This window comes from Hyaena hyaena, unplaced genomic scaffold (assembly GCF_003009895.1).
Source record: "Hyaena hyaena isolate Hyena2069 unplaced genomic scaffold, ASM300989v1 scaffold_779, whole genome shotgun sequence".
In the NCBI taxonomy this organism is placed as follows: Eukaryota; Metazoa; Chordata; class Mammalia; order Carnivora; family Hyaenidae; genus Hyaena; species Hyaena hyaena.
This window is the reverse complement of record NW_024081413.1, coordinates 466,177-525,706: the sequence shown is the minus strand read 5'-3', so window position 1 is coordinate 525,706 and position 59,530 is coordinate 466,177. Positions and strand designations below refer to the sequence as shown.

Below are 59,530 nucleotides of genomic sequence, written 5' to 3'. Positions count from 1 at the left end.
TTATATATACTACAGAGGTACTGATATACCCTTCATTCACTGACATAGTGACTCACATTTTTAAATAAATAAATATCTCAAGAATGCCCACCTACCCATTTGTTTCCCTCCCTGTAAGCATTTTGAAAATTTTGTAAAAATCTGAGTAAGCTTATGGTGGTGTATTATGTGTAAATACCATCTGCCACATTCTTATGCTATGATGGCAAAAACATGGAGAACCCAGCTCCAAGGCACACTTTCTTGTCCCAGTCTCTATACTTATTCTGCAAAGTACAGGATGGAAGACAGAATGTGGAGAACTTTTCTGGCTTAGACACACCTGACACCCAGATTACCAACAAAAGTTTCCTTAAAAGTCCTCCTCACTCTGGAAATGGGAGTTCACAGCACTAAACACAGAGTTTTGCATATCATAGGTACTTAGGAAATATTTGAACAAATGACCATGGAATTAGTAAGTTAATCTTTCACCAGTAGTTTTGCCTGTTTCACGAAGATATTGATCAAAATCTGAGCCATTTTCATGAATATCCCCCACTGATTAACCATGTCTTGATACAGTCTGATTCTGACTGCTCTATGGATTGCCCTCAAACATTTATCAGGGGCACCTGACTGGCTCCGTTAGTAGAGCACGTGACTCTTGATCTCAGGGTTGTGAGTTCAAGCCCCATTTTGGGTGCAAAGGCTACTTAAGAAATTTTTTTTAATCAAGAAGGGTCTTTTCCCCCACATTCTCCTGGTGTTTTGCTCCATTCTGCATTCTCATTCCTAACCAGGGCCATCTCCTAGTCCCATTGACATTTCCCCTAATGCGCACCCTCCCCACCCTGTGCTCTACCATGCTGTAATCCATCTGTCATCCTTTGTCTCATTTTCACATCTCTACCTCCTCTCTCCCAGCTCTAGTCTCTGTCCTTCGTAGATACTCCTAAACATACACACTCACACTCCTGTCAATCCCTCCCCCTGCAACCCTCGATGCTCTTGAACTCACCTACTATATCACAGTATCAGTTGAAGCACTGAGAAAGTGATAGAACAGAGCTCAAAGTGTTACTTGTTCTGAGAGCAGAGGAATGAGAAGGAAAGAGAAAGCTAGAGCCTGATCATCTTGGCATGAGGGGGTGTCACTATTCCTGCTTGGTTCAGGATACTTATATTTAGACTGAGAAGACACATGCTTCCTTCTTCTAGAGGCAGAGTCAAGAATCACCCCTGGGATCATTAAGCATGGGATCAATGACCCAAAGGAGAAAGAAAACTCTTTCCCTAACGCCAACAGGGAACACTAACTCTTAGGATAATTAGTAACTCCAGAAGAAAAAATGCACAGAAAGTATTTGAAGACACAGCTTAAGAACAGACAGAAATCCCAGCAGTAAAATAATAACACAATTTATAACAGCTAACATTTGATGAGCCCTCACTACATCCCTGTCACTGGGATTAATTAATTAATTCTTAGACCAACTCAAAGAGATAAGGACTATTATTATAATCCATTTGGCAGATAAAAATAGAAGTTCACAGAGACCTGTGACTTCAAGTGGCTGCTAAGAAAAGGCAAAAGTCCCCAGGCAAACATGTCAAAGTGTTCAGAATCAGTCCGGAAACACTGATTAAGGGAACAAAGAGGGATAAATATGAAGCAACCAACCTTACAGGATCAATCATTCAAGGTAAGTTCAAGAAAAAAGAAACAGAATAAATTAAAGATTGATTAAAATGTTTACACCATGGGGGTACCTAGGTGGCCCAGTCAGTTAAGCCTCTGACTCTTGATATCAGCTCAAGTTGTGATTTCCAGGTTGTGAGATGGACCCTCTCACTGAGCTCCGTGCTCAGCATGGAGCCTGCTTGGGATTCCCTCTCCCGCTCTCTCTCTGCCCCTCTCCCGCTCATTCTCTCTCTCTCTCTCTCTCTCTCTCTCTCACTCACTCTCTCTCTCAAAATAAACAAATAATGTTTACACATGTTTAAAAAATGTTTAGCCATTAAAAGCAAAATTTACTTTTTGTGGTCACTTGATTAGACTATTAAAGTACTCTATTATTGAGAGGAGAGTAATTCTTCCCAACTCAACTTGTAACCTTCAGGGCAAAAAGTTGCTAGGAACCCCACAACCCTTCTTCCATAAGGAAAAAAAGGAAATGACATTAGCCCAATCAACTATCCCACTTGTAGGGATTTACCCAGGAAAAATAAATCATAACTCCACAAAAGCCTTCTACACAAATGTTCATAGCAGCTTTAATCATAGTAGCCAAAAACCAGAAACAACCCAAATGCCCATCAATAGAAGAGTCGATAAACAAATTGTGATTTATTTATACAATGGAATTCTATTCAGCAATTAAAATGAACAAACTACTAACACATGCATTAATACAAATCAAATTCAAGATCATTTTGTCGAGTGAAAGAAGCCAGATACAAAGGCTACACACTGTATGCTTCCAAATATACAGGTTCTACAACAGACAACTAGTCTGTGGTAACATAAATCAGAATGATTGCATCTGGAGTGGGAGGAAGCAGAGGGAGTTTCTTTAATGAAAGTATTCTACATATGGAAAAGTATGAGTTTCATGTGTATCTGTATTTGTCAAAAGAAGGATTTGGAGGTGCATCAGGAACAAAGAACATCAGGAACAGAAATATGCATAAGTTCTTTTTCTCATAAGGTTTTTATTTCACATGAAATGGTTATAATAAAAATTATAATACCATCTGATACTTAAGATAATGATATTTAAACGTAGAAAGAGCAAAGGGACATCTAAATGGAACTATGGTTCTCACACTTTACTATAAGTGGTAAAAAGTTGATACCAGTGGACTATGAGTCACATATATGTGACCCTACAAATATATCAGGAGGAATCCTAAAAATGTTCAAATAACCCACAGAAAGGAAAGAAAACAGAAATAGACGAATGACACACAGAAGAAATAAAAAGAAAACAAATAATAAGACGGTTTACTTAAGCCCTAACAAATTAACAATTACCTAAACTGTAAATGTTACCTTGACCGGAACAATTACCTTAACTATACAAACCAGAGACTGGATTTAAAAAAACAAAAAAAAATCAACTACATGCTGTTTACAAAAAATTCACTTCAAATTCAATGACGTAGGTAGGTTGAAAATAAAAGAATGGAAAAAATATATATCATGTAAACATTCATGAAAAAAATCAGGAGTGGCTACATTAACATCAAATAAAGTAGACTTCAAAGCAAAGAAAATTACTGGTAACAAAGAGACACATTACATAATGATAAAAGGGTCAATTTACCAGGAAAATACAATGATCCTAAGTATGTACACACCAAACAACAGAGCCTCAAAAGATATGAAGCAAAAACAGAAAGAACTGAAAGAAGAAATAGACAACACTCTATAATTTGCAACTTCAACAGCCCCCTCAGTGCAGAAGTTCTATCTGGGCAACTAGTAGAACTACTAGACGGAATATCAACCAGGATATACGAAACTGACCAACATAATTAGTCAACATGATCTGGTTGAAATATACAGAACACTCCACCCAACAACAATAGAACATACATTTTTTTTTTCAAGCACGCTTGGACATTTACCAAGATAGACCTTATCCACAGCCATAAAACAAACGTAACCAAAATTGTTCGTGTCAGATGTCTAATATACATCATTTCAGATATATATACAATTATACATACATAGTTAGGACAAATGCTTGAAAAAATAAAGTGTATAGTTTGGTCTTTTTTTTTTTTAAATATAGCTGGCATATACTAGAAACATGAGAACATGTTTCTATTAACATTTAATCAATTTTTAATTAATTTAACATGTTAAAATATTAACAATGAGTATGTTCCTTAAAGTAATATTAGGAGTCTTGCTTATTTTCCTTTTTTGTTTATTCCTACATTCTAATTTTTCTACAAGAGAACAAGAGTTGAATTATAAAATTTTTGAAGTTTATGTTTTTGGAAACATGTATATTCAACTGAACTTTATTGTTAATGCAGACTATTCTTTTTAAAGTTTACTTTAATGTGTGTGGTGAGGCATTTGTTACGTCAAGGAACGTGAGATAGCATAGTAATATTGACTACTAACTTGTTCTCATTATCTAGTTGATTCCATTTATAAAACAATGCTATTGAAATGTATGCTTTTCCTACTTAACATTGTTATTTATTGTAGAAACTAGAAAATGTTCCCTGGGTCACAAACATGAAAAATATTGAGGATAAAAGTTTAAAAGTACACTAAATTTTGGAAGAGTTGATTTTATTTTTTAAGAAAAGTGGAACTTGCAGTGCCATTAATATTTTCTTTTAATTAAACACCACATAACAGCAACATTATCATATTTAAATGCCAAACAGAAGCATTCTTTAATCATTGGAATTTAGTGGTTTACATAAGAAAAAGTGGTGGAGATAAAGCACTTTCAATTAGTAATGATTGTGTTTTCCTTTGTTAACATTGTGGTGGCTCTATTTTCACCTTATTAAATTTTTCTATATTTCTAAGCACTCCCTAAAAACTTAAAATCACAGTTCTAAAATAATGTGGAAAATTATTTTAAAAGTGTGATATTAAACTTTATATGTCAATTCAACTTGCCTAAGGGATACCAGATAGCTGTTAAAACTGTCTTTCAGGTGTGTCTGTGAGGGCAAACCTGGAAGACATTAAAATTTGAATCAATAGACCAAATAAAAGAGATTGCCCTCAGCAGTGCATACAGGCATCATCCAATCCCGATAAAGGCCTGAGCAGAACAAAAAGGGTGAATTCCCTCTCTCAACTAGAGCTGAGACATCAATCTTCTGCCTTCAGACATCAGTGCTTCAGGTTCACAGGCTCAGGTTCTGGACTCAGGACTTTTACACCGTCAGCCACCCAATTCTTAGGCTTTGGACTCAGACTAAATTATACCACTGGCTTTCCTGATTCTTCAGCTTGCAGATGGCAAATCATAGAACTTCTCAGCATCCATTACCATGTGAATCATGTGAATCTATTCAATAATAAATTCTCTCTTATAGATAGATGATGATTATGATAGATATATAGATAGACAGATAGATAGATAGGAAGAAAGAAAAATAAGTGATGGATAGATGGAATATATAGATAGATAATAGATAAGGCGAAGGATAAAGAGATACATTCTATTGTTTCTTTTTCTCTGAAGAACCCTGATTAATATATGATTCATTTTTTTTTACTTGTTCAATCAAACAGTGAAAACACACACACATACACACTTGAACTGCTAGCATGGATTGAATATGGGGGTTGGTGACCGAATTTGTAGTCCTTGCTCTAGAATATCCTACAATATTAAAAGACTATAATTCACAAGCAAAAATGATAAAAATCTGGTAAATCGTTAATGAAAATACACACAAAATTCTACGGTAAAACAGGGCAGGAAATCCATCACTTCCCATGGATTAGAGAATAACATATCACAAAAAGAGATATTTGAACTGAGTAGCCAAGTGTTTGAAAGGAAAATAGGAGTTCAAGATAAATATAAGACAAAGGAAGAAAAATATGTAAGAGAGTTATTAAAGAATATGACATACTCCCTGAATAGGGAGCTATTCATCATGACCAAGGAATATTGTAAGCTTGACTAGAGGCAGAAAAAACAAAGCCAAATTAAATTGGACAAGTTGGGGCTAAACATCAGTCAAATTAAAAGAGTTGAAATTACATTGATTATGTTCTCTGAGCATAATGGGATCAAACTGAAAGGCAACAGAGAGAAGAGAAAATCTCTAGGTACCTAAAATTAAACAACACACATCTAAGTAAACTATAGGTCAAACAGGAAGTCATCAAAGAAATTCTTTTAAAACATAGAACTGAATGGAAATTAAAATATAAAATATCAAAATGTGTGGAATGTTACTAAAGTAGTGCTGAGATAAGGATATTTTTGGCATGTTTATTCAGATATATTGACATATGTCCCTTCTCTTAGCAATGTTCAAATATACAATACAGTAGTGTAAACTATAATCACCATGCTGCACATTATACCCCCAAGACATTCATTTTAAAACTGGAAGTTTGTACCTTTTAACCACCTTCACCTATTTCACACTTCCCCTATTCCCCATCTCTGGCAACTACCAATCTGTTCTTTGTATCTATGAGTTCAGTCTTGTTGTTTTGTTTTGTTTTGTTTTGTTTTGTTTTGTTTTTTCAGAGTCCACATACCAGTGAGATTATAAGGTATTGGTCTTTCTCTGTCTGACATATTTCACTTAGTATAATGCCCTCAAGATCCACCCATGTTGTCACAAATGGCAAGATTTCCTTCTTTCTTACACTGAATATTATTCCATTGTATGTGTGTATATTACATTTTTAATCCACCCATCCATCAATGTATGAGAGGGGTTTATATAGCATCAAATGCCTACATTAAAAAAAAAAGGAAGGATCTCAAATCAAGAATCTAGTTTCTATCTAAAGAAACTAGAGGAGGAAAAGAAAAATAAACCCAAAGCAAACAGAATGGAGGAAAGAACAAAGTTTAGAGCAGAAATTAATTAATTAAAAAATGAGAAAAATCAATGAAGTAAAAAGCTGGTTCTTTAAAAACAATGGAATTAATAACCCTCTAGCAAAATTTGCAAAGATAAAAACTGAAGGTAAAATCATCAGTATCAGGAATGAAATGGAGAATATATCATTATAAATTCTATTATTACTACAAATAATAAGAAAATATTTTGAGTAACTTTACACTCACAAATTTATTTAGAAGATACTAACCAATTCCTAACTTTTTAAAATTGAATTTTTAATTAAAAATATTTTGAAAAAATTTCCAGGCCAGAGGGTTTCATTGCAAAATTCTACCTACTTTAAAGAAGAATTAACACAAATGTTTACATAATACTTTCCAGAAAATAAAGGAGAGGATATCTCCCAACTCATTTCATAAAGCAAGCTTTACCCTGAATCAAAAATAGATGAAGACAATAGAAAAAAAGGAAGCTACAGATCAGCATCTCTTAAAATTCCTCAACAAAATATTAGCAAATCAAATCCAATAATATACTTTAAAAATTACACACCACAATTGAGTTTTTTTCCCCCAGTGTACAAGGTTGGTTCAGCATTCAACAATTATTCATTGTAATTCACCACATCAACAGGCTAAAGAAGAAAAATCAAATAATCATATCAGGTGAAACAAGAAAAAGCATTTTATAAAATTCAATACCCATTCATAATAAAAACTCTTAGCAACTCAGGAATACAGAACAGCCTCAACATGATAAAGAATATGTACAAAAAATTGACAACTAATATCATATCAATGCTAAAAGACTGAATGTTTTCCCTGTAGGTCAGGAATGTGGCAAAGATATCTACTTTCACCAATTTTATTCACATGATACTTGAAATGCCAGTCACTGTAATAAGACCAAAATAATAATAATAATAATAATAATAATAATAATAATAACAACATCATCAGCAGCAGCAGCAGTAAACAATAAGCAATCCTTATTTGTAGATGGCATTGTTATATACATACAAAATAAAGGAATCTACAAATATATATATATATCTAGAATGAATAAGTGAATTCAACAAAGTTTTAAAATACAAAATGAAAACACAAAAACCAACCACATTTCTATATGCTAACAATAAAAACCATGTGAAAACCATATATCAAAGATACAATACTATTATTGGGATCTCATCAAGACAAAAAAGATTTTGCACAGTGAAGGAAACAATCAGCAAAACTAAAAGGCAACCAACAGAATGGGAGAGGATATTTGCAAACGACATATCAGATAAATGGTTAATATCCAAAATCTATAAAGAACTTATCAAACCTCGCATCCAAAAAACAAATAATCCAGTGAAGTAAGGGGCAAAATACACGAATAGACCCTTTTCCAGAGACACATGAAAAAATCCTCAATGTCACTCATCATCAGGGAAATACAAAGCAAAACCACCATGAGATACCACCTCACACCTGTCAGAATGGCTCACATTAACAGCTCAGGCAATGATAGATGTTGGCAAGGCTGTAGAGAAAGAACCCTTTTGCACTGTTGGGAATGCAAACTGGTACAGCCACTCCGGAAAACAGTATGGAGGTTCCTCAAAAAATTAAAAATAGAACTACCCTATGACCCAGAAATTGCACCAGTAGGTATTTACCCAAAGGATACAAGTGTCCTGTCTCGAAGGGGCACATGCGCCCCAATGTTTATAGCAGCACTATGACAATAGCCAAGGTATGGAAAGAGCCCAAATGTCCATCAACAGATGAATAGATAGATAAAGAAGATGTGGTATATATATACACAATGGAGTATTACTCGACAATCAAAAAGAATGAATTCTTGCCATGTGCAACAACGTGGATGAAACTAGAGGCTATTATGCTAAGCTAAATTAGTCAGTCAGAGAAAGACAAATATCATATGACTTCACTCCTATGTGGAACTTAAGATACAAAATAGATTAACATAATGGAAGGAAAGCAAAAATAATATAAAAACAAGGAGGAGAACAAAACTTAAGAAACTCTTAAATAGAGAGGACAAACTAAGGGTCACTGGAGGGGGTGTGGGTAAGCGGATGGCCTAAATGGGTAAGGGACATTAAGGAGGACACTTGTTGGGATGAGCACTGAGTGTTATATGTATGGAATGAATCACTGGATTCTGCTCCTGAAATCATTATTGCACTGTATGCTCACTAACTTGGATGTAAATTTTACAAAATAAAAATAACTTTTTTGGTTTTTTTTAATGTTTATTTTTGAGACAGAGAGAACAGAGCACAAGCTGGGGAGGAGCAGAGAGAGAGGGTGACACAGAACCTGAAACAGGCTCCAGGCTCTGAGCTGAGCTGTGAACACAGAGCCTGATGCAGGGCTCGAAAACACGGGCCGTGAGATCATGACCTGAGCCAAAGCCGAACACTTAACCAACTGAGCTACCCAGGCGCCCCAAAAATAACTTTTTAAAGAAGATACAATACCATTGAATGATGAGGAAAAGATGGTGGAATAATAGAGTTCAATCCTCAAACCCCCCCAGAAACACAAATTTTAACAGCCACCCATAGACAAAAAATACCTTTGTGGGAGCCCAGGAATCCAACTGAAAATTTCCAGCACTCTGTTGGAGGGGGGGAAAAAAGAAAGAAAGAAAGAGAATAAAGATATTAAAGAGGATAAGAATAGTTTCACTTTAACTACATCACTTCTTCCCCAAAGCAGTACAGTGCAGTGTCAAGAGAGACCCCCTCAGTTCACAATCTCTCCCACAAGAACAGAAAGAGTGAAGTCACCGCCCAGTTTTCCCAGCCTTATAGAACACTGCCCAAGAGGCCCATTCTGTCTCCTCCCACCCCAGAAACTAAGGGGATCATCTTGGATGAACAGTCTGGGGACAGCTACGAGCAGGGAAAAGGGAGAGGGGCTCTTGACCACCAACACAAGGATCTAAGTCAAAATTCCTCCTAACTGGCTTGCAGTCTTCACCAAGAACCCATCCACAAACCCTGAAGGACAACTCACCTGCAGACATCCCCAAGTAGCCAGTGTGTGCTACAGTATTTCATGAGTCCTCCCCACCCATGGCCAGCACTCTGCACTACTCTGCAAATGGTTTGTATGAGTGTCCACTGACAGCACATAGATATTAGCAGTCAACTAGACTCTCCTAGTATGAGAAAAGGTGAACAACACCTTCAGGGTACCACCCTAATGAAGACTATCAGCACCTACCTTGCTTGGCAGGATCAAAAGAAGACACACAATCCTAAGACTTTCTCTTCAAGAGGGAACAAGAAAAATGGAGCAGATTCCTTAGAAAAGGTCTTAGAGACCTTTAGAATCTCTGACCAAGATGACTGATGAAGATCTTTCTCTCTTGAAACCAGTCAGTAAAGACTGGAGGTGGTGACTTCCTTCAAATGTGAAGATGGGAACTCAAGGCTTAGGACAATTAAATGAAAATACAACATAGCAAAACTTATAGGATGCAGCAAAAACAATTCTAAGAGGAAATTTTATATCAATAAACACCTACATCATGAAAAAGAAATCTCAACCGAATTTACACCTCAAAGAACTAGAAAAACACCTAAGGCCAAAGTTAGCAGAAATGATAAAAATTAGAGCAGAAATTAATGAAATAAAGACAAGAAAAACTACACAAAAGATAAACAAAACTAAAAGTTAATTTTTTGAAAAGATAAAACTGACAAACCCTTAGGTACATTAAGAAAAAGAGAGAAGATTCAACAGTAAAATCCGAAATGAAAGACGAGTCTATAAAATAAGAAAAAAAAAAACCCACAGAAACTATTACAACTGATACTACAGAAATACAAAGGATGATGAATAATTATATGCCAACAAATTGGATAAACTACAAGAAATGGATAGATTCCTAGAAACATGCAACCTACCATGACTGAATCGTGAAGAAATAAAAAATTTGAACAGACCTATAATGAGTAAGGAGGTTGAATCAGTAATCAAAAACTTTCAACAAAGAAAAGGTGAGGATCAGATAGCTTCACTGGTGAATTCTACCAAACATTTATAGAAGAATTAATTCCAATCCTTCTCAAAGTCTTTCAAAAATTGAAGAGAACACTTCCAAACTTATTTACAAGCCAGCATTACCCTGATAGCAAAATTACACAAAGATATTACAAGAAAAAAGAAGCACAGGCCAATATCCCTAACATAGATACCAAAACTCTCAACAAAATACTAGCAAACGAAATACAACAGCACATTAAAAGAACTGTACACCATAATGAAGTGGCATCAATCCTTGGGATGCAAGGATGCTTCAACATACCAAATCAATAAATATGATACAACACATGAACAAAATGAAGGATAAAAATCATGATCATCTCAACAGATGCATAAAAAGCATTTGACAAAATTCAACATCCATTTATGATTTTTAAAAAACTCTCAATAAATTACATATAGAAGGAATGTATCTCGGGGCACCTGGGTGGCTCAGTTGGTTAAGCGCCCAACTTTAGCTCAGGTCACGATCTCGCAGTTCCTGAGTTCAGGCTCCATGTCAGGCTCTGTGCTGACAGTTCAGAGCCTGGAGCCTGCTTCAGATTCTGTGTCTTCCTCTCTCCCTCTACCACTTGCCCACTCACACTCTGTCTCTCTCCCTCTCAAAATTAAATAAACATTTTTAAAAAGTTAAAGAGGGAATGTATCTCATCATAATAAAAGCCATATATGTTAGGCAGAGCTAACAACATACTCAAGAGTGAAAAGCTGAAAACTTTTCCTCTAAAATCAGGAAAAAGACAAGGTGCCTACTCTGACCACTTCTAATCAACATAGTACTGGAAATCTTCACTAGAGCAATCAGGCAAGAAAAAGAAATAAAAGCCATCTGAATCAGAAAGGAAAAAGTAAAAGGGGGTCTCTGTTTGCAGATGACATGATATTGTAGATAGAAAATTCTAAAGACTCCACCAAAAAAAAATAATAATAATAATAAGTTTTTTTAAAGTCAGTAAGGTTTCAGAATACAGAATCAACATACAAAACTCAGTTGCATTTCTATATGCTAACAGTGCATAAAAGAAATTAAGAAAAAAAATCCTATTTACAGTTACATTAAAAAGAATTCTTACTACTAGTAATAAATTTAACTGAGGTAAAAAAAATCTATACACTAAAAACCATTAAACGTTGATAAAAAATTGAAGAGGACACAAATAAATGGAAAGATATCCTATCTTCATGGATTATAATTAATATTTTAAGATATTCAGACTGCCCAAAGCAATCCAGTGTCAATGCCATCCCAATGAAAATTGCAATGGCATTTTTTCACAGAAATAGAAAAAAACAATTCTAAATTCATATGAAACTATATAGTTGTTTATAAACAACTATAAATAGCCAAAGAAATCTTTAACAAGAACAATGCTGCAGCTATAGTAATCAAACAGTAGGGTACTGACATAAAAACAGACACATATACTAATGGAATAGAATAGAAACCCTAGAGATAAACCCATACATATCAGTCAACTAATCTTCAAGATGTCAAGAAGCCAAATTGAGAAGAGAACTTCAATAATTGGTATTGGGAAAACTGGATATCCAGACGTAAAAGAATAAACTTGGACCCTTATCTTACATAATACAAAAAACCAACTCAATGTGGATTAAAGATTTAAATGTAAGACTTGAAACCACAAGCTCCTAGGAGAAAACATAGGGACAAATCTCCCTGATAACTGGTCCTAGTGATAATTTTTTGGATGACACCCAAAACACAGTCAACATATGCAAAAGTTAGCAAATTGGATTACATCAAACTAAACAGCCTCTACAGCAAAGGAAACAATCAACACAATGAAAAAATAATCTATGGAATGGGAGAAAATATTTGCAAACCATATATCTGATGAAAGCTTAGTATTCAAAATATATAAGGAACTTTTTCAGCTTAATAGCAAGAAAAGAATAAACTTAAGTAAAAAGATGGCAAAGTACTTAAATAGACATGTGTCTAAAGAAGACATACACACAAGACATTATGTGTCTGTGAAAAGGTGTTCGACATCACTAATCGTAAGAGAAATACAAATAAAAACCACAGTGAAGGGTGCCTGTGTGGTTCAGTTGGTTAAGCATCCAATTCTTGAGTTTGGCTCAGGTCATGATCTCTTGAGATTGAGCTCTGCATGGGGCTTTATGCTGTTATCTGCTAAGCCGTTAGTGCATAGCCTACTTGGGATTCTCTCTCTCCGTCTCTCTCTCTGCCCCTCCCCCACTCTTGCTCATTCTTTCTCAAAATAAATAAACTTAAAAAAAAAGATAAAACCACAATGAGATATCATCACTTTACACCAATTAAAATGGATAGTATTTTAAAACAATAGGTAACAAGTGTTGGCCATGAGTGAAGAGAAATGTGGTACACTGTTGGTCAGAAAGTAAATTGGGATGCCATTATGAAAATTGTATAGAGGGTCCTCATAAAATAAAAAATAGAAATACCATGTGATCCAGCAACCCCATTTCTGGATATTTATCCAAAGAAATTAAAATCAGGATCTTGAAGAGAGCTACAGTCCCATATTTGTTGCAACATTATTCACAATAGCCAAGATGTGGAAATAACCTAAATGTTCATCAAAGGAGACATAGATAAAGAAAATGTGGTATACAATGGAATATTATTGAGCCTTAAAAAGAAAGGAAATCCTGCCATTTGCAACAACATAACATGAATAGACATTATGCTATGTGCAATAAGCCAGATACAGAAAGACATGCATGATACGATCTCACTTATACGTGGAATCTAAAATAGTGAAACTCATAGATTTTTTAAAATTTTTTTTCAATGTTTATTTATTGTGTGTGTGTAGAGAGAGAGAGAGAGAGAGAGATTAGGGAAGAGTCAGAGAGAGCAAAGGAGACACAGAATCTGAAACAGGCTCCACGCTCTGAGCTGTCAGCTCAGTGGAAGTCAAATGCTTAACTGACTGAGCCACCCAGGTGCCCCGAAACTCAGAATCATAGTATAGAATGGTGGTTGCCAATGGCTGAGGTAAGAGGAAATGGGTAAGTGATGGTCAAAGGATGCAAACTTTTAGTTATGCAGATAAATAATTTGTATATATTTATTGTTCAGCATAGTGCCTATAGTTAACAATCCTGTCTTATGAACTTAAAATTTTCTAATAGTATAGATCTTATGTTAAGTGTTCTTACCGCCCCCCACACACACACAAATAATAATAATAAAGGGGACAAGAGAAAACTATGGGAGGAGATTGATATGTCTATGGCTTTCATGGTGGTGATGGTTTCATGGGTGTATACTTATACCTAAAATCATCAAGCTGTTTACATTAAATATGTACCACTTTTTATATGTCAACCATGCCTGAAAAAAAACTGGTTTAAAAAATTCAATACAATTACAAACACTCCAAAGAAAATGAAATACTTAGGTAAATTTAAATCATGAATAAGATCTATATTAAAGAATATTACAAAATGCTTGTTTAAAAAAAAGAAGACCTAAATAAATGGAGAGACATACTGTGTTCCTGGATTAGAAGATGGGACACAATAAAAATAACAATTCTCCCCAAATTGGTCTATTTAATGAAATTCCTGTCAAAATCTCATCCAGAATTTCTTTGTAGACATAGACAAATTATTCTAAAATTTATATGGAAAGACATAGAATCTAGAATAGCTAAGACAGTCTTGACAAAAAGGAGAAATAAAATAGGAAGAATTACTCTAGTTGTGATTGAGTCTTACTGTACAGCTATAATAATCAAACAGGGTGATACTGGAAGAGGACAAGATCAAAAGACCAGAATAGTGAACTCAGGAAGAGACCCTCACAAATATGCCCAACTGAGTTTTCACGAAGGTGCAAAAGCAATTCAGTGGAATAGCCTTTTCAACAAATGATGCTGATGCAATTGGACATCCATACACACACACACACACACACACACACACACAAGTAATTCGACCTAAATTTCATCCTATACAAAATTTAACTCAAAATGGTTCACAGGCAAGTAAAAACCATAAAACTGTAAGAACTTTAAGGAAAAAAACATGGGAGAACATCTTAGGGATCAAGGTCTAGACAAAGAGTTCTTAGAGTTGAGATCAAAAGCTCAGTCTATAAAAGGGGAAAAAATAAGTTGGACTATGTCAAAAATTGTAAATTTGCTCTGCAAAAAAAAAAAAAAAGAGGAAAAGAGAAGCTACGGACTGAGAGAAATACATTTGTAACCACACGTTTAACGAAAGACTGCTATCTAGAATATATGAAGAACTCTTAAAACTCAACAGCAAAAATAAGAATCCAATTCAAATTTGTCAAAAGACAGGAAGAGATACTTCATTGAAAAGGATATACAGATGGCACATAAGTACAAAAAAGATGTGTAACATCAGTAGCCATAAAGGAAATACAAATTAAGACTGCGATAAGATATTCAATACCCACTTCTTAGAACAGCTAAAAATACAAAATAGTGACAACACCAAATGCTAACAAGAATGAGAGAAACTGAATCATTCATACACTGTTGGTAGGAATGCAAATGGCACATTCTCTCTTGAAAACAGTTTGGCAGTTTCTTATAGAACTAGACATGCAACTACTATACAACCCAGCAATTGAACACTTGGGCGTTTATCCCAGAGAAATGAAAACTTATACTCCCACAAAAACTCATACATGATTGTTTGTAGAAATTCACTAAGAGCCAAACACTGGAAACATCCCAGATGTCCTTCAACCATAAATGATTCAACAAACTGTGGTATATCCATACCATAAAATATCATTCATCAATAAACAGGAATGAACTACTGATTCTCACAACAATCTCAAGGGAATTATGCTAAGTCAGGAAAAAAAAACAATCCCAAAAGGTTATATACTATATAATTCCATTTATATAACATTGTATAGATGACAAAGTACAAAAATGGAGAAAAGGTAATCAGTTGCTAGAAGTTACGGAAAGTGTAGGAGGAAGGGAAGAAAGTGGTATGCCCATAAAAGGGCAAGAGAAGGGATCTTAGTGGTAATGAAATTGTTATGTATCTTGACAGTATTAATGTCAACTTCCTTGTTGTGGTATTGCACTACAGTTTTGCAATTTGTTACTACCAAGAGAAACTGAATACACAGAATTTCTCAGCATTGTTTCTTACACCTGCATATGAATACATAATTATCTCAAAATCAAAAGTGTGCATTGTATGTTTGTTTATGTGCATATACAGCTCTTTAAAAAAGAATACCTTGACCCGAAAAATATACAACATATTACTGTTAAGCACCTAAGTGTAGTACTTGATAAAAGTAAACGCTGCAATAAATATCTGTCAAATGAACAAAAGAAAATTATGTAAAATATACTATTTGCTCCCAAAATTATAAAAATTAAAAGCTAAAAATCTAAGTGTTTATATAACTACATATGAGCATGGAGAAAAGTGTAAAAGAATGCAGGGTGTTAAGAAAAATTACTTTGAAGTAGAGCAAGGGTTGGAAAGAGGACAAAATCATGAGAGATTATTAATGTTTTTTCTTTGTAACCTTTATAATTCTGGTTACAGTAAACACCTGTGAAATTTGGGGACTAAGAAGAGACAATTAAGAAAAGACATTTTTTAAATATTTTCAGATTTTTTGGAAAAAGGCAAGCAATCCAATACAATGAAAGTCAAAGAATATGAATGTATGAATATGACTGTTAGATGCTATTAGCACACTGATATTCAAATGATACAAAGTTTGCAAAATGACGGAAATGCTGCTCTTATCTGCAGGTAAGTGGTGGTGAGACCCCAAAGTGAGAAGAAAGCTGAGACTAAGTGATTATACACTAAACAGAAGATGAAATTAGAACAAGGAAGATAACTGACAATAAATACACCAGACTCAAGAGACAGTCTATACCCAGGCTCCCTAGACTATCAGACAACTCTATGGCATTGCTCCCTCCACCCAAAAAGGGAGAAAGATGGGTTAGAAACACATACACAAAAGTGACTATCAAAATACATAAAGTGGCACTGGCACTGTTCATGTTACTGAGACGACAGATCTGAGTGACACGAAAACTGAGACAAAACTGACATTTGCAATGAATCCTCAGCCCAGGTCAGTGACACACTTACAGTGTAGTAACTTCTACAGGGTGTTTGTTTAACATTGCTTTCAGGGCACATAGGAAGGAAGAGAAGAAGGGATGCTGGCCAGAGAATTATGAAACATTGAGAGTGTCTTTAGGGAAGCTAAAGGGCACAGCTGTAGGCCTTGGGGAAGGAGGTGTGTGACATAAAATTCACAATGCAACCACAGAGGAGGGGCAGATAAGTCCTAAATGCATTATATACAGAAGCTATAATGAAGAGAAAGAAGACATTGATTTGAGTGGATGCAAGAATATTTAGAGGTTAGGAGAAAAGCTATCTTATTTACCTACATATTTTAGACAAAGCAAGTTTGCTGGTCCTTCAACCTGAATTGATACATTGGTCTAGGGAAGGAAGACAAAAGGCAGGCTAAGGAGAAATTAAATTACCATGATAAAAAGATGGAAGCCAACCTGATTTAGTTTTATGAAGCCAATGTAACCCTGATACTATACAGTCACTAAAAGAATCCATTTTGGACTCAGACTGACCTGGGTTCAAATGCGGACTCATGTGAAGTTTTGTGATCAGAACTCAGCTATCTACATGTCAGTTATTTTATTTGTAATATAGAAATAATGGTAGTACTTACTTCATAGGGACATTATATGTGATTCATGTAAGTGCTTAGTCCAGCGCTTGATCACAATACGTGTTGGCAAGGGTATGAAATAACTAGATATGTCATACAATATTGTTGGAAATGAAAAATGATATAACTACTTTGGAAAAGCATTTCTTAGCCCCTTACAAAGTTAAATATACACCTACCACATGATACAATGACACCATTCCTAGGTATTTACCCAAGAGAAATGAAAATATTTCTACACAAAGATTTATATGACAATATTCACTATCAAATGTCAATCAAATGAATAACGGATAAATACTTGTGGAATATTCATACAATGGAATACTATTCACCTATAAAAAGGAAAGAACTAATGATATCTACAAGAAAATGGATGACTCTCAAAAACATGTTGAGTGAAAGAAATCATATACAAAACAGTACATGATCCCATTTATGTAAAATTCTAGAAAAAGTAAATTTAAAAAATGAAAAGTATACTTTTCATAGCTGCCTAAGGCTAGGGGTGGGGCCAGGGTCACAGGGAATTGATGACAAAGAATAACAAGAGAACATTTGGGGATGATAAAATGTTTTATTTCTTGATTGGTGCTTATGTGAGCATATATATTTGTGTCTAAAATCAAATTATATACTTAATATGGGTGCATTTACCCCAATAAATTGATTTTTAAAACTGTAAGAAACCTAGAATAAATTTTCAAAAGATGTGCATTGTCATTATGGAGAAATCATTAAATTTTATTGAATTAAAATAAAGGAGACTTGAACAAACGGTAAGATATAACAGGTTATGAATGAAAAGATTCCATACTAGAAGGATAGTAATGCTCCTCAATTAATCTATAAGCTAGATTTATTCCCAACTAAGATCCCATAAGGTTTTTCATGGAAGTTGGCAAAGTGATTCTAATAATCATGTAAGAAAATAAGGGCACACACACACACAAAAAAAAGCCAGGATGTTTCTGGAAATACACATACAGAGAAGAATAAGAAAAAGTGACCTGCCTGCCAGATATAAAGATAATTACAGTAATATTGGTGAGGAATTAGCATGTAACATTAATGTAATATAGAACATAGCCTAGATCAAATCTATTATACATAGGAACTTAGTTTGTAATAATTGTATATAATTGTAGAAAAGTACTAGAATAGCTAAGTTTCCTTTTAAGAAAAATAAAGAAATAAAACTAGACCCTAGTCTCATACCATACACACAAAAACAAATTTCAGGTGGATTAAAAGAAGTAAATGTAAAAAAAAAGTCTAAACACCATAAAATGTATAACGCTTACAATCTCAGGGTAGGAAAGGAATTATTAAATAATACACAAAAGTACATGGCCTAGACGTGCTTTTTATTAAAATTAAAATTTTCTGTAAGACAAGTGACACCATAAACAAAATTAAAAGATCACTAACAGACTGGAAGGTTGTATTTCCAGCATAAAACAAAGGATTAGTATCTAGAACATACAGAAAAGGTGTACAAAAAAATATAGAGGAGAGGGTAAGACAACTGAACAGAAAAATGGGCAAATGATGAGACAGTTTATAGAAGAGGAAATATAAATGACCAATAAATATATTTAAAATATAAATTAAAATAATGAGTTCATGTTTCTACTTAATCAGATTCACAAAAACATAAGAGTCTGATAATATCAAGTGTTGTCAAGGATGTCAAAACACAGGATCTCTCATGAACTGCTAGTGGAAATACAAATTGGAAAAACTATTTTTGAAGAACAATTTAACAATCTGGTAAAGATATAAATGTGCATATCTAATGACCCAGCAATTCCACTTCTAGATGTTTGGTCTAGAGAAACATTATCCATGTGAATAAAGAGGCATGTACAAAAATATTAAATAGCAGTATACACAGCAAAATCTCGAGAAACAATAAGTCCACCGATAAAGAAAGAAAGAAGTTTTGGTATAATCATATGCTATAAAACTATGTAGACATATAAAGGGATGATAAAGCTCTGTATACCTGCATAAACAGAACTCAAAACATAATTTCCTGTATACAGTAGGAAATAATTTATGTAAATATCTAAAAGCACCAACTAGAAAAGCATTATAAAGCTGAATTCAAAAGATACACAAAATCCATGATAACTATTGTCCCTAAGGTGAGAATGAAACACTATAGGAGATAAAAGAGACTTTATCTGTAACTTTTATTACCTTCATTAAAAAGGAACTGAAAACAGGTGCGACAAAATGGTAGTAATTATCAATTTTGTATGTCTTGATAATGTGTGCATTTGTTATTCTTTGTACTTTTATATATATTAGCCACTTCTCAAATAAAAGTATGACAAAAAAAGAAACCACAATGAAGAATATTAAAAACAAGTTATGAGGATGCTGCAATATTCTAAGGTTGTTGGGTGTACAATGGGACAAACTCCAGTGGGGATGAAAGGAGACAGATATACAAGCTCTTAAGGAAGTGGGCCTCGGTGGCTATGTGAATGTAATGATCACAGAGGCTATTTCCCCATTCATAATACTATCTTTGGCATGTAATGAGTGCTTAATAATGTTTGCTGGATTCTGTGGATGGCATTAGTACTTTCCTCATTGTAAGAGTTTCAGCCATGCAATGTGAGCTTAGAGGAAGAGAGGTAATGGTGGGAAAGATAAACGTGCTACCTATAACCTCAGAAAAGAACTTCAGGGAATTAATTTCTCAAAAGATGGCCCCCGTAAACATACTCAGTTCAGAAATACCCTTCTAAATGTTAGAGAACTTTAAGAGAGAACTACTCATCTTCTGTAAGGAAAGTCTTGACCAACCCAGCACTGGTCTCTTTAGCCAATTATTGGTCAGAGAGACTTAGTCAGAGCAGAAATGCAAGAAGGCTAGGACCAGACCCATTTAGTATCTAACTGCTATTTACTAATTGTGTGCCCTTGGATAAGTTACTTATCTTTGTGTCTTACTTATCTTTGTGCCTTCGTTCTTTATCTGTAAAATGGGGGAAAACATTGCACCTATTGCAAATACATATTATAGGAATAGGATTTAGAGCAGTGCCTGCACATAGGAAACTGTAGCCATACTATAATTCAGAGAAGAGGGAAAGGCTCCTTTCCCTGTGCTCCCACCATATCTGGTACTAACCTCAACCAATGCAATTACTAAAGTAACCCAACAACTGTTTGCATCACTGTGTCCACTAGACAGTGAGCTCTTTGAGGGCAGCAGGGTTTTGTTATTGCCACTGTATCCTCTCCATATGGTACAAGGACAGGCACAAAAGAGATTCAGTGAGATCTGCTATAAAGCTGGTTTTGAAAAGCAAATTTGTTCCAACCAATTGCTACATTAGGGAACTGGGTAAAATGGAACTGAGTGAATTTAAGGTTTCCTTATTGTGTGATTCTCTCAGCCAGAAACTAGGTGAACGCACAAAACTGCATTCAAAACTGCTGAACATAGCAGCAAAGGAAAATCCAACATCCACACACCTCAAACACCTATCACTGCTTAGGTTGTGAACCACACTCATCCACATCTGGTGTTACAACATTCCACCCAATTTCGGATTCAGTAGTCCCCTGCTATCTGCAAGTCATAGTTCCAAGACCTCCAATGATTTCTGAAACCACAGATAATACCAAACTCTATCTAAACAGGTATACCTCAGAGATACTGCTGATTCAGTTCCAGACCACCACAGTTAATGCAAATATAGCAATAAAGTGAGTCAAGTGAATTGTTTCCCAGTGCACATAAAAGTTATGTTTACACAGTACTGTAGCCTAGTAAGTATACAATAGCATTATATCTAAAAAAAATGTGAGTACGTTAATTTAAAAACTTTATTGCTAAAAAATGCTAACCATCATCTGAGCTGAAAAGCTCACTGAAAAGTGAGTTGTAATCAGTGACCACAGATCAACATAACAAATATAATAATAACGAAAACGTTTGTGGGGCACCTGGGTGGTTCAGTTGGTTAAGGGTCCGACTTTGGCTCAGGTCATGATCTTGCCATTAATGGGTTCAAACCCCAGGTTGGGCTCTATGCTGACAGTGAGGAGCCTGGAGCCAGTTTCGGATTCTGTGTCTCCCTCTCTCTCTGCCCCCAACCCCTCTCTGTCTCAAAAGTAAAAAATAAACATTAAAAAAGTTTTTTTTAAATAATGAAAAAGTTTGAAATGTTGCAAAAGTTACCAAAATGTGACACAGACACAAAGTGCACAAGTGCCTTTGGAAAAAATGGCAATAGACTTGCTAGAAGCAATGTTGCCACAGACCTTCAATTTGTAAAAAAAACCATTCTCTGTGAAGCGTAAAGCGAAGCGCCATAAAACAAGGTATGCCTGTACCTGTACCTGTTTTTCTATACACACATACCTATGACAAAGTGTAATTTATAAATTAGGCATAGCAAGAGACTAACCATAATAACTGATAATAAGAGTAACTATAATATACTGTAATAAAAGTTATGTGAACCTGGTCTCTCAAAATACCTTACTGTGTTGTACTCACCCTTCTTCCTGTGATGATGTGTGAGAGGATAAAATGCCCACGTGAAGACGCAAAATGAGGGGAATGACGCAGCATTGTTACCTGGCATTAGGCTACGGTTGACCTGACGATTCATCAGAAAGAATCATGTGCTTCCGGACCGGGGTTGATGGCAGCGGACAATTGAAACTGCAGCGACGAAACCACAGATAAGGGGGACTACCATAGTCTTTCTATCTAGCTTCTTATTCACAAACTGCTTCTAATGTTTCCACAAGGAAAACCCAGGTTTTTTTTTAAGGTAAAGGGCCGTATTTATTGGTGTGTTTTTGTACTTTCTAACCAGTTAACATGTGTAGAACGGTGCCACCATTTTATTAGAGTCCTATCCTTTTTTCAAATGTGTCACTGACGAAGTTTTGGAATGTTGTGCCCTACTGCCACCTTTCCCGCAAGCCCTCTTTTTTACAGCATTACTTTGTATAGTGTGGTGATTTTTAAGCTATGTCTCATTAGAACAGAATCATACCTAGTGGACTCGGGGTTGATGGTGAATAAGTCTTTCTTTCTCATCTCCATGGATACCTAAGGCTCCTGAAAATGTAAGAGCCCCTGTTAGTCAGCAAATGCTGTTCGGGCCAGCAGTACTGTCACACAAATAAAAGCAATAAATATTTATTCATGGACAATGACTTGCCAGGTATTGTGATAAGCAGTGGAGACAACTGGCTAATAAGAAGTATTGCCTGTAACACTTTCAGCCTAGTGGGAAAGAGAGACAAGTAATTACAACAGAGAGGGACCCATGCTAATCAATAATATAGCAATGTCTTCTTTCCAGACTTCAGGGAGTCAGCACAGAGGAAGTGTTCCTCTTTCCCAGATCTTTCCACTCCCATAAATCCACTTCTTTCCTCATTGCCCCCATCTCTGCCTCCTTACTCTACTTCCTGAAGTTACCTGACTATCAGCATGGAGGAAGGAGGCAGCGCAGGTAAGAGTTAATGTGGCACAGGTGGGAGGGGTTAGGGCCCTGAGGGAAGCCAGTGGAACAGCTTCATAAAAGGCCCCATAGGCACTGGCCAAGGTGAAGAGGAGCTGCCAACACCCAGTGCACACGATCTTTCTCCAGTCGAGTCTTCTGCTGATGCTTTCTTTGTCGTTCATTTATCCATTCGATGTTTATTAATCTTCGGCTGTGAGTTAGAGTCTGGGTGGAATCGGTTCTACTCACCCTGCCTCCTACATCAGAGATGTTTCTTCCACATATGGCTGCTACCCTGGGTTGAATGCCATTTCCTCCACCTCTGTTACCTCCACTCCCTCTGCACCCCAGGAATAAGACTTTAGCAAGACCCCCTTCGGGATCGTGAGGAAGGCAGGGAGACAGAGAAGTTCTTTTTTTTGCTGCCATCTCTTTCTCTGTTCCTTCCTAGGCCCAACCTCAAACCTCCAGCTGGTGTTCAAGTTCACTACTTCACCATCAAGTTAAAAATAATGTAAGCACCCTCAAAACCTACCAGATTTTCTCTGGTCACATCAGGCTTCCATTTTCACTCCAGTCCCATCTTCCTCCTCCTATTTCTCCTTTTCTCTTTACTTTCTTCTCCAGGGCTGACGCCCAGAATGCTAAAGCTGGAATACACTGCAACCACTGTGCCCACCTCCATTGCAGAGCTGAGGAAACTGAGGCCCAGGAGCTCTGCCTAAGGGTATACAGTCAAGGACAGTGCAGCCTGGGGTCTGATACCCAACCAGCTCTGGCTTTCTCCGCATCATACAGAGACTAAGATGGACTCTACTTTGGATCCTAAGGAAGAAAATTCTTTATGTCAGCCAAAGCTCTCAGGTGACCTCCAACTGTACCAGCCACTGCAGCAGTGAGGCCCTCTTTTCTCCATACAAGTGTCTCCCCTGTTCTCCTCCTGTGATACTCAAGGGCTTTCGGGCACAAAGGATTCTCCCATCCAAGCTAGTGTAGTGGCCTTGATTATCCATCAAAAACCCTAACCAAAGGCTATAACCCTGTGATTCCCCCAACCCTGTACTATCCCTACACATACTCCATGGATGGGTCTCTACCACTGTGACACCGTCCAAAATCTCTCCCTTTGTCCTTCCCCTTTCAGGAGTCATGCCCCCATGAACCCTAAAGCTTTGCCCACAGGATGGTAGAAGGTCCACATTCCAACTCCACCTTCCCACGTCCAACCTTCTTCATACTGACTGGCATTCCAGGGCTAGGGGCTGCCCAGGCCTGGCTGACACTGGTCTTTGGGCCCATGTATCTGCTGGCTCTGCTGGGCAATGGAGCACTGCTGACATTGATGCAGATAGATTCCACACTACAGCAGCCCATGTTTCTACTACTGGCCACACTGGCAGCCACAGACCTGGGTTTAGCTACATCTATAGCCCCGGGGTTACTTGCTGTGCTGTGGCTTGGGCCCCGACCTGTGTCGTATGGTGCCTGCCTGGTTCAGATGTTCTTTGTTCATGCACTGACTGCTGTGGAATCTGGGGTACTGCTGGCCATGGCCTGTGATCGTGCCGTGGCAGTAGGGCGTCCACTGCACTACCCTCTCCTGGTCACCAAAGCCCGGGTAGGCTATGCAGCCCTGGCACTGACACTGAAAGCTGTGGCTATTGTTGTGCCTTTCCCTCTGCTGGTGGCACGATTTGAGCACTTCCAAGCCAAGACCATAGACCATGCCTACTGTGCACACATGGCGGTGGTAGAGCTGGTGGTGGGCAACACACGGGCCAACAATTTGTATGGGCTGGCGCTTTCACTGGCCGTGTCTGGTATAGATATCCTGGGCATCACTGGCTCCTATGGACTCATTGTTCACACTGTGCTGCGGCTGCCTACCCGGGAGGCCCGTGCCAAGGCCTTTGGCACATGTAGTTCCCACGTCTGTGTCATTCTGGCCTTCTATGTACCTGGTCTCTTCTCCTACCTCACACACCGCTTTGGTCATCACACTGTCCCAAAGCCTGTGCACATCCTTCTCTCTAATATCTATTTGCTTCTGCCACCTGCCCTCAACCCACTCATCTATGGGGTCCGCACCAAGCAAATCAGGGACCGGCTCCTGGAAACCTTCACGTTCAGAAAAAGCCAGTTCTAACAGGCAAAAAACCATGGAGCCTGGTGGTGGAGGTGAGGGAATATTCAGAAGAGTCTAGGGCCTGGAGGTGTGGATTATGTCTTCTTTCTCCCACTGTCTACGTTTGACTATGATAATCACTCAAAAGATTATTTGCTGTGAAGCCTCTACTTCGCATATTGCTAGCATCTGCAGACTTTGGTCCATCCATGTATCTTGCTTGGGAGGCAGGGGGCAGGGGGCTCTGTTACCACGCGGGAATATAAGATCAGGAATTACCATGGCTCATAGTACACAAGATTTAATTTAAAGAAAACTTCCTTTCCCGCCCCTTCCATTATTTTAACCTAAGTCTGCCCAAGTCTCCACACAAAAGTTCCTCTACTGATTCTAGACCTGGGGACCTGGGAAGAGTGACACTGTCTCTGGAGGGAAGTGCTTGGGTACTTCACAGCACTCTTCATTCCCGGAGCCAGATTCTGTCCTTAGGGACAGAAGGAGTTACAGGCTTATTTCCCACATTCTGAGAATCTGGATAATGTGCCCAGATAGGGGTCCCAAAATTGACCAGCAGACTGATCTTTGCCATTCCTAGTTCAGAGAATCCTCTTGGTCTCATGGGGTTGGGTCTATTTCCCCTGTCCCCACTCTCCTGTCAATATCTCAAGAATTAATGGCTAGAACTCTCCCTGGGGCTATAGCCTTAGGAGTCAGAGGTCTAACTTAAAGAAATTTTGTGGGTTTCAGTCCCACATCGAGTTTTTGCCTCCCTCTCTCTCTATACCCCATTCACACTCACGCTCTCACTCTCTTGCTCTGTCTCAAAAATAAACACTTAAAATTTTTTAAAATTTCACTTAGCATAATACCATCCAATTCCATCCACGTTGCTGCCAATGGCCAGATTTCATTTTTTTCTCATATGTGGATCTTGAGAAACTTAACAGAAGACCATGGGGGAAGGGAAGGGGAAAAAAAAGTTACAGAGAGGGAGGGAGGCAAACCATAAAAGAGACTCTCAAATAATGAGAACAAACAGAGTTGATGGGGGTTGAGGGAGAGGGGAAAGTGGCTAATGGGCATTGAGGAGGGCACTTGTTGGGATGAGCACTGCGTGTTGTGTGTAAACCAATTTGACAATACATTATATTAAAAAATATATATGTGCATATCTTAACAATAAACCCATCAAAACTAGTATTGAGCTTACTACAGATCAGTTACTTAAAGCTATTTAATCTATAGAACTAGATTTGTGTGGTATAAATGTGGAGTTATAGATTCACACATATATGTTTCTGTCCTCTAACAATGATTCATATTTTAAACTCTCTTAATTGTGACTTATTAATAAAGAATTTCTTATTCAAAACAAATTTTTTTTAAGAAATTCTGATATCCCAGGAAATCATTGTAACCACTTTACCTGCTTGCCTGAGGTCTGGTCATTATGGTCTCCTACCAATTTGCTTTTCTCTGCATCCTCAGCCAAAAATGTTGAATTCCCAAATAAAATCTACATCAGCACCCCCATTTGGACTGGCTAGCATCACTAGAAGCACATGATGTAGGTATAGGAATATTTTACACTGCTGTGGCTACCAGAGAATAGAGATATTACACAGGAAGTGTTTCATGGTGTTGCCCAACAGGGTATTGACCTTCAGCTAAGATTACAATGGAAGGGACATTGCGCAAAAGATCTTTCACACCAGAGTGGTGCCCAGAATGAATACAATCTCAGACAGAAAGCAGGGATTCACTGTTAGAAGGTCAGAAAAGCTGCAGGCTGCACAGGCAGACCCAAGCTCTTTGGGAGAACTATCATAACTGCCAGGTAATTGAGTCATCCATGAGTATCTGAAGCCAAGTGCAATGCTAACCACTCAGCACAGATAGCTGGACCAAGTACCAGGGAAAAGCACACATAACAGGGGGCTGCAAATCTGAAAAGGCAAGTGACATCCTCTCAGGGCCACATGGGGTCTCACCAGGTCCTCACTAACAAGGAGCTGAAGAGAAAGCCCAGAAGCTCTGCATGATTTTCAGAGGTGCTGTCACATTGAGAAGACAGACAATTTTCCTTGAGTATGGGTCAGTCATTTTCAAGACTAATCTTTTTCATGAAGTTCTGAATTGAAAAAACTCTTGTCAATGATTTTGTGGATAATTGTGACAAAATTCTAATCCTAATTGGTCATGAGTCATTAAGATGTCCATATCCTTCTCTTAGGGATTCCTCTTCAATAAATCTATCCTGGCAAAATAATTAGAGATGTGAACAAAGATGTATGCAGTAAGATATTTATTACAACATTATTATAAAGAAATGTATGTGTGACAGTCTTATGTCACATATACACACACACACACATTTTTTTTGCCTCTCCCCTCTGGTACATGAAAAAAGGAAATCCTATGCAGTCAATGTTCACAAGCAATGAATTCTGTCTCCTTCCCACCACAGGAAACCTCTTGTCTAAGGCACCTTCATTCCCTGGTTGTGCACAGCTCCCCAACGCAGCTGATTCCAAAGTTGTGCATTGTTCATTGCAAGAACTTTCAAGCCGAAAATCCACACCCTTGGACATTGGTATTTTGTCTGGATAGAGATCACAGACATACCTACCATGTGATGTGTTCAGAAGACTATGGGCACTCCCTTACTCCTCACAACAATCCAAGAGTAATTCTAAGCCTATAATCCCTATCCACAATTCCAAAATAAAAGAAATCTCTGAAGAAACAATGTTTTTTTCATAACTTTGGCCCAAAACCTAACCTGAAACACCATGAGGGTATTTATAGTATTTATGTATCTCACTTGGTGTGAATATTCATATATTTAGCTGTAGAAATATTGATGTGTTTGATTATAGGGCACTGTCCTAAACCTCACTGGAGTACTCCTTTATATCTGATAAAGGCACTAGATTCTTTCTAATTTTGAAGTCCAAAACACATCTATCCCTGAAGGTTTCAAGTAAGGGATTTGGGACTTGTACAGTTTTCCCTATAGCCTGAGAGAAGTTAGGGCTGTTTATCCCTCCAGAGTCTTTGCTATCAACACGATTCTATACTAGCCTGGAGGTTCTTGCAGAGAACCTCATGTTCCCTAAATAACCAGCTCCTGCCTGTTTGTTCCTCTCATGCTGTCTAGTCCGGTCACCACTCAGATACATTGCAGACAATGTGTCTAGGGAAACCCCAGAATGTGCCACTCTGGAGGCAACCCCAGGCTATGGCCCAAACAGCCCAGCCCTGAGGCCCATCAACTCCATCCAGAACCCAGTTGTCATCTGTTTTCCTTCAGTAACTTTCAATCTCAGACTCTATTAGCCAAAGGGAAATACAGTCTCACTTAATGTCAGGGTAGGGAAATGTGGAATGCAGGGAACCTAAAGAATCATGATCATCAACAAAAGATGGCTGAGGAGTTCATCTGTACCCAATTTCCCCTCTGAGCCCTCTCAATGAGAATCTGAAAGAGATCTTCATCACATTTCACCAAGAGCCCACCATCCCTATCCCTACCCTATCCACCCCCTTCCCATTCTGGAACCCCATCAAGATCTGGATACCCGTGTTTATCAGTAACTCCCATCTCTGGACCTCTGCATCTCTGCCTCCTTCCACTGTTTTGCCCCACATCTGTGTGCCCTGTCCTGGTGTATGTCTCTCTCCCCACTGCTGTCTACCTCACTCAGGATTCCTTTCTGGATGGAAAAGAGGTGCCAACTATGCTACATCAGATGACTGCTCCTGGCACAGGGCTAAGAGGGCACTAGAGGAAGAGATTTGCACTTGTCCTGACAAGGAGCCTGGGGTTTCTGGTTTGGTCTCTGAAGCATCTGTCTCACCTTGCCCACTTCCTTTTCACTACATGATTTTGAACATCCACTGAGCAGGCACCCTCCTGCCACACACTCAGGAGAGCAGAAAGAACACGGCATTTTCTCCCCTCACCAAAAAGGGACTACCATTTAAACTTTAATTTAAAAGCTGGAATCAGGCCAACTTAAGTTTGAATCCCAGATCCTCCAGTAACTCAGTGTATCCCTTGCACTAATTTACTTAACTTCTCTGAGCCTTTTAATTCACTTGTAAAATGAGGAAATAAATAATACCTACTTCAAGAAGTTACTAAAAGGATTAACCAAGATAAGAGATTTGGAGTGTTTGGCGCAGCCTCTAAAATACAAGACTTCAACAAATATTTGATATTAATTCCTCTCCTGGAGTGCAGTCCCATGCTCACCTTTGTTTAAAGACGTGGCACCCATATATACCCTTAGCTCTAACCCACCGTGAGGTCAGTTTCCTCATGTAGGGCCATTTCCTGTGCCTCATACTCATAATACCTCAGCCAGCTCAGACGATGGCTGACTGTATGGGATAGCTCTACATGCTGGGCCAGGATAGGAAAGGATGTTCCCTAAACAGAAGTGGTCTTCCTGGGCATGCAGGAGAGTCTCAAAAGGGACTCAAGAGAAGACTCTTTAGACAGATAAGAGGCAGAGGCAGAGAGTAGCTACTAGAAAGGCTCTCCAGAGTGGTTCTCTTAGGAAAAAACACTCTTCTTCTCCAGCAAACACTAGGTGGAGATCTCTGGACAGGGACACAAGGGGAAATCACACATAGATTAGGGCTGCAGTAGGAAAGTACACAGATATCCCTAGGACAGGGAGTGGCACATGAAGAAAATTTTTCTCAAATTTACCTGGGTAATTCTGGCTTCCTGAAAGTCCTCTCCAGTTGCTAAGGCAATATTATCCCAATTGGATTCTTATCCTCCACATTGTCATCACTCAGCATGGCACCCTCCTACACATACACCTGGTTTTCATTGCAATTGTAACCCACTCATTAATAATGGGTTTCAACCTAGGCTGTACATCAGAATTACCTGAGGAGCTTTAAGAAATCCTGATGCCTAGGCACACTCCAGACCAATTAAATCAGAATTTCAGGGGGTAGCATCCAGGCATCTGTAGTTTCTAAAGCTCCCAGGTAATTCCAAAGTATGACCAAGGTTAAGAACTACTGCTTGGTTCTCAGTCTAAGTCCTGATCTATGCTTCTAGCGTGTTCTTCAAGACCCCTATCCAACCTCATGAAGAAGTCACCTATAGCTGAAACGGTAGCACAGCAAATTGCTTCAACAAGGCTGCTGAGGGGGAAGCCTGATTCTGCTTCCTTAAGGAACTCAGACCAAGAACTACACATACACACATATGTGCACATGCATAAACAGACATATACAAACATACCCAAGCACCCCTGAATTTTTCTCCCCTAAGGAGGAGAATGGATAAGTGACTCAAGGGTATGGACTCATGCTGTGCATATAGTGAGGCTAGGAAAGTGATTGCCCTCTCCACACCCAAAGCCCCATTATCTAGCAAGACCTCTATGACCTCATACTATAGTAAGTAGGTCAAAGCCTAAGGCCTGGGGTCTCACCTCTCTGGCTCGCTTGGGGTTCCTGCAGCAGCTACTGCCCTGCCTAACCTCTCCCATACCCCATCATGTTGGTTGGTACCCCCCACCTGCTGACACTGGATGAAGCTGATGCCACCTGGACCCTCATCAAGGATAAAGTAAGAGAGCTAAAGAGAAAGTAACAAAGTGTGACCTAGATAGGTCTGAGCAACTTAGGAGTAGGAAGGGGCAGGAAGCTTGAAGATAATAGTAATATTTACCCAGTGTTTGCATACACACTGGACACTGTACTAAATGCTTTGTACACACTGTCCAATTTAATCACAATTGCAAAAAACAGCAAGAAGTTCCTTGAAAGGCGGTAAGAATTTATGAGAACAGAGAAGTGTTAAATCAGGGTAGGACTTAGGAGGTCAGGAAGGCTTCCTGGAGAGAGTGACATGCTAGCTAGGCAAGTGGGAATTATTCTCACATAGAGGGAAGAGGAACACTTAATAAACACCTAAATGAGTTAATGAGCAGATGGGTGGGTGGGTGAGGGAGTGAACAGAGTATAATTAAAAGTACAGCATATGCAAAAGCCAAGAGAGGATTTTTAAAAATGCATTACTTGTGAACTGCAAATACTCCTCTAGAGCAGAGTTGACATGAGTAGTGGCAAAAATGAGGTCAAAGAGGTACAGGAGCTGATCATGAAGGGCCTTGTAAGCCTTCTAAAGAAGCTTGGACCTCTTCACTGATTACCCTCCTCCCGACCTTAACATCCACCAAATGGGAAATTTAGGTTTTGAGCCAAATATGTAGATTTTCAGGAACAGGCAGATGTCAGCTCTATCTGAGTTGCAAGTACCCAACATATCCTGCCAAATCTAGATGGCCACAATTTCTGAATCTGGAGAATTTGGGGATCAGGTTCTGGTTAAATAATCCAAGGATAGTGAATTTAAAGTACTCATAGAAGGCAGCCCAACAAGTTTAAAACAACCGTCTTAAAGTAGTGCCTACCAGACTTGAACAGCCTTAATAGATGTTGCTCCATTAGAAACGGAGCTCACAAAGGTCAGCTTCCCAAGGAAGCAGAAACAGAAAAGCCAAAGCCCTCACAAGTATCAGAGTACCTGGCTTTGGCAGGTTGGTCCTGGACAAGATCAAGCATTTCATTAGGATGAAAGTAAATGAGGTCATCAACAAGTAGAAAGCTACACCATCTCTGAGCATCAGAAAAGTTCCCTACTTAAATGGAAAACAGAAAAGGCAGGGTAGAGATACACAATAAATCGCTGGTGATATGTGGCAAATTCAAGGAGCAGGACACCTCTGAGTGACCTGGTTTCCTCTCTCCAGAAATGATAGTTTATTGGGCACTTTGTAGAACATACAGCTAACCGGAATGTGGCTTGAGGGCTCCTCATTCAGAATTCATACCAGCCAAGGTATATACAGGAAGATAGTCTTCCACACTCACTTCCCTGGGCTGCCCCTGGGAGATCTAAATTTGTAGGCCTCTATGTTCCACAGAGCTTCCACCCAGAAGTAAAAGTGCAGTGGGAACAGGTAGTGGTCTGACATGGTGATTCTACCAAGAACAGTCCCCTAGCATAAAACTGAGTGCCCTATTTTCCCTATTTTAGTATAACCACTGGGGACCTCAAGAGTAAGAAAGAGGGCCGAATAAACCTCTCCACCATGGCAAATTCATGTCTCTTCTGGGAAAAAGCCTCCAGCTAAATCAGGGATTCACCTGATCAGAAACTTGGACTATAAGAACCAGGTATTTTAAATGTGAAAATCCCACTAGAGAGGTACCTACTGGAGACACTCCTATTTGTCTTATTTGTATAGGATCCTAGGGACCAAAGGAGCAGCTAGGGTAAGATTCTGAAGTTATACTTGGTAACTATGCTTTCTTTGTCATGGGGCAGAACATTCTAAACAAAAATGCCAACCCACCAATGCTCTGCTCTCACCCCTGGTAACCCAACTGGCCCTTCTCTGAGCTTCTCAGAGAACTGTTCTTCAGCGTGATGCCCCCACCAAAAAAGAAAGTATTCCATGTCCCACTGAAGCAATGAGAGGAATTATGGGAAATTCTTCTACGTAGATTAAGAAAAAGCACCATGATAAACACTAGTATTTCAAATGGAAAGAAAGGAAGGAAGGAAGGAAGGAAGGAAGGAAGGAAGGAAGGAAAAGAAAAGAAAAAGCACCATGTATTTCCCTGGCTAGGTGACAAAAGACAGTAGTCGTCAAGCTACCTCAGCTTGTCTATAGTTCAGACACAATGCCATCAGTTAGCTACCCTCCTCTTATACTATGGGGCAGCACTTCCAAAACAGTTCTATGTATCAAAAATCAGAATGACCTTTAAGGGATCATTGATGAATTCTACCAGAAGGCCAGCAAATTGGGCAATGCCATCAGTACAGGACAGATATGTGGGAATTGGGAGCTGAGAAAGGGGAGTAGAACACAGCAAAAATGCTATTCTGAAACAGAACAGGTCTCAAACAGGAAAGGGATTCAAACAAGGAATTTTATGCACTGCCTAGCAGAACACAGAGCCAGAAGTCTCAGGTAGCAATATCTTTAATGAGTTGAGATCATACCTAAGTACAAATATGAAAGAGGATCTTACAAGATTTCCTAGTTGGTCAGGAAATTAAACTTTCCAGAACTGGGTTATCCAAACCAAAAAAGGCCAAGAAAAGGACAAAACCTAGATGAACTAGAATCCCTGAAAGTATACTAGAACCACCATTACAAAGATGACCTCAAATCTCTAAAGGCACTCTCCCCTACAGCTAGAGCAGAAAATGTTTAAGAATGGTCATTCCAACCTATTTCTGTGTACCCATTTGTGGAGAATGACATCACCTACCCAATCAATCATCTGAGAACTAACCCTTCAGGCTTCCTTTTCCCATACCCCGTAAGTGATTAAGTTCTACTAATTCTACAACCTAAATAATCTTCCCCCATTATTTTAGTTGAAGGCCTCACTGTGTTTTGCTTGCAAAAAATACGCTTAACTGATTTTTCTCTCCTACTCAAAATTAACTTTCTAAAGCGCCCTTCTGATCTTGCTCCTCTTGCCCAGAGCCCTTCAAGTGGTTTTCCATTGCCCTCAGGACTAAATTCCTGTCACTGAGCATACACACAAGATCTTTCATAGTCTTGTTCCTGTGTGCCTGTCCCTCTTCATATCCTATGTTTAAATACAATTAAATTATGTGTTCCTGAATGTGTCCCTCCTAGTTTATAAATTTACGTTTTTAAACTGGTCGTATCCTTTCCCTGGACTGACCATCCTACCTAACTGATTCCTTCAAAGCTCATGTATTACCACCTAGAAACCTTCTCTGATCCTCTTCTATCAAAGGAAAAAAGCTGTTAAATCACTGCTGGTCTCCTCCACACTCTTGCTCTCTATTATCTTACTTAGCTGACTACTGTGTACATACATATTTGTCTCCTCCATTAGACTGGGCTATGATAGAATAAGGTCAAAGTCTCATGCTTTTATGTATTCTCAGTATCTAGCAGGGTCTGGCACATAGTACATTCAAGATTTTGCTACAGGAGAGAACTAGGAAATAAGCAGGAACCCTAACAGTCTGAGCACGTTGTAGAGATGTAATTTGCACAGGGAACAGCAGGAGTGTCAATCTAGAGTAGGCTACCAGGTAACTCCTGACCCTAACTCAGTCCCTGACCTATAAACTGGCCGTCTGCAGGTTATCGAGGAGCGCTTTGGGCGCAATGTAGTGGCAGTACCTTTCCTGTCAGATTCAGCCTGCTATGACCTACTGGGTGTGCTGGTGAAGCAGTCCCGACCAGCCCACACCCGCCTGGCTTTACCAAGTCGGCAGTGTCGGCGGGCACTACAACCAGTGGGGCCACTGCCAAATCTCCTGGAGCAGGCAGGATCTGAGGGTGCCTTTGCCCACTGCACTCGGGAATACTCACCAAACGGCCGGGCAGAGATAGCCTATGAAGAAATGCGACTGTTGGATGGGCAGCCCTGCCGGATCCGCCTGCACATGGGTGGCCTGCGCAAGAAGGTGGCCTTCCTGTTGCTGCCACCAGGGCAGGTGAGCCTACAGCAAAATCTTCCCTGGCTCCGAAGCACCCACAGTATCTATGTCATCTACCAGGTCTTCTCCTGCTCCTGGCTGCAGCTGGGGCTGTTGCCTACAGCCCAAGAGCCCCAGCTGCTCCGGTTACAACGGTCCCTGCCTGTTGCATTCTCATGCCTCAAGTTTTCACTGCAGCCCAAAGGAGTGCTAGGACCGCAGAAGCCTCTGACCAAAGATCCACTGCCCCATGGGGCCAACTGGGTCAGACCCAACCTCAGCATTATGCCACCTCTGGCCCCCATGTCAGCTCCTGCCGACACCCCTGAAGCTGCTGATATGCCCCCACCTGTCCCTGCCCCACCTACACCACCTCCTCAGGAAGGGCCAGAGTGCAGACCCACCAGATTCTCCTACAAGGGCCGGAATCCCTTCCGCAGGGGGCCCCACATGTTGTCAGGTACTGCTAAGGGATATGAAGCTGAGAGGGATGGGATCTCTGGTGGAGGGAGAGGGTGGGGGGAATATAGGAATGTGTGCCCCAGGAATGCGTGGGGCACCCCTAAATCCTCACTGGATACTGGTGAAGGGGATGGAGTAAGGGAGCCAGGGGTGGGGAAATGGAAGCATGGACCTGGTGAGGGGGTGGGCACAGCACAGAGTGCCAGAGGGAGGGACAGGGAGGCAGAAAGACAAGGGCATGAGTCAAGCTGTGACTATCCCCAACCCTGGCAGAGAACTGGCTCTTCAGCCCCCGCAGCCCCCCACCAGGAGTCCAGGGTGGGGGCCCCGGGGACCCCGACCGGCACTCCATGTCCCTGCCCCTGCTGCAGGGTCTATCCTCAGAGTTCGACAGCGACGAATGAAGCTGAGGCGAGAGACGCAGGGGGCAAGACCCCCAAGATCTGGCATAGGGATACTGGTCCCCAATAAACATCAGCTGCTGCTCCCCCAAACCATCCTGGGCCCATGCTGCTTCTTTTGTCTTGGGGCTGGAGAAGAGTCCCTACTTTTTCCCCCAGGCTCCATGATCCCCTCAGCCTTTAAGGGCGTAAGAAGCACCTTGAAACCTCGGCACCAATGTCCTCACGAGAAAGAAAATACCCCTGACCTCCCATTTATGTACAACCCTCCTGGGGCCCCAGCCCCAGAGAAAAAGGGTGGCAAAGAAGAATGAGCAGAGAATAGAGATTTCCCTTTTATACATATTGCAACAAGTTCTCCATAAAACATTCATCAGAAATAAATTAAAAAGTCCTCTTGCCACTGCCTCCAAACATAAAAAGGAGCTTATACCCCAGCCCCAGCCCAGGCCACTAGAGGCCCTGATTGTCCATGGAAGAAAGTTAAGGATTGAGGGGCCCGAAGCCTGAGACAGGAGGACCAGATCCCTCCTCTGAAGTATCCAACAAGAAAGGTGAGGTGACAGCATGGGCCTGGGAGATAGCAGCCAACTCCTTGAGAAACTCAGGGAAAATGACTGCACAGTAGACAGCATTCTTGACTCGCAGAGCCTCACCTTGGCGCTCAGGGGCCCCACCCCGAGGGGGCAGAACCGGAGTTGAAGCCCCAGGGGAGCCCCCACCTAGGCCAAGTCCTGCGCCGTCTCTCCCAGGCTGAAGAACCAACTGTGCCGCCTGCCGGGCCCTGGTTGGACTGTGTGCATGCCGCAGGAGCAACTCCCCCAAGGATGGCCTCCGGCTCTTCACTGGGAATAAATGGATATCAGGGATCATAAAGGTGCTGGGGTAAGGCATACTCTCTCGGTCTGACAGAGATGCCCCCTCTCCCTGGGTTCATGGATGTCTGGACTAGAACTCTAAAACCAAAATGCTGCCTGCCCAGCTTTTTTCCCTCCATGCAGCCTCCCCACCAAGGCAACCATCACCCTTAGTCTTCTCAGTCAACACTTGAACTGTTTCATTCCCAACCAAGACCCCTCCTCCATGCCCTCTCCCCTGAGGGACTCACTAACTGCTCCTCCCTTCCCAATTGCTGTTCTACCATCACTAACCTATTTCTCCTCAGTCCATACCACACCTTTACCTTATGCTCTTAAACTAGAACCAACCACTTCCACCTTCCCTCTGCCTATCTATAACACAGGACCCACAGCCTCTGCTCCTTCACCACCTACGGGGTGTATATATAATCACAGTCCAGGGGCTTTACCATTTCCATCATACTCCACTACTGCTCCACAATCTGCTCTCCTGTGCCACCACTTTGCCTACCACCAGTCCCTCTCCTAGATCCACCAAAGCCTACTCCTACTTCATGTCAGTGAAGACAACTTCATATGGCCAGACAAACTTCACCTCGCTTAGACTCAAATGAACCACTTAAAATACTGCCATCTCTCCTCTAATTTTCTTCCTAGCTTCCTGTCTCTGCATCTTTCACCCATCTCTAGGGCCTAGACTCTAGGGTAGTCTCTAATCATGTTATAGTTCCCACTCTCTATCTCTAATATTGGCTAGAGAGATACGCTGCACAGGCCTACTAAATACGGCATTCAGAACCCCTCACATTCAGAACCCTTCACCTGCCCCCTCTAACCCTTCTCCAAACTCTTTACATCCTCCCCTGCTTTTGCACCCACACACATCTGCTCTTCCTGGAACCCTCCAGGCTCCTTTCATACTTCCATAGCCCTCTAGGCCTTAATTTTGCTCTTCCCACTGTTTTCATCACCCTTGGCCTAATCTTATTATCCCCACCCCTCAGAAACCTCTGATTTGCCCTCCACTGACTTCCCATTTCACTGCCTTTATCACACTGTACTGTAATAACCTGTTTATAGTTTATAGGTCTTCTATCTCATATAGTAATCCGTGAGTTCAAGGGCTTAGACTCTTATTTACTTCTACAGTGATCCCAGTGCTAGTACTATGGAAATAAGACATATTCAAAGTGCTGTACCATGAGAAAATCCTGCTAAGGAATGTCAGCTGGGTCTGCACAGCTGTATAATAACCGTTCTGGTACTGTCTTCCCAATTCACATCTCTCATACCTCCATCTCACCCCTGCTCTCTTGCTTTAGCATATTATTTTGCTTCCTACTTTGATGAGCAAATAAAGGACTTCAATTTCCTGACCTTTCCCTCTACGCCTTACAACTCCATGAGTATGTATCACTTCCTCCTTTGATCTATCCTCATTTCCTGGTGCACTGGATCCCACTACTTCCACCACCTTTGGGACCTTGCTTTCCCATTTTCCCATTTATTACATTTCTTTAGTCACTCTTCAGACTGACTAGCAGCTCTTTAAAAGCAGAGGTCTCATCTTGTACCTCTCTGAGTAGCCTGTACCAAAGACAATGGCTAGGACATATGGCAAATGCTCAGACACTTACGGATGGAAGATCTAGATTTAAAACTGCATGGTCACATTTAACTCTTTCTTCTTCCCTGTACTTCACAACCATTCACCAAACTCTGCCAAGACTTCCTTTTCATTCCCACGTTATCAAATTCTTCCTTTCTGTTTCCACTATTCTAATTCAAGCCTTGCAGGTCATATCTACATTTCAGCAGAAGCCTCCTGACTATTTTCTCCTGGCTCCAATTCACTTAGCACATGAACTAATTTGCTTATCTCTCTACTCTCATATCTAAGAACCTCCAATGGGTTCTTACTGCCCAAAAGATCACAACTTCTACCCAGCCCAACTCCTAATCTGAGAACCTAATCTGGGCTCTGGCCAAATCTTTCCAGCCTTACTGCCAACTGCTCTACCACCTTCCAAATCCTCTACTCCAGCAAAATAGTTCGTGCTGTCCCCTGGACAAAAGAATAAAGCCATCCCACTCCTTTGACTACCCAAGTCCTATCTATCTCTCAAGGACCATGTCAAATGCCATGCCTATTCCCAAACTGTAACAATCCCTCAAGTCCCCTTGCCTGTCTCTTTCAGCAGTTTTTGCTAGTGCTGCTGATTTGGCTCTTAGTGGACACACTATATTTTATCCCCTGACCAGAAGCCAGAGGACAAACATCAAGACTCAATTTTCCTACAGCTCCTCAGTTCATGGCACAAGGCTTTACCCTTAATAAGAGCTCAATTAACCTGGGCTAATTAGCTATCTAAGGAAGGTAGGAAGAGGACCGGAGGGGTGGGGTAGGCCTCACCTAGGGGATCGGAGCGGCGGGGGGCAGGTCCTGCTGCAGGGCCCTCGGCCCAGTCCAACTTGCCACGGGCAATGAGGTACTTCTTGGCTTTGGATAGCAGTGCTGGGAAGTCCTCCTGGGAGGCTGCAAAGCTCTCAATTTTATTCTTCACAGAACCCAGCACCTATGAAGCACAACTTCATGACATTTCTGTGTGGCTCTAGACTGACGGTCCTTTCTAATCCCACTGGGCCTGTTCCCAGCCCCCCCAGGGTCACTCCAGCTGTGGGCCTGGCCCACCATGGAGCCTGGACGCACCCATGCATGCATGCATCGCACACCTGCAGCAGGGACTTGACACTGGGCTGGAAGACCATGTTGGTGTTGAGCAGAAAAGAGCGGAGCAGGGGCTGGGGGTGACAGGCCAGCTGGGCCACCAGCCCCGTCAGCAGGAAGTTGACATAGACGGAGTTCTGCAGCATGTTCTCGAGTTTGGCAAAGAGCACAGCCATGAAGGGGCCTGGGGAGGGTGGGCACAAGGATACAAGGCCTGAACAGAATGCACATTGCACGCATTCCTCCCAAAACCAAGAGACCCCCCGCAACTAGACAAAAATCATTTGTGTATCGGTGTCTGGGTATGTTTAAGTATCCTGTGATCACCTAATCTAGAGGAGATGAAATGGCAGATACCACGTAGACCTAAGAGTCCACATGCAAGCTACACACTCAAGATGAAGAGCCAGATGATTGGCTCTGGACTCAGAAAGACCTGGTTTCAAACTCCAGCTTTATCCTTTACTAGTTAAGTTGCTGGATGAATCAAAATTCTCTAAGCATAGTGTCCTACTTAACAAAATAAAATACACCCACCTCACAAGGTTATTAAAAGGATCAAAGAAATATTCTTATAAAGCAGGAGCCCAAGACACAGCAAATTATAAGTTTTCGGTAATAACTTTATGCTACGTAGCATCTCTCAGTGTTTTAAAAAATTTCACCCAAGAGACATTAACAGAAGAAAGAACAAGCAAGAAAGTGATTAGGACCAAAAGAAGAATCAGGTTACACATAAGACAGGATAACACTACATCCGGATCAGAAAGAAAGCAAGGATGAACTATAACAAAGACAAAGGTAACTGCACAGGTTAACTTAAAGATAAGGGGAGAAATCTCTGGAAGCTCCAAAGAAGAAATCAGCTTTGTTCAAGAACTGGCAATCAAGAAGGTAGAAGAGAATCTAGGAAAAAGTTTAGTTCAGAGCCAGAGAAAACTGTTCAGAGAAGACTCTTTGCTGAGTGAGAGGATAACAGAAGGGGTTAGAATCTACTAGGAGAACTGGCCTCAAGTGAGCCAGTTCACCAGCATGAGGACTCTAGAACCATAAGTCTAACCAGTGATCTGTAAGGGAAAGGGATTATACCTAAGAACTGCACCATGAACCGAGACAGGAAAACGCTGAAAGGAAAAGAGGCAGTGAACTCCAAAAAAGATCCTAGAACATTCTCCACTCCAAATGTGCATGACTGGCCTTAGCTCCATACAACTCTAGTTTAACAGAGTCCTAAGATACCCCATAATTCTGTCCTTCTGTTTCTCTTCATTTCCTGAGACTTTCTTGCATGAGAAAATGCAAAAAGCTCAGAGGAGTTTACAAAGAAGAAAAGAGACACGGCTTCAATTAATGTTTCAAGAATGTGGTAAAACCTGCATACCACCTTCTAGTGATACTGAGCAGGAAGAAGCAAAGCCTAAATAACTGGAAAGACATTCTCTGTAGTCTGCAATAGGGAGTTGTCATGACTCGAGCAGAAGCCTCGATGCTGTGCAAGCAGGATGGCAGTATATGCCAGGCCCAGCTAGGACACATGCTGATCAAGGTATGGTAACTTGACTACAAACAACCAGAAGATGAGTGGATACCTTGGTCAACTTATATCTGCTATGCACCCAAAAGATGATAATTCTAGTAAAGAGCTACCACGTGCTGAGTTCTCCCAAGGTACCAACGTCATAATAAGTGGTTTACACGTGTCAATGACATGGAGGGACACTAACTCAAGGTGTGTCTAGACACTGCTTCTCAGAGGTGGTGTATTTTGTTTGTTTGTTTGTTTGTTCCTCTAGAGTAACGATAAGAACCAGATAAGAAATGGGATGGTAAAGCTGGCTCTCAAATAAAACCAAAGAGGAGTTAGCCTAGCCACTCAGGCAGGTCTAGCTCCAGGGTCTTTAGAAAGACCAAAAGAACTCAGTCGGGGAGATCAGAGCTACACTTCTGTCATTTGCCTTCTAAGAGGTATTTCACTCTATCTGGTTCAGTCCTTACTACTAAACATAAGTCTTTAGGAAAGTTTTACTGAATAGTCATATCAACCAACAAGGTACAAGGACAAAGGACAGGAAAAACCTGAAATTGAGTCCTTCTCTAAAGAGACTGGGAGAAGAAAGGAGGCCAGGGAAAAGTAGGGGAAGAATTCCAGAAGAGATGATCCTGGGCCACAGAAAAGCTGACAGGAGACCCAACACCCAGACAAATATACTGGTGGGAACAGCATGGCTTACAGGTGCCTCATATACAGGACACCACATATGTCCTCCATATATATTTTTCTGATATACTGCTGTGATTCACTAGGAAACACTAAACACATCCTGATCACAATCCCAGGAAATGGCCAGACTGGGGAAGAGAAGGAACATGCACACAGAACATACAAGGCTCAGACATAAATTAATACTCAAACCAGCACAAGCATGGAAGACGTATAGACAGACACAGAGACACGAGTATGACATGTATCTGGAAGGGATCCAAGCAAAATGGATGAGGAGCTAGGCAAGTATACGGAAATGACATGGACAAGAAGTCTCAGAAATCAGCACAAACATGTCGAATACATGCAGAGAGTATGCAAAGGGCAAGGCCTAGGCTAAGTAGCTTACCAGTGAAGGGCTGGCTTGGCAGCTGGTTGAGCGTCCGCAAAGGGCTGCTGAGGAAGGGGCCGGGGGGCTCAGGGGGACAGGTGAAGCTCTCATAGGCCTCCTCCTCCTCAAGAGGTAGTGAAGGCTCTAGTGGGGGTTCTGAGCCAGCCCCACCATTGCTCAATGCCACCTCCAGTTCCCGGAGCTCCTGCCCAAAGCCCTCTAGTCCTGCCATGCCCTCAGAGGTGCTCTCTGGCAGTTCCCCAGCCCCCTCCTGAGGCACCCGACGAACCTTCTTGGCCCCCTCAGGCCATGGTCCTGGCACCCCATTGAGCTGGGGAGGGGGCAGGTGGAGGCCCTCCCCTGCACCCCCAGCAAGCCCTCCACACCCCAGCTCTTCCTCCTCCCCTTCCCCCACATTGTCCCTGTCCTCCTCAGGCAGTAGGCTGCGTTTCTTAGTCCGGGAGCCAACAGGACTGGGCTCAGGAGGGGGCCGCTCGCCATCATAGGGGGCAGACCAGGTACGGCAGGCTCGGACACACCGGTCCACACCACGGCGCGCCTCACGCAGATACTCCAGGTAATTGTCTTCCAGCTCACCAGGCTCCTCCACAGGGCTGGGCCGTCGGCCAGGGCTGGAGGCTGGGGATGCAGCAAGCCCTGGTGAGCGAGGGGTTGGAGCTGGGGATTCCGAGCCACCCAGACTCTGCTGTCGCAGGAAGAGGGCCAGACGAGATGGTGTGGAGGGCCGGGGTACTGTCACCACAGAAGAGGAGTCAACACTTGGGCTTCCAGGGCCTACAGAGGGAAAAAAAACATAAGAGGAATCAAAGAGACAGAGGGCCAGGAGGAGGAAGAAGGCACCTAGGGAGACTAAGAGAGAAGGCAGTGAAGCAGCAAAGACATGTGACCTATTTAGGCAGCTGATTCTCCACCCTCTAAATTAAGCTTTTCTGTATCCACCACCGCCTCTCACCACCCCCAACGCCAAAGAAACAATGGAAAATAGAAACAATATATGACTGGAATGAAGAAAAGGAGCAGCCGTGCTCAGAACTAAATTTCTTTGGTGGAGTTAAGGCATCGACCTCCTCAAAGATGGAAATGCCACTCATGGCTGTCTCCCCCACCCCACCCTAACCCCACCTTCTTGCTAGGCTCCCCAGAACACAGGCCATACCCGTGGTGTCCTCCCTTCTCCCTGCCTCTCTGCTAGGCCCACCTCGTGCCCATGAGGCATGCTCTGGATGGGGTGGGCTATGGGCACGATGCCGGCAACAGCGTGGGATAAGGGAGAGAAACTTGTCCGCAGCTCGTCCATATAGGTCCACATCACGTACAGCTGGTTTCTGGCTCAGCATCACATGGTTACATGGGACAAGATACCTGGGAAAGCAGAAAAAGGGGCACAGGATAGATCAGAAAGGAAGGATAGGACTTGGGAGAACATGAGGCCAATGGAACTACATGGCTAAGCCATGCTCCACATGAGCAACCCCAATACAACCCATTGCCCAGCAATGCACAAGGCCTTGAGAGTTCAGGATCAGCCATCCCTCAGCCCTGCCCCCACAGGTACCTGAGAACCAGCTGCAGCAGGACATCCTCACAGCTGAGGTTCAGTAGGGTCCTGAAGAGACTCAGAGAGACCATGCAGAGCTGGGGGGGTGGGGGAGGAGGGAGGGAGTCACCATAAGAGCTCTCTACCCACCAAGATGTTTACCAAATGGGAACCCTCCCAGCCCCAGGCCCAACCAACCACTCCTACCTAGAGTAGCATGTGCACAAGGCCTGGCACATAATAATCATTCAAGTAGTAAATAAATGATCACATGATCTTTATAGGCAAGACATCACTATTCAGATTGGAATGAACCATGTGTCAGATTCTGTATTTCTACAGACCATACACACATGTCAGCAGACTCTCTGGCTACATACCCCTGTCAGCAAAGATTCCAACAGTATGTAATGGAATGAATACCCATGAAGAAAGACCCTAAGAAATACTGGGACTGAGTGAATGACTAACAGAATGACAGCCACAATATGATAACTAAGTGAATGCCTGTCAGCAGAGACTGTGGCTGGCTGCATAGTAACTAAATGCCTACCAACAAGAAACCAGAGGGAACCTGGAAGAATCCCAGCTGGGAAGTGGGCGGGGCTGTGAACACAGAGTCTGAGTCACCTCCCCAACACTGATGTATCTCTCAGAAGGTAGAAGAAAGAGAAGCTCAAGTACAGCTGACAGGAAAAGGAAAAAATAGGTGGGTCCAGAATAGAGGAAACCATTTGTTTTAGAAAATAAGAAGGGTGGTTCTTCTCTGGCTAGGCAAAGAGAGTGGAAGAGAACAAACATAAGTAAGCACTCCCTCATTCCTCTGAATCCCCACAGCACTTTCTCTCTACTTCCCTTATGGCAGGTATACTTGGAGCTCCCTGGAAACAACTAATGGGTCTTAGGCCAGAGCACCCTGCACAGTCTAGGTGCTCATTATTTACTAAAAAACTGTGGGAGGATTAAAAGCCAACTGCAATGGGAAAGAAATGAGATAGCAGCTCAGATATTTGGATATTTGCATGGATGTTCAGATTTACCCTAAATGACCATTTTAACTAGCAATGAAAACATCCACACTCACTGAAAGGTTGTGTGGTAGGTAGAAAAATGGACCCCCCCAAAGATGTCTAAGTCCTAATTTCCAGAACTGCAAGTATTTTACCTTATGTGACAAAAGGTGCTTTGCAGATATGATTATGGTTAAGAAATTTGAGGTGGGAAGAGTAGCACAGATTATCCAGGAAGGTACAATCAAATCACTTGAGTCCTTAGAAGCGGAAGACCTTTTCCAGCTGGGTCAAAAAGAAATCTGAAGCTTGAGGGGACTTGATCCACCAATGATGGCTCTGAGGAGGAAAAGAAGGAGGCTACAAACCAAGGAATTTGATTGGCCTCTAGAATCTGGGATGGTCCTTAGCTGACAGCCAGGAAGAACACGGGAATCTGTCCTAGAACTGCAATGAAATAAATTCTACCAGCAACCCTACTGAGCAAGGAAACAGATCCACTCCTAGAGCCTCCAGAAAGGAACACAGCCCTGACAAACATTTTGATTTTAACCTAATGAGATCTGGGTCAGAGTATGACCTACAGAAATATAACATAATAAATTTGTGTGTTTTAAGCCACTATGTTTGTGGTGATTTGTTATGACAGCAATGGGAAACTAAAACAGATAGTCAGGCACACAGACTGACTATCCAGCATGATTCACTTTAAGCCATAAACGACAAGCTTAAAGAAGTTCAAAGTCAGGCCAACAGAATCAAGTCTAAAAAGGCCAAACAGTAGAAAGGAAAGCCACTGCATGTTTAACACAGGCAGCCTGACATCAGAAGCAATCTGGTCCTCCAAGAAGCAGGAACCAAGAAGAAATAACTCAAGAACAAGAAGGCTCCTGAGACCAGAGGACTAATAAAATTAAATACTAAAGACTAAACACAATGAAAGAGAATTGAAGAAGTGAGGATACGATTAAGACAAAAGCAACATGGATAGAGGCCAACATAGGAAAAAAAAAAAAATAAACCTCAAGAAATAAATTAACTGTCTCAAAATACGAACAGGACATTCCATCAGGTAAATAGATAGAGGACAATGATCTAACTTCAGCATGAGAAATTGATATCTTTGAAAAATTAAAATTTGACATCTATTCCCTACTGATTTTTGCCAATAACTCTTAACTAACCCGGGCATGTATTATGAGAACTTTTTGGAATATTATAAAAATACACATGCCCTGCATATTACAATCTAAGAGATCTAAGGCTGAGAGCCTAGAAACTGTTATAGCTGTTGCCATTTTCAAATCCTGAAGTGTGCACCTTCTTCAGAAACACTGGTCTAATCAAAGTCAGTGTAGAATACTTCATCCATACCCTTTGTTATTCAGAAACCTCACTTACACAAAAGAGCTATCCCAAAACCTCACCTATTGAGAGGCCTGCTACCAGGTACCTCAAGGTATCTCAATGATCTTCAAGAGTTTTCCAGAACCTTTAGTAATCTAAGAACTTCTATTTTAAATACAAGGACCCAGGGAACTTCAATTATTTGTTATAAGAAGGAAACAAGGATAGTTCCAGAGCTAAATAAATGGTTTAAAGTTCATGACTAAGCGAATGCTTTATCTCCCTAGAAAGACTCTGGGTCTTTATTACTTGGCAACTACTTACTCCTATTTCATACATATTTCTACTGATTAAAATCCGAACTGCTTAACATGGTCTACAAGGCCATGCATGACTGAATCTTACCTACCTCTCTACTTTCACCTCATTCCCTTCTCCCCCTTTCTTACTGTACCTCCAATCTTACTGGTCTTTCACTTCCTCAAATACATTCAGTTCATCCCCATCTCAGGTACCTTGCAAGCTGCATCTTCTGCCCAGACTCTTCTTCCACTTGTTCCTCAATAGGTGAACTACCTTGTGACCTTTAGATCTTAGTTCAATGTCCCCTCTGACCACTCTATTACTTTCTAATCACCCTGTTTGGTTTTTTCATAACAGTGACCACAATTTTCAATTATTTTATTAACGGGTTTGTGTATCTACCTCCTCTATGAAGAAAGCTCCACGAAGCCAGCAACTATGTCTACCATGTTTACCACTTATCCTTAATAGGAGAAAATAGTAATGCCCATAGTGAACATTCAGTAAAAATGTTCAGGAGGAAGGAAAGTTTAAGTAGGTAAGTGGGGAGATAGGTGCCCCAAGTTACAGCAGTTCAAATGCGGCAAATCCAAAGGGAAAAAAAATCTAAGCATACCAGTAACAGCTGGGTTACCTATCAAAGCAAATGCAAAACCTGGAGAAGTGATCTCGAGTCACCCACAGCAGGCCACAGTACAATACACAACTGAAGAGAACCCCAGGCCAGTGCTACATCACAAGTATAGCACAATGGCAAAACCCCTGGTCATGATAAGCAGCCAGTTATCCAGAAAAAATAACTTGTGTTCTAGATTCCTATATTAAAAAACAAGGGAGTAGATAAAAATCTACTCCCAAAGTGGTCAAAAGTTTAATAATGGAAAGTAAATGCCACCTCACTTTAAAGTGACTGCTGGAGACAAAGGCCAAAGAAGGGCAGGCACACCCTCCCAGAACAAAGGTCAGAGAGAGAAGATGGCTCACCCAGGTAAGCCAGGACAGAGGTAGGGGCCATACCCGGGAGTTGCTGCCAATACGGGCAACGAGGGTGTCAAGAATGGTGTGGGTGTCATGCCGGTGTAACAGCAGGAATCGCAGGAAGGTACGGAGCAAAGCAGGCTCTGAGATACTCCGTAGGAAAAGCTCCAGGTAGGCGGTACTGGCGATCATCTCCTCCACAGAGGTCTGGATGAAGGGGAAGGAAAGTTTGGAAATTTAGGGCTTCCCTATACATGTACTGAGTTATTTTCCCTGAGCTCTAAGAAGAAACCAGGAGTAGGCAAGGAAAAGGGGAGCAGTACCCAGCCCACTGCCTCCCACATTGGTCTTGGGATTGGGATCACCACCCCTCAGCCTTGCCACCCATAACTCTCACCTTATGCAGGGCAGGGCCCATGACAGGCACCAAGAACCCATTATGGATATAATCAACTAGCTGCTTCTGCACCAAAGGGTGAGCCACCTGTAGGGGTGCAAGAGAGAAGAAGGAGGAATGTGAGGTGGCCACTGTCTGGAAGAGAATAGAATGGTGCAAGCAGGCACCCCACCCCCAAGATGGCAAAATAGCAAAACTCCAGGGAATGTGGCCCCTTCCCACCCCATCTCCCCAGAATGACAAAGGACCAGACCTCCTGGGAAGTGCAATCCCACCTGAATGACTGCATTGCAGAATTCTAGGGAACTCATGAAGAGCGCAAGGGCTGGCACCCCGAGCCAGTCCTCCCGTCGCAGGCAGTGCCAATCATCCCCTGGAACCTCAATCTTGCGAGGCAGTGAGGAGTACAGGGCACTCAGCCCTGTGGCCAGCACCTGGGGGCCATCCCCAAGAACAGGTTACCAAAAGCTCAGACAACATATAAAAGGGAACCAGGGGAGCCATTAACTCAGAGTTTTGATGGGAGTGAGGGAAAGAGCTATTCCCCAAGCAGGTATTTAGTTACCCAATGTGCCAGGACATCACCTGGGAACACTGGCCCATGAAGAACCTTACTACCTATTCTGTCCACCTAAGCCCATGTTTCATCCCCACCCCAACTCCAGGTACTGTTTTCAAACCCAGGGGACTACACCTAAAGGAAAAGAATTCAGTACATAGCCCCTCCACATCTTCTGAACAGCAAGGTGCTGTCCAGTGTCTATATACCATAGCCCACCCCCCATCCCAGGAGGTGCTGACCGGGCAGAAGTAAGAGTGATCTGCAATGTAGCGGCCCACAGTGGGACTCCCGGCCGACAGAGCCATGAGCAGGAGTAGGGCGTCACGGGCTTGCTGGCCCAGCGTGCCCTCTCGATGGACGAAGGGAACGAGGCGAGAAAAGAGGAGAAGGCGGGGGGCAGCTCCAGGCTCAGGAGGTGGCTGCAGGAAGAACTCGAGCAATGAAGGTTCCCGGGCCAGACATACACACAGCTGGCTAAGAAGTAGCACCAGGCCTTCATCCAGTGCTGGGCTACTGGGCACAGGGTGGCCACAGGCATCCAGCAAGGTCAGCAGAGCCTCACGAACTGGACCATGTCGCAGTAGTGGCTGGCGAGCTTCACTCACTAGCATCTCAAACAGCTTCAGTTGCTCAGCCCGCCGTTCCTCAACCCCGTCCCCAAGCTCATCCCATTGAAGCTGCCAAACCAACACACGGGTTAGCAGGTCCTCACGCAAAGCAAATTCCAGCAAGGGCCCAGGGGCCATGGGGGCTGAGGGGACAGCACGATCTTCTACCAGCAGTGTCAACATTTGGTAAGTGTGGTTGCGCACAGCACTGAGATCATCTGCACCTCCAGGAGCTGCCCGAGGGCCTTGCCGCTCCAGGATTCGCACTACCTGGAGAAACAGAAGATAGAAGGAATCTAAGATGATATGATGACTAAATGGGATGGTGAGAGAGAACAGAAGGTTAGGAGAACTCAGGCAGCCAGTGGATTAGGCCATCTGGCATAGAATCTCCTACCTGGGACCAGTGATTCTTGAAGACCATGAGGCAGGTCTCAGGGTCAGCCATGACAGGGGTCTGCAGACTGGACCCCTGAGGTACACGGTGCCCAGGGCCCCGGGAGGCCAATCTGCTCAGCCAGTTCATCCTCTCCATGAGGCAGGCTGGGCAGGGCCAGTGGCCAGAGGGCCACACTCTGAGAATTTGCCAGCTGGCAGCTTTCTCCACTTGTGTCTCTAGTCTGCTTCATCCGGTCTGCAGGAACCAGTAGCTGGCCATGGAGCCAGAAGATACACCAGGCTGGAATAGTGAACCCAGAGATCACGGCGCAGTCCAGACCTGCAAATCTAATTCAAAGAGAAAGAAAAAGGAAAAGATGAACAGGAGTTTGCCTCTCTCCATTCCCCAACAGGAAGAACTCAGAGCCACCAAACCACTGAAACGTCCACACACATATGTACACACAAAGCATCTTAAGTGTAATGTGTTTAAAACAGAACTACCACCAAACCTGTCACTCTTCCCAGCCTTCTCCATCTCAAGAACAGATACCAACATTCACCTACATGTTCAGGCCAAAAACGTGGGCATCAACCTCTTTCCTTCTTTTCCTTAATTTCAATGTCCAGTTTATCAGCAAACGCTATCACCTATACCCTCAAAGCACGTCTTACTATTGCAATAACCTCCAATCTTGTCTCCATGCTTCCAGACTTGCTTCCTCCTCCCCTGACAGTCTATTCTACACGAAGTAACCAGAGTGATATTTTTAAAACCTAACTTATGTTACATGTCTCTTCTCCTGAATACCCCCCAGTGATTTCCCATCACATTAGTAATAATCCAAATTCCTTACCTTGGCCTCTGGGTACTTTATGATCTAATCTGTATTAACTTCCTACCATCTTCCTCCTCACTCATACTTTACTCATGCAGGCCTTCTAGAATACTCTCTATTCTCTGGGCCTGGAGTGCTCTTCCCTCAATCTTCACATTGTTCATATCATTCCATTTTTTTCTAAAGCTGTCTCCTCAGAGAGGCCTTACTTAATAATATCTAAATAGTACACCTTCCCATCTTCACTCTCTAGCTTCCTAATCTTCCTTCCTTCTTAGCAGTTTTCACTATCTAAAAATATTTATTTGTTTATTTATTTGTCTAGCTTCCACCAGAATGTAAGCTCGCTGAAGGCAAGGTTTGTGTATTTTGTTTACTGTTGTATCCCCAGTACCTAGAGCAATACCTAGGGAGTCAGTAAATATTTGCTGAATGTATGAATGCTTAAGGAAATGAATGAATAAACAAATGAATGAAGGAACAAGAAACCCAGTCTTGGGTGTCTGGCTGGCTTAGTCAGTAGAGTATGCAACTCTTGGTCTCAGGATTGTGAGTTCCAGCCTCACACTGGGTACAGACATTACTTAAAAATAAAAGGAAGGAAGGAAGGAAGGAAGGAAGGAAGGAAGGAAGGAAGGTAGGTAGGAAGGAAGGTAGGAAAGGAGTAAGGGAGGAAGGAAGGGAGGGAGGGAGGAACCCAATCTTGATCTGACTCCAACCCTCTAAGACTACTGAGGAAGAAATTTTTTTCTACCTATCACAGTCCTAGAAGCCCACCCAGTAGGAAATAACCCAAGAGACCCTTAACTAGCTGAACACTCTTAAGTGGTAGAAATCCAGAGCCAACCAAAAGAGCAGAACAATTTTCATTCCAGCAACAAACATAGGGACACATTCCCAAAAACACACATATACCCCACTCCTGCCAGATAGAGCCAACACTCACTCCTGGGGATATGACATGACACCCTCACTAGGGAAAGGGAAAAAGTACCAAAATAGCTGTTGGCCTAGACCATGGCTCACAGCTCCTTCTCCATCACACCCCTCACCCCCTCAGCAGTATTATCTCTCACAAGTAAAAAAAACTTCAGAGGAAAGGCGTGGTTCAGTTGTCCTTCCTCTTTAAGCTCAACAAAGGCCGAAGGAACCCAGAGACCTGGCAACAGCCCCACACTTAGCCCTTGGGTTATGTTACCACCATCCCTTCCACCCAGATACTCTCTCTTACCATAACCACCAACTCACAACTAAAGGAAGGTAGCAACTATACTTAAGGAAACCTTCTGTAGAATAGGAGACAGTCTTATAAAGGGCAGGCCAAACCTAAACAGCAGGCAGGGCTCACTCACTATACATACTGATATGTATGAAGTGCTCCACAAAATAATCAATGCAAATACAAAGACAGATAAAAGCGGTTGGAGGGGAGCATAAACAAAACCTCCAAGAAGTATTATAAACAGAGGTATTTACAAAAGTGTCACAGGGATCTGAAAGAAAACAAGTAATTCTGCCTGCAAGACTGTAACAGGATTTCAGAAAAGAGAGGACTTCTAACTTAAATCTTTAACAACTGAGATATTGGCAACAAAGAGAGCAGAGGAAAAGGCCTTCATACTAAAAACAGTTATGTACAGAGGCACCTGGGTGGCTCAGTCAGTTAAGGGTCTGACTTTGGCTCAGGTCATGATCTCATGGTTCGTAGGTTCAAGCCCCATGTTGGCTCTGTGCTAACAGCTCAGAGCCTAGAGCCTGCTTCTGTGTCTCCCTCTCTCTCTGTGACTCTACTGCTAGTACTCAGTGTCTCTCAAAATTAAACATTAATAAAAATTCTTTTAATTAAAAAAACCAGTATGTAAAAAAATATGGCACTATGAAAGAACATCACAAATTTGAAAAACAGTTCCAAGTTTGGGATGGCATAATCACAGACTACTTAGAAAAAAGAGAAACAATATGGAGTTGAAGGGTAAATATAGGTGAAGGTTATAATCAGTACTGAATCAGGCTAATGAGTTTGCGTTTTATCTATTGACACCCCAGAAACAAAAAAAGATTTTTTAGACAAGGAAATGACAAGATCAAATTTGCCTTTAAAAATATGTCAGATTGTGGTATAATACGGTGGAGCAGAGAGAGTCACATGGCAGATGAATAAGGTGGTAAGAGCAGGATTAGAAAAGATAAATCTGAGATTCACCTTTATCTTAGCATGTCCCACATGATAATAAAATTATTTACACCTGTAACATCTCTGCCAATAACACCAACCTCCGTCAGAAGTGACCATTATCATTCATTCTTTGCAATTACAGTGCCAACACTGTGCCTGGCATTCAGAAATGCTTGTGTAACTGAACGCTAAATTAAAACTAATTACAGCTAACATATATTGAGCACTTACTATGTGCCAGGCTTTATTCTAAGTAGCATATATAGTAAACCTCTAAATGTACTACTGTTACCTCCATTTTACACATAAGAAAATCAAAGCCGAAAAAGGTTAAATATACCGTAAAATTAGCCAGCTAATAAGTAGCAAGACTGGAATGCAAATGCAGATAATCTGCCTCCACATTTAATGTAGGGATGAAGTAGAAGCAACAAGACCTGATAAATGAATGGAGGATAAGAGAAGACTCAGATATGAAACATAAGAGATTCAGTAAAAGATGATGCTTAACAGGCAAGGAACACATAACAAAGCGAGCAGTGTTTTAGAAAAAAGGATGAATACAGTCTTGGATATGTTAGGCTTTGAGACACCTATAGGATATCCATGATGTCCAGAAAGCAAACAGAAATACAATACTTGAGCTCAAGAGAGAAATCAAGACTAGGGACACACATCCAGGAGTCAACAACTAATTGGTGGTAAATGAAGCTATGGAGAGGGACGGAATCATCCAAAGACATCAGCAGATCCTGAAAGGAACCAAGGGTGACATTCTGGGGAAAACGAGGAACTAGGAAAACAAGACAAGGTGTTTTTGAAGACTGTGAAGGTAGTCAGAAATGAAAGGAAAAATCCAAGAAATAATGATAATCTAGAAATCAAGGAATGGAAGTTTCAAGAAACTAGAGATTGCCATAAGGTATTGTCTACAGACAGACTAAGTAGAATGAAGACTGAAACAGTCAGTTTTAACAATCAAGTTTTCAATAAACTTAGGAAAGTAATTAGTTAAAAAAGAACTACTAGGAGCCAAAGAAATGTAAAATGCAATTATCAGGAAAGTCAGTAACACAGAAGGATGCAAACAGGGCAACAGCTTAAAGAAACTAGGAGGGGTTGGAGGTGGGAAGTCAAGAAAAAAAGAGTTTTTCTTGTTTGGTTTTGCTTTATTTTAGGATGGGGAGCCTCAAGGCTGTTTGTCAAGTGAGGAAAAGAACTAAGAAGAAAGTAACAGGCTGTGGATACACAGGATGGGGATAATAGACAGAAAAATCAGGTATAGGACTAGTCTGAGAAAAAGAAGTATATCAATTCTCTGAGGAGGAAAATAGTAATAAAAGATGGGTGCCAGTTCAGGTAAATCTGAAATCTGAAAAAGGGAAGCTAATATCTACCACCACCCCACCACCTACCTAATCTTCTCTCACTCACTCCCCCAAAAGAGTGGGGGTGGGGAAGAAGAGGTAGGGGTGAGAAGGTGGTAGAGGCACAGAAGAGATGATCAGTCTTGCACACATGGTTTCCTATAAATCATCAACCAGTCATACAGACTGGGAGCTACCAGCAGCAGGGATGTACTGAAGAGGTACTTATTTGTCTGCCCAAGTACCGAAGGTACCAAATAAGCAGGGGACGGGGAAGGCAAAGCCAACAGTTGAGAATACTAATAAGAAATGTCCTCTTCTACTAGCTTTCTCACTGTTATTAGCCCTGGGATACTGCATTATCCCTTGTTGGTTTCCTTAAACTCTGCCTATACCCTATAATCCCTTTATTAAATTCTTACCAAACCAAATGTGTTCAAACTGCCCCCATGAGGACCCTGAATGATAGAAGAGTATTTATTACTGCTTACAGAATGCTTTCTCAATCATATCTCATTTGAGCACTGAAAGTAAATAGAGGCCCTAAGGTCAAGTAAGAGTAACACAAAGTAGTAGGTAAAGCAGGAGCTCCAATGTCCCTCAAAGAAAGGTTTGAATCTCAGTCCACCATTTTCCAGTTGCGTGACCTTAAAAAAATCACTTCACACATTGGAGCCTCAAGTTTCCATATCTATAAATTCGTGATCAAATAAGTGTTGTTACTGTTTTAAAAATTAAATAATGTATGTAAAAAAAATTAAATACGTAGCACACCAAGCATATAAAGCAGGTGCTCTGTAAATGGCATTTTCCTTTGCCCCTTCCCTCTCCTGATCCGATCTGACCAAGGTATCCTCACCTCTGACTGAGAGGCAAGATCTAACCTGCTCTGACCTGTCCATCCTCACCACTTCACACTCCTATCCTGGTGAGTAGAAGACAAGCCAAACATCCAGTCTCAGCAAAGTAAAGCTTTATCATGGCCAAAACTAAACTGCCTTTAGCTCCTAGGACTCATTTCCAAAGATTAACGACCAATTCCTACCTCGCAATATAACTGGAAAGCCCACTTCCGCTTTATTACTTGACCAACAAAGGGCATTGCTCACAAACTCAAGAGAGACTAGCCTCCAAGACCTTTCTTCATCCCTCCCCATCCCCAACTCTTCTCAAAGATCTCAAAAAGAAGAGCCATACTGAAATCAGTGTCTCAGAACCCAGAAGCTAACACTTAACCTGAGCCCCCTTCACAAACTGCAAAAATACAAAATGAGACCATAGCTTTGTGTTCCTGTCACCTACTTAAGACTCTCTCATTCCCTGTTAACCGTGCAGAGTTCAAAATCAAGACAAAGAAAATGGAATCACCACCCTATTACTGTGCCCTTTCCTGCCACTGCAAAGTCTATGTAAAAGCATACCCCTCTTCCCAGATTTACCTTCAGGCTCACCTGCAGGAGAAAAGAGGGAAGACAGAGCTGATCTTTCAGACCCACAAACAGCCAAGTTCAGTCACTCAACTCAGGGCACAAAATGAAGCCTTACAGGTACATTCAGCAAGGGTGTCTACCAACCACAGAATAGCAGACACAGGGCAGGAAGTGACTCAGTTTTACTGAGGAACCTTTGCCCTAGGAGAGGCAAGAGAGGGAGGGAGCTGGAGGTAGGGATACACCTGCAACACCTACAGCAGACAGGGAGAAATCAAAATGATCTTTCACGAACAGGTCAGTAAAGTCCTGAGCTTTCTTTCCCTACAATGACTCTTCTCAGGCAAGATGACTGATTACTGACATAAGAGGTATGCACGAGCTATTACGGTAAATACTGAAAGTGGAAAGATCTGGTTAAAACCTCACAGGAATACAAAAGGAGGGGAGACTGCACAGAAGCCTACTAATCTAGAGCTCGGCTTACATATATCCTCCCTGCTTGTCCATCCTTCAGCCTATATGTATAAGACAAATGTGTTATCGATGTGTGGTCCCAACTCACTCACTCCTCTCTCCCCAGTACCACCTCTGCTTCTTACAGGGAATCTTACCTGACTTACACAACAATGTGGGCCTCAGTCATGGTGACTCTCCTTTACAACAGTGAATCCCTGTGTCACACATGGTGCTTTCTCTCTCCACCCCTCTTAGATGATGATGACAAAGAAGATGTCAAAAAGAAGAGAGACTGAACTAGATCCTAAAGAATAAAGGAAGTTCACTGGGCAGAAAAGAAAGTGTTCCTACTTAGGGAAAAAGCTATTACAAAGATCTCAAGCCTCAAAAAAGTAACATGTTAAGGAACTATGAACAATTTATTCAAGCTAGAACACAAAGAAGGGAATGGCAGGAGATGAGGCTGGAGAGGTGATCTGAGGCCAAATGATGCCATATTAAGCAATTTGGATGTTGTCCGACAGAACACAAAGAGCCAAAAGTTTTTAAGTGAGGAGCTCCATGATTACATTTGTATTTTTAGAAAGATCATTCTAGGGACAGACTAGAAAAGAGCAAAGCTGAAGGCAGGAGACTGTTGGGGGTTGGGAGTGGAGGCGGAATCCAGACCAGAGATGAGGAGGAAGTAAACTAAAGCTTTAACAGTGAAGATGTAGCCACAGAGATGAAGAAGAGATAATTTAAAGGGAAACCTTAAGATTTTAGTGACTGACTAAATCAGGCCATCAAGGAGCAGAAAGAATGAAGATGACACTTTAGTCCTTGCCTGGACTGAGATACAGTATATGGTACAAGAGCATGTTCTCAGAGCAAAGACAGTGAGTTCTGTTCTAGACATGTTAATTTATGACCCTGTGGAGATATACAGTAGATCTCTGAATATATATGATTGGACATAGGGAGAGATTAAGACTAAAGAAGTAACCGCCCCATCATGATATACTTCTGTATTTCACACTCTTTCTCCAAACTGAATTTGTCTTTTCACATACCTATCTCTCTCAACCTGACTTAGAATTCTATAATACCACAGAGGACCATGTCTTCTCTATCTTTTTATCTCATATAATGGGAGTGTCACAAGGACTACATACTGAAAAGAATTTGCTAAACAAATAAATGAATATATGAATGAATGAATTTGTTCTCCCAGTACTTAGTAGAGTGCCTGGTGAATAGCAGATGTGGAATAAATGATTACATACAGCACTCCAAACATGTGTCTAACTAGGTATCAGCACCCTCACTTATGTTACATCTTCTCAGACTTATCACCAGTATGTCTAAGTCAAAATCCATTGAACTTACTACACTACTATTTCAACAGAGTTCAGCACAGCTTACCAAATTCAGTACTTTCTCTGGAACACCCAAGAATTTGTATAGTCCCCAAGAACCTTCTGATGACATGACTTGTCCTGTTACTATCACAATGTGAACCAAGTATTATGTATACCTGTTCCCATGTCATTGCCAAATTATGAAACAGAAGCCCCACCTCTCTGTCACCCTCAAAGTATCTTTAATCTCTTTTGGAACCACATTAATTACAAATGATAAAAAACACTTTTTGCCAGTATAATGCCCTCATGTCATCACAACCTTCCCCATACTTAACGTGCCTTTTAGTCCACATCACCTTCACTCTGTTACAAAACTTCTTTCCCTAAGTCACTCTCAGGAGACCAAATTTTGGGTTCAGCCTTGCCACTTTATGCTATGTGCCCTCTGGTTTACTAATATGATTCCTCATTTATAACAGAATTCCTGCCCTTGCCTACTTCACAAAGTATGTAAACCCAGTGAAATGTGAAATTAAATGAATGCTCTTCAAATGTCAGACAGAAGTTATACAGAATTACTGTATAAACACATGCCCCCCAACATGATACAATAGCCACACCATCATCACTCTAAATTTCTGGATTTCAGGAACCAATACAAATAATTTCTAAAAAATTTTACAAAGAGGGTTGTTAGTTTTTATTTTGGCAAATAAGACCATTTCTTTAAAAGCCACCATCAACCATCACCATTATTTCATCAGTCAGAAAACATTTTCACTAAATGAAGAGAATAAACCCAGAATAAACTTATGTTTATGAAAACTCATGTTTCATATGTTATCTTTCTCTCCTTCTACCTTGGATGGATGAACACTTTATCATGGACTGGCACTGTCCTTGGCCCAGAGGTTAGCAATCACTGCTATAAACCCTGTTATGATACATATAGGTTCTACAGTGTTCTGCCCTTCAGAGTAGGTGGTCAAGGGTTGTACCAGCATTAAAATGTCTGGCCTCCAGAGAGAAGCAATGAAAACATACCATGTCAGAACAGTTAGTTCTGAGGCTGAGACTATGGAACAGAATGGCAACTTGGACTTGGGTTGCCCTTCATTCTCAAGAGAATTGTCTGGACAGGAATGGCCTAAATCTCCCTGAGGCTGGGAAGGTATCTGGGCTCTGTGTCTAGAGACACAACTGTGACTAGAGAGGAATATGTAGTGGTAGGAAAGCAAACTATCCATTAAACCAGTGCCAACTCAGTTTTCCAGGACTTTTCATGTTTATTTATTTTGGGAGAGAGAGAAAGAGATAGAGAATCTCAAGCAGGCTCTGCACTGTTAGCACAGAGCCTGACACGGGGCTCAAGTTCATAAACCATGAGACACGTGACCTGAGCCGAAATCAAGAGTTGGGCACTTAACCAACTAAACCACTCAGGCGCGGCTAGAACTTTTAAAATGTTCATGTACATGTGGTTGGCATGGAAAAAGGGACCCACAAGGTACTACTAAAATGAACCCAAAAATGTGTCATGGACGGAAGAATGAGTTGCCAAGGGATAGGAGAAACTTCTGAGTGTAGTAAAAATGTTCTGTATCTTGAAAGTGGTGATGGTTTCACAGATGTAAACATATGGTAAAACCCATGTACATTTTAAACATGAGCAATTTACTGTATAACAATTTACCTCAATAAAGTAGGGTGGTTTTTTTTTAAACTTAACTGTAAGAAAGTGAGTTAGAGCAAAGCCATTCTGTTTTGAGAACCTAAACATAGTGTTGTATGTAACAAACTATGTGACTTTAATGAAAGTAGAATCAGCAACTCAAAGTGGTTAGTCCAATTTAGATGACAATGGTCAGAGTGCAGCTAAGCATAGGTGAGAAGCAGCAGTGGAGTAAGACTGCCCAGAAGCAGGTGGAGAAGAAACAAACATGGGCAGTCATTGCCAAAAAACCTCCATGAGAGGGACCATCTCCAAGTTTGAAGTCTCAAAGAGGAACTTGAGAAACCGGCAGTTTCAGTGATTACTCTGGTTGAAACTAAAGCTCAAAAATGATTTTCCTTATCCTACTTATTACTGCCCATGATGCCTTCATTTTTCTGTCCCCAGAAAGCACACTTCCACCCAGGCTGTCCTACTCGGTCTGAAACTACTGCTCTCACTGGGCAGGACAGTCCATCGAAGTAGGACTGACTTACCTCACCCTTATCCAAGCCTCACAATCCTCATTCCTTCCCCCCATCCCCTACCCTCAACTCCCTCACCCATTCCCCACCAGCCCGCATGCTCCTGCCTTTGCCCTTTACTCTCCCTCCCCGCACAGGCCCTACCCTCTCACTCTGGTCCCAGTGTTGCCCTCACCCCTGCCCACAGGTGCCTCAGCCCCTCAGTAAACCATGTTCACAAGTCCCTTTCCCTTGGTCCCCTGAAAAGCATCCCTAGCCCCTCTTACAACCCAGCTCCTCACTTGCCCGCTCACCCTCAGGCTCTTACCCTGCTCCTCTACCTAAGACACTCACACCCGGCCCCTCAACACATGCCAGCCCCTCACCCAGTGCCCTCACAACCAGTAGAGTCACCAAATCCGGTGCCGTCATTCCACAATCCCTCAGCCTCTCATGCGAATCTCCGAACCCTGCGGCCCATACTTGCTGTTCACTCACAGAACCCCGACCCTGACCAGGCCCGATCGCCGCAGCCGTGCTAGGTGAGTTCAGGCCGCCGCCATCGCTCCTCAGGCGCACCAGCCGCGCCCCGCCCCGCGCCACACGCAACCCGCGCCCCCGCGCACCACACGTAACCGCCCAGCGACGCACCGCTGGGCAGTGGCGTGCCACTTCATTGGCTGGACCAGACCAGAGCTGGAGCGTCGAGGCTTGTTGCCTGGCAACGGCCGAGCGCAGGGGCGGGGTCGCCGACGGCTTTGCGAACGGTCCCGCCCCTTGCGCTGTAAACCCCGCCCCTCTGAAGGACTCCAGCGTGTCATAGGGGAAGACTCCTGGGGAGGCGGAGTCCACAGGGCGGGGGGGGGAGCCTAAGGAGGAAAGGTCGAACCAGAAGGGCAGAAGGCGGGACCTATGGAGGGACGCGACTTTAAGAGACAGGGAAAGGCCAGGGGCAGGGCTTGGGAGAGAGCTGCGGCTGAGGGACTAACGTGAAGGAGCGGGGCCAATGGTCCAGAGCAATGCTTAGGATGAAAGAGTGGGCTGGAGTGGGCGGGGCTAGCATGAA

General features: G+C 41.7%; 3 protein-coding genes and 1 long non-coding RNA gene across 12 annotated transcripts; 3 read left to right on the top strand and 1 right to left on the bottom strand.

Annotated features, from left to right (window-relative positions):
• The first annotated feature begins 22,111 nt into the window (after positions 1-22,111).
• On the top strand, positions 22,112-27,504 carry LOC120221435. Its single transcript, XR_005525813.1, has 5 exons — positions 22,112-22,166; positions 22,707-22,859; positions 23,302-23,364; positions 23,478-23,714; positions 27,443-27,504. It is a non-coding gene; the product is annotated as an uncharacterized LOC120221435 (long non-coding RNA).
• LOC120221434 (olfactory receptor 52W1) lies at positions 24,034-25,043 on the top strand. Its single transcript, XM_039218825.1, has one exon. It carries the CDS (start codon positions 24,034-24,036, stop codon positions 24,994-24,996), a length of 963 nt encoding a protein of 320 aa, XP_039074756.1. The 3' UTR covers positions 24,997-25,043.
• Positions 27,505-30,502: 2,998 nt separating the features above from the next.
• CUNH11orf42 (chromosome unknown C11orf42 homolog) lies at positions 30,503-35,355 on the top strand. Its single transcript, XM_039218824.1, has 3 exons — positions 30,503-30,574; positions 34,151-34,949; positions 35,225-35,355. Exons 1-3 carry the CDS (start codon positions 30,503-30,505, stop codon positions 35,353-35,355), a joined length of 1,002 nt encoding a protein of 333 aa, XP_039074755.1.
• Positions 35,356-35,674: 319 nt separating this feature from the next.
• FHIP1B (FHF complex subunit HOOK interacting protein 1B) lies at positions 35,675-59,032 on the bottom strand. 9 transcript variants are annotated; one of them, XM_039218815.1, is made up of 12 exons: positions 58,851-59,032; positions 48,695-49,023; positions 47,929-48,567; positions 47,403-47,561; positions 47,128-47,214; positions 46,770-46,937; positions 43,111-43,190; positions 42,712-42,917; positions 41,553-42,329; positions 38,946-39,124; positions 38,626-38,788; positions 35,675-36,197 (listed from the first exon to the last, which is right to left on the bottom strand). In XM_039218815.1, exons 2-12 carry the CDS (start codon positions 48,830-48,832, stop codon positions 35,836-35,838), a joined length of 2,958 nt encoding a protein of 985 aa, XP_039074746.1. In that variant the 5' UTR covers positions 48,833-49,023; positions 58,851-59,032; the 3' UTR covers positions 35,675-35,835. The 9 variants fall into 9 exon arrangements, with proteins under 9 accessions (XP_039074746.1, XP_039074744.1, XP_039074754.1 ...); XM_039218813.1 differs by having other exon boundaries at positions 58,879-59,032; XM_039218823.1 differs by having other exon boundaries at positions 42,132-42,329; positions 58,879-59,032.
• Between the last annotated feature and the right edge of the window lie 498 nt (positions 59,033-59,530).

What these genes read in the sequence shown, in the direction of transcription:
- CUNH11orf42 (XM_039218824.1), top strand. Translation starts at nt 30,503, where the DNA reads ATGTTGGTTGGTACCCCCCACCTGCTGACACTGGATGAAGCTGATGCC. An exon ending in GGACCCTCATCAAGGATAAA is followed by an intron (nt 30,575 to 34,150) that starts GTAAGAGAGCTA and finishes GGCCGTCTGCAG; the next exon opens with GTTATCGAGGAGCGCTTTGG. An exon ending in GGGGCCCCACATGTTGTCAG is followed by an intron (nt 34,950 to 35,224) that starts GTACTGCTAAGG and finishes CAACCCTGGCAG; the next exon opens with AGAACTGGCTCTTCAGCCCC.
- LOC120221434 (XM_039218825.1), top strand. Translation starts at nt 24,034, where the DNA reads ATGGTAGAAGGTCCACATTCCAACTCCACCTTCCCACGTCCAACCTTC.
- FHIP1B (XM_039218815.1), bottom strand. Translation starts at nt 48,832, where the DNA reads ATGGAGAGGATGAACTGGCTGAGCAGATTGGCCTCCCGGGGCCCTGGG. An exon ending in TCAAGAATCACTGGTCCCAG is followed by an intron (nt 48,568 to 48,694) that starts GTAGGAGATTCT and finishes CTGTTTCTCCAG; the next exon opens with GTAGTGCGAATCCTGGAGCG. An exon ending in GCCAAGCCAGCCCTTCACTG is followed by an intron (nt 39,125 to 41,552) that starts GTAAGCTACTTA and finishes CACCCTCCCCAG; the next exon opens with GCCCCTTCATGGCTGTGCTC.